Source organism: Canis lupus, chromosome 4 (assembly GCF_011100685.1).
Source record: "Canis lupus familiaris isolate Mischka breed German Shepherd chromosome 4, alternate assembly UU_Cfam_GSD_1.0, whole genome shotgun sequence".
NCBI lineage: Eukaryota > Metazoa > Chordata > Mammalia > Carnivora > Canidae > Canis > Canis lupus.
In genome coordinates, this window is record NC_049225.1 from 38,370,245 (window position 1) to 38,442,139 (window position 71,895).

Genomic DNA, 71,895 nt, shown 5'->3' on the forward strand with positions numbered 1-71,895 from the left:
GTGATCCTGGAGACCTGGGATTGAGTCCTGCATCAGGCCCCCTGCATGGAGCCTGCTTCTCCCTCTGTCTGTCTGTCTCTCTGTAAATAACCTTAAAAAAAAGAAAAAGTCCCCAAGGTGGGGGGCAGAGTGACTCAGTTAAGTGGCTGCCTTCTGCTTGGGTCATGATCCCAAGGTCCTGGGATCGAGCCCCACATCAGGCTTCCCGCTCAGCAGGGACTCTGCTTCAACCGCTCCCCCTGCTTGTGTTCTGTCAAGTGAATAAACAAAATCTTTTTTTTTTTTTAAAGAGTTCCCAAGGGAAAATATATTCTTGTATTTTAGACTACCCCACAGTAGAGTATACTTTCTTTTTTTCCTGCTTAGCAATTTCTTTGGAAACACCCTCCAACCTCCCCCTTCTTCCAACTCCTGCCTGACACATTGCCTCCATATGGCTCCCATGGGAGTAGCCAGGCCTTCCATGAACCCGACTGTGTTCGTCTGTGGGATTAATTCTTAGAAGCGGATTTGCTTAAGAGGGGGCATGTGCTTTTGTAAGTTTTGATAGATACTGCCAAACTGTCTTGCGGAGAAATCACAGCAACTTGCACACCCACCCGCAGTCATGAGAGTGCCTGTTTCCCAGCGAGATCACCAACAGTGTTGCCAAACTTTCAGCCCTGGGGATCACACATTTGAAGTTAAGCTACAATGTGCTGAGTCAACGTGCACTGTGCCGGGCACCAGGCTAGGTGCTATTTATTAATACTCCCTGGATCCTCACGGGTACCCAGTGTGGGAAGGAGGGTTATTTTCATTCTCCAGATGAGGAGGCTGAGGTTGACATTGCTTTGCCTGCTCAATTCATGGAATGGAGCTGAATTCAACTGCAGCAGTCATCAGAAGAGCCACCCAGTCTGTATCAGAATCACTCAGAGGGCTTGCTAAGAACTGTCTGGGCTTTCCCCTAGCACCCCCCTCACCGAGCTTCTGATTCAGCGCTTACGGAAAGGGCCCGAGAACATACATTTCTAGTTTCCAGTGATGCTGCTGCTGCTGGTCTGGGGGCTACATTTTGAGAGCCACTGGTTCTCACTCTTACTTTAACCTGGGACTCTTATCTGGATGGAAATGACCTCGCTGACCTACCTTATGTGTGTGGGTGTGTATGTGGGAATGAGAGTCATCTTCCATAGTCCTTTGAATGAACCAAGTTAGGTTTGTGGCAAGTGATTCCATGTCTTCAAGTCTGTTCTCCCACCTTTGAATGGAGAGGAAACCCTTGGGATGAGAAGGAGTGATGTATGCAAAAAAAAAAAAAAAAAAAAAGTCTGGCCACTTCGGATCTGTGAAATACAGTGGGGAAATAGCTGAGTTTGACAGGTCTGGATTGAGATGGTGGTTGGGCCACTGTGTGACACAAGTTAGTGCACTTTGCTGAGCCTCAAATTCCTTCCCTTTTCAGAGATTCAGAGATGGGGATATGACAGGCTTCTTGAGGATTAAATTGCCCCAAGTGGTGGCGCAGTGGTTTGGCGCCTGCCTTTGGCCCAGGGCGCGATCCTGGAGACCCAGGATCGAATCCCACATCGGGCTCCCGGTGCATGGAGCCTGCTTCTCCCTCTGCCTGTGTCTCTGCCTCTCTCTCTCTCTCTCTCTCTGTGACTATCATAGATAAATAAAAATAAAATAAAATAAATTTCTTAAAAAAAAATAAATTGCCCCAAGTGCTCTTTCTGCTCCTAAAGCTTTAGGGACAGTGGCAAGGGGGTGACAAGGGCGTGCCTCTGTAACAACGGTTGCAGCTTGGCAGCTGAAAGCCATCCCCTCTATGTCCAGGGATGATGTTCATTTCGGGCTCCATTCCCAGAAATTCTCATATTCCCTGTTCTTTTCACATCCTGTGAAGACCTCCTCTTTGTGACACAAAATAGGTTCTTTTCTACAAGGAAATGGGAAGATGCTCTTTGAGACTCCTGGAAAGAGTCTAGTGTGATCTCAGTGATCATGTGGCCCTTTGGCTGGTACCAACTGTTCTAGGTGCTGGAGATAGATCAGAGGACATAAGACATCCCTGCCCTTGTAAGCTTCTTGATACTGTGTCCCTCAGTGTGTCAACACTGAGCCTTGATACTTTCTCCGAATCTGGTCGGGGCAAAATATGCGAATTCACAGAAAATTGTTAAATTGATCTTTTGAAATGCGCTCAGTGATACTCAGACCTCTGGGACCATCCGGACATAGCTACAGCCAGAATTGCTCACACTGTGATGTCCAAAGGGCTCCCCAGGGCGCCGGCTATCCTGTGGGTTCTGGTTCGGTAGGTCTGGGGGTGGGGCCCAAGGACTTGCATTTCTAACAAATTTGGATGTTCTGGTCTGTGGACCACACTTGGAGTATCTAGGTTTTAAATGATACTTTATATTCATCACTACTAAGCATAACCTTACTTCTCTTCAGCTTTCTGTGAAATTCTGCATACACTAAGGAAAAACTAATTTCATTTGAGTATTCCAGCTGTTCACATTTTTGGAGAGGGCTGAAGGTCTGGGTGTCAGAGCTTGGTTCCCACTGAAGTTTTCAAGTGACAGGGAGTAGCCTTGAGCTTGTACTTCACCACTGGAAGCCCTAGTTGTCTCATCTGTGAGCAAAGACTTTTCCTACCTCTGTCTCACTTAGGCAAAATCTTAATTGTTAGACATTTTAAACAGGAGTGATTCGAGTGTCTCCATTTAACCATTTTAATCTGTTATTTTTAATTAGGTTGTGGGTTATCTCTGGGGAAGTTGCTGGGGTTCTAAATCTTACCATTAACACTGATAAACTGGTGTTTGTTTTTTTTTTAAAGATTTTATTTCTTTATTCATGAGAGACACACAGAGAGAGGCAGAGACACAGGCAGAAGGAGAAGCAGGCTCCATGCAGGGAGTCCGACGTGGGACTTGATCCCAGGACCCCAGGATCACAACATGAGCTGAAGGCATATGTTCAACCACTGAGCCACCCAGGTGCCCCTAAACTGGTGTTCTTAAAATGTACAACCAGTATGTCTGGAACACATAAAATATATGCTGGGCAACCATTCACTGAGTGTTTACTCTGTGCCGGGCAATATGCTAACTGCTGTACAGGGATTCTTTTTCATCTTTATAACGACTCTATGAGGTACATTTGATTACTTTCTCCCAAACCAAAGCAGACAAAACTGAAGGTCACGGGGAATGTCAGTCGCCCAAACATATATTTTAAAAGTGAGTACAACCAAGATTATACCAGCTCTGTCTGACTGCTAGACCCAAGCCCTGGAATACGGTTAACTCATTTGTAACTTGACAAGTTACAGTCACAAAACAGATGCAGCGACATGGACAAGAAGGTTAAAATGCTCATCCTTTATTAAGTCTGGTAATAAGGCACTCTCCAATCTTGAGTTAATTGAGATTTTTCTCCATGAACTATGTCAAATGCTAGTTCCACAGTAGAATCGGACAAACAATATGAGAGCAAATTTACCTCACCACCATGTGCAGCGGTGTTCGTTATCAGGACCAAAAGCAGAGTCACACTTCCCCCTGTGCTCATAATAAACATTCCTGGAATTACACTGTGTGGGGCTGTGAGGGGGTGTGTGCTCTGCACATATGGTGTTCACGAAGGTGGAAGACTGGTAGCCACGAACAGGAAACTGCTTCCTGCTGAAGGCATAATACAAAACTATCATTCGTTAGGAGTTATGATGGTACCCAGATATTAAGTCTGAATGAAAGATACCATCGACTGTGACAAAAACTGAATTACCCTTTACATACAAATAAAAGAGAGAATTTATTTTCATTCTGAGTTTATTAACATTTCATCCAGTTGAACTGAAATAATACATTGATTCCAACACTGGCGAGACACTGTGCTAATACTGAAATAAAAACTGCCAGTCAGTAAACACGCACAATTGTAATTCTTTATAATGTTAATAGAAATATGAATAACTACCCTTATAAGCACTTCCTGTGGACTTTTCTCCAAAAATGGTATTTCTAAGAGATCGGCAAGACTGCCAATCTTGGTTCATTTGTTCCTTTTTATAAATCATGATTAAACAATACAGTTAATATTTCTATATAAAAGCAGCAAGAGTTGGAAGCTTCAATAAATAATGTTTAAAAAGACATATCTCCATATTCATTATCCCTTCCTCGTACATATAAAATTTCAATTAGTTCATCAATCTTCAAGCCAGTTGCTAATTAATTTCTCAATGAAGGTAAAGATTCTAAGATGCAGCTACCAGTTAATGAGAGGGTGAGGTGGTAAGAATTCTGAGATTAGCTGGGGCAGGAGTGTGGTGGGGGGGCTCAAGTGCTTCATTTTCACATTAATAGCACCCTTTCAGCACCTCATGGAGATCTGACTTGAATTTCAGTCTCTTACCACTTTTTTAAAGAGAAGCATCTATGGCAACAAAATACATCCAAGGCAAGACTGTCATGGGGAAGCTATTTTGCCTCAAATGGTTTAAGACAGAAAATCTAAATGAGAAAATTCTGGTGGCACAAAGGAAGACTCAGAGTGGTCCCAAGCTTCAGATCCATTAATCCTTTCAGAGAAAAGAGAAACACGGACACAAGGCACACCATTTTTTCTTTATGAGGAAATTCAGTCTGGTCACATTATCTGGAAAAATCTGTCAAAACTAGCTACTACATTTTTTTTCACTTATAAGTCTCTGAATTAACAATTGAACTGAGTGGTCTTCACTCAACAGAACAATCACCTAGCATATACCTTGAACATCTTCGAATTTGAAACCATAATCTGTTACATTAAAAATATGTGAAGTTACTACAGACGATGTAAACAGTGGTCCATGGATTCCTTATTTTTAAACAGGGTGGAATGTAATACACAATATTCAAGTAAAATTCATCAGTCACTGATTCACGTACACATTATTTCCTTTTCTTTCTGAAAGCCAGAGATCTATTAGAATGATGAGAAAAGACAGGTAGCTGGCTGGAACTGTGCTCTCATTTCTAAAAAAATCAAACAAACCAGATTCGATCCAGTCATACGGCATTGGTACTGAATATTACTTCCAAAATTTGACATTTGTACATTTCAGTTATTTGATTATTTGATGTAAATAATTGAATATAAAGTCAACAAATGCAAGGTAAGATTAACTTCCTAAGAATGTAAAACAATAAGCTTAAAAGTCAACCAAAGAAATCTACCAGCAATATGAATGCATACAGTTGTTGACAGCAGGAATAGCTCATCACACCTGTCTATTATTATTGTGACTTTCAGGAAGTAGATGGAGGAGCTTTTATCTTATAAATTCAAAAGACTTATCATCTACTTTGGGTTGCCTACTGCCCAAAATGGAAGCAAATGTCCTTAATATTTACAATAATTTCTTATAGCTTAGCTTCAAGAGCTTTTGTGTTTTTCCCAATCATTGCTGAGTGATTCAAAACAAGAACAGGATAACAATCCAATATTTCATACAGATTTCCTTTTCACTCACTGATAATCAAGACATATTTATTGACTGTATACTAAACATCTACTTTATGCCTAGCAGTGCTTTTTAAAACTCTGGGTGAGGGCTGGTATATTATCTTTGAAAAACAATTACTATAAAAGCTATAGGAAGGGTATTTCTGTAAATCACATCGTGATTCAAATATAAGGGAGCCAAAACAGGTGTCGGGTGCCTGGCCCATAGCATACCAGGGGCTGTGCTGTAAGTAGCAGCTTGACTCTAAAAGGCTAATGTGGATCTTTAAAAGCTTTCTGTAACTGGGAGAACCCAGGTCGAACAGGCTTTTCCTCACCAGATTTGCAGTGGACATGATAAGCTGTAGAGTTTCTTCTGCTACTTTACAATCCTTTGTTAAAGTATACGCGTCGTAATTCAGGATAGGTCTCTTGGATCTTGGCTTGCAATTCAGCCTCCAAGCTCGTCACAGACATGGAACTGGGATAAGGGAGAAATGATAAGATTATTACATGGGCAGAGCAGGGAACTAGAATCTGGACACAGCAGAGAAGGGACTACCCCCCACCCACCTCCAATCATGACTGAGATTCTAAGACAGAGTCCTGTTTGAAAAATACTTTCTGTGCCTTCAAAATGAGTGCTCAGTTCCTTTTAGATAATTCACTGTTGCTGATAATCAAAGAAATGCACCTTAAGAACTCAACAATTATTAAAAGCTTAAAAACTGTTCATCGCTGGGAAGAAGGCAAGCAAGGACACTCTCAGACCCTACTGGTGTTAGGAAATAATACTGCTGCTTCCCCAAGGAAAACAATATAAACATTCACCATTAACAAAAAAGACACATGTATTTAGCGGAATTTTTAACACTAAAAATGCACTTGCACTAATATGTTTTTCTCCATTGTATCATACAATGCTTATTGCAATATATGCTTATTGCAAACCTTTTAGAAAATACTAAACTGTACAAGAAAAATCCAATACTCCTAGTGATACAACACTGACAGATGACCTGTTATAGTCTTTGCTTTATGCATTTAAAAAAAGTACTTGTTATATATTTTTAAGCTTGCTTTTTTGTTATAGATACACACTTATATAAAAGTATGAAGAAATATTGTTTACTACCAGAAAACCTGGTAACATTTTCATATGTAATTAGTCTTTTAAAAAGAATTGGTCTGTAATATAGTTGAGATGTGAGAAAATATGAAGTTAAAAATAGGATACAGACTTATAAACATATGTAAAAAATAAAAGAAAAATTGTGAATATATAAAAAACAAGTATCGGGATGCCTGGATGGCTTAGTGGTTGAGCGTCTGCCTTCGGGCCAGGGTATGATCCTGGGGTCCTGGGATTGAGTCCCACATCGGGCTCCCTGCAAGGAGCCTGTTTCTCTTTCTCTGCCTGTGTCTCTGCTTCTCTGTGTGTTTCTCTCATGAATAAATAAATAAAATTTTTTTAAAAAAGAAAAAAAAAGTATCACCATGGTTATGTTCTACATAGTGGGATGAAGGGTAGTATTAAAATAATGCCAAAGATAATGATGATGCTATGACACACTGATCGTTTCTTGGGCCAGATATTATGCATTTTCATCCTCATGAGAACCCTGAAAGTCAGCTATTATCCTAGTTTTATAGATAAGGAAACTGGAAGGACACCTGAGATTTGAAATCAAAAGCCATGCTTTCTCGACTCAAAAGCCATGCTTCTAAACAACACCTTATATTCCGTCTTGGTCCTATTTTTCCATTGATCTAGAAGTACTCATAATTACTAAATATATTATAAAGACCAACTCTGATTTTGGAATTACAGTTATTCAAACCTTCCTGGATGATGGAGAGACACTCTTTCTCTTTTTTTAAAATCTTCTGGGAGAGTTTCTTTAAAAACTGGAGTAATCTGTTTCCTGACAGTTGAGTAAACTCCACCTGTAAAACCACCTGGTTCTTGTGTTTGCTTTGTACAAATATGTTTATTTTTTTTAAATATTTTATTTATTTATTCATGAGAATACACAGAGGAGAGAGAAATAGGGGCAGAGACACAGGCAGAGGGAGAAGCAGGCTCCATGGAGGAAGCCCGACGTGGGACTCAATCCCAGGTCTCCAGGATCACACCTTGGGCCAAAGGCAGCGCTAAACCACCGAGCCACCCGGGGTGCCCCAAATATAAGTTTAAATAATACTTCAACTTCCTTAATGATATGCCAATTCAGACTTTTTAATTTTTCAGCATTGTTAATATTTTTCCAGGAATTTGTCCATTTGGCTGTTTTTTTTTTGTTTTTTTTTTTTTAAGATTTTATTTATTTATTCATGAGAGACACAGAGAGAGAGGCAGAGACACTGGCAGAGAGAGAAGCAGGCTCTTCCCAGGAGCCCAATGCGGGACTTGATTCCAGAACCCCAGGATCATGACCTGAGCCAAAGGCAGATGCTCAACCACTGAGCCACCCAGGTGCCCCCATTGCCTCTTTTCAAATCTACTGGAATAATGATGCTGATAATACTCACTTCTCTTTTTAACTCTGCTGTATCTGTAGTTACACCTTTTTTTCATTCATAATATTGTTTCTTTTGTTGTGACTGACATCACAAGATGATTTTGTTACTATTTGTTACTATTTTCAAAGAACCAACTTTTGACTTCCTGGATCTTCTATGTTTTCTTATTTCTGGTCTTATGTCCTTCCTTTCTCTTTCTCTGCAATTTATTCTTTTTGTTACTTTTTGACCTTAAGTCGGACATTTAGTGCACTGATTTTCAGCCATTCTTCCTTTCTAATATTTAAAGCTATAAATGTCTCTCAAAGCAACACTTTTGCTGATTCCCACAAATTCTGTTAAGGAGAATTTTTTATTATTTCCCATGTGTGCAGGAGAATGGAGGATTGTGGCATATTTGTACAACGGACTATTATACAGCAGTAAACAGTGAATGAACCTAGCTTGCATACAGTAACATGGATGAATCTTAGCTACGTGATATTGAATAAAAAAGAACGAGTAGAAGAAGATTATATATGGTAGGACCCCACTGCCTAAAAAGTTCCCAAGGAGGCAAAACTAAACTACATGAGAAATAAATATATATATGTAACATATATAACATATATATATACAATATATATATGGGACCCCTGGGTGGCTCAGTGGTTAAGCACCTGCCTTCAACTCAGGGCATGATCCTGGAGTTCCGGGATCAAGTCCTGCATCGGGCTTCCTGCGTGGAGCCTGCTTCTCCCTCTGCCTATGTCTCTGCTTCTCTCTCTCTGTCTCTCATGAATAAATAAATACAATCTTTAAATAAATAAATAAATAAATAAATAAATAAATAAAATTTTAAATGAAATTGTACGATAAATATAAAACTCAGCATAATGGTTAAATCTGCAGGAGGGAGGGGTATGGGCTGGGTAGAACCTACAAAAACATAGAATTTTTATTCATGAATGGGCAGTGGGTTCATGGATGTTCATGGTATCATTAAAGTAAACAAAGTAGGGTCATTCTTGGACCAAAAAGGACAGCGTGTAATGAACCAAGGATTAAGAGTAATTCTATTTGATGCAACTGATGAATAAGAAACAAAAAGAAAAATAAACATATGTATAAGCAAGAAATCAGGAATAAACTTCACTTAAACCGAGGCCTATGTAGGAAGCTCCTTTATGGATTTTCAAATCCTTTAATCTCAAAATTATAACAGCTATATTTATTAAGGGCTTACCTTGTATTAGGTGTTCTCAACATTTCACATACACTTTTTCTAAGTCACTGAGTAAAAGGTCAACTATTGGATACTGTTATATACTAGAGAAATAAGTTTTTCTTATGTTAAGGCCTGAGATTATGGGGTTTGAACAAGTAAATAAGTATAATTCCTCCTTTTTGGATTTGAGGAAACATGTCTGTATTGGGTTTAGAGAATAGGTTGCAAAGGCCCTGCCCCCTCCCAGAGGGGTATGGCTTTAGGCAGCAAGGGGATCCGAGGCTTCCTCTTCTTGAGATTCAATGCCCTATTTAAGACCAGTAGGAGTCAAAGACTGAAGTGAAAGAGCAGATAAAAAAAAAAAAAAAAGAGCAGATAAAAGGTGGAGTTCTCTGTCAGGTGGAGCGGACCTAATAAAGTTAGTTCCAACACACTTCATTGTCCGTTGAAACCCTAGGCCTTACGGACCATATGTTTGGGGCCTGTTGGCACATGGGGGTATGACCAAGGCAGGACCCTGGGAACCCTTCAACAAAAGCAAAACAAAATGCTGCTCTTGGTGCTTTCATGTCAGATCAGGAAGAGGCTGGAGACCCAGAATTATCCCATGCTGATTTAATGCCCATCGATCCCATTCTTCCATCAAAAGCGGGATTTAAGGGTGGCTTATGATAGAAATACACAGTAAGGATTGGCAGGCAAAAAACTATATAGGAAGAAGGACAGCAAATAAACCAAGCACTGAGAGTAAGTGTATAACTACTATCCCTGGGGCGGATCTTAAATTCTGATATTTCTGTGTTACAAGCTGCATTTGCCAATGGATTGGATGACAACAGGTCATTTCAAATTTTTTATAAAAGTGAATCTGTGCCAGAGTTAACCTGACTCTTCCAAAAGAATAAAACATTTTCAAATGTCATGGTGGAGCTGGATAAAGAGAGTTTTGAAATTAAACAGATGTGTGTTTGATTTTTCCACCTCCATCTCTTGGCTTCATTCATCTTTTTGAATCTTGACTTCCCTACAAATGAAACAGTAACAGCACCTGCATCTTCAACTGGTTTTTAGGATGAAGAAACCTGGTGATCATTCCAAAGAACAGCAAGTACATACCTTTTCTGAGGAAACAAAGCACAACAGAGAGGTGTAGCAAATACCAAACTGGAAAAAAGAAAAGAAAAGAGCAAATCAGAGCCTTTTGAAATGGATGACTTTCAGATTCCTTTTTTACTTTTCTAACAATCCCCTTTCTTTTAAGCATTTTATTTCCTTATAAAAAATGTCCTGTTTGTATACTTTTATTACCAAGGACTGTCAAAGTAATTTTTAAAAAGGTTTTTCTTTACCTCTATCTAATTGTTGGAACCATACGTTCCAGATGTTCTGGGATAGTCTCACATTCAAAACCCTATCCACCCATTCCTTCACCTTTCATATGCTGTTTATTTACCTTTAAAAAAAGAAATTAATTATATAAAAGTAATCCCACTTACCAAAAGCCAACTAATCCAACTTGAATAGGTGCGCTCATCCATGGGAACCTCTGTATTGAGAAATATATCATTTTGATTATTTTTTATACAGGCTCTTAAAGATCATTTCTTTTACTGTTTAATAGGAAGGAAATTCTCATGTTACAAGATCCAGATTAGTGAAATTTGGGGGTCACACTGCAACAAGCATGTTAGTCCTGACTCCTATAGCCTCCTTGATCTGTCAACGAATGCACATGCAAAGATCAAGTGGCTTCTCAGTTTTTGTCTCTTACACATACTGTCTGGAGATGCAGGGCTCTAAACAGGTAGAGAAATCATTACCATTTAGTTGTAACTCACCTCCTGGCTGAGGAGGCAGTATAGCTCGGTGCCAGGGCTTGAAGACAGACAAACCTGAACTCAACTTTCTGCCCTGCCATCTCATTCCAGACTGTGGGGACAGAGGCAGGTAGAGCTCAACCTCTCCAAGCTTTGGTTTCCTTATCTGAAAAACGAGGATCCCAGCAGTTGCCTAAAGTGTGTGGGACATATGCCAGGTAACATTCGTAAAGCACCTAGGACGTTGCCAGAAGCGTAGCAGAAACCCAGCAAAAACATTTCCCTCCTCCCCTGCAGCTTCCCTTTCTTGGTTTTAGTTGCTATCAATATGGCTAAAACTATTGCTGGCACAGAAAAATGTTGCCTGTCACTTTTTTTAAAAATGGAAATGAAAGAGTTGATTGGTCTTTTGGAGAATAAGCATTGTTAGATTTTTAGTTTTCAAAAGGAGTGGTACCAAAACATGCAATATGGAGAATGTTGGGATAGATGGTTCTAGAAACAAGGCCCCTGAAACAGTGGTATCTGAGTTATGAACTGGTTGTTATGAAATCAGCCAACTTAGTGCAGAGTCAACTCAAGCTGTTAAAATATCATGATCCCAAAGAAGCTTGCATGAGAGGCGTACCCTGGTCCCTGAGAAGACTCCTCTGGCGAAAAGGTACGTCACACAGGTTAACATGAGGGGAGAGAGGCATATACTAGAGAGGAAGGGAGAAACATCATCAAGAGGGGACAGACCCACCCCTCAAAGGACAGCAAGAAAAAATCATATTGTATTTTGGCCAACTGGCTTCACGTGATGATGGTGGATTTTCATAAGGAGATGTAAATCTTTGTCCTGGCACCTCTCCGACATGTGACATCTGCCGTGGATGATGGGAAAGCCAACTAAGTACTGAAGGAGATTTTGTAGAGGATGAACTTGAGCCCCTGAGGGTAGCCTTCTTATTTCAAGTGGACTCTTGTCTAAAGCAAACAGGGTTCACCTGTTATCCCAGGGAACAGCTGCAAGTAATCTCAAAGAAGGATGTGTACGAGAGAAAACGAGGCCAATAGTTTCGATGGAAAGGCTCTCAGTAACAACAAGGATCCTAGAGAATTCTGACTTAACGTAAGCTGGACGTCATCCCATCTCCCGACTCCTCTCCGGCACCCCATCCACTTAATTCATCCCTACTTCTTAAATACCACTTAGCCTGAGACTCAGTGAGTGAGCTGTGGTTGTCTGATCTTCCCCTACATACTCACAAACTTAGAATTGTGCAAACAGAGGAAATTGTAAATAAAAGTTCCAATGAATTAAAGACAGTAATCTAAGTTAAAAAGATCTAAATTTAATGAGGTAAAAGCTCAAAAAGTTTACTATGACTAAAGTCTTCCTTTTGCCATGATTTTTTTCTAATAACTTTACTGACAGTAAACTGCACACATATTTGATGTGTACAGCGTGAGTTTTTATATATGTATTCAGCTGTGAAGCCATCTCCATGGTCCATGATCAAGGTAAGAACTTATCTGTCACTCTTAATTCTTTCCTTGTTCCTTGTGCTCTTGGCAATTCTGCTCTTTCCTAAATCCTACCCCCCAGGAATGGGGCCCTGGCAATCTCTGCTCTCCTGTTTGCCACTATATAACAGGCTATATTTTTCTAGCATTTTATGTATGGTATCTATTCTTTTGTATAATCATTTTGATATTCATTTGGGTTGTTGCATGTATCAACAGCTCACTACCTTTCCTTGCTGAACGAAGTAGTCTGTTGCATGGGCACAGTGCAATTTGATAATCTATCCTCTGGCTGATGAACATCTGGATTGTTGCCAGAGTCTGGCTATTGCAAATAAAGCTGCTGTGAACCCTTCGTTTTTTATGGACATACACTTTCATTTCTCCTAGGTAAACAGCTAGGAGTAAAATGACTCGATCAGATGGTAAGTGTCTGTTACACTTTTTAAGAAGCTACCAAACTATCTTCCAAAGTTGTACCACTTTTCATTCCTACCAGCAGGATATGAGAGTTTCAGTTCTCCATATCCTCACCAACACATGCTACGGTCAGTCCTTTTGATTTTAGCCATTCCTATAGGTGTTTAGTGGTAGCTCATGTAGTTTTAAGGTGAATTTCCCCAGCAAATAAAGATACTGAGCATTTTTCCATGTGTTTATTTGATATAGATACGTATTTGGTAAAATATCCATTCTGCCTATTTTTTAAGCTGGCTTGTTTTCTTAAATGAGTGTTGAGAGTTCTTTATATCTTCTGGGTATAAATCCTTTATCAAATACAAGCTTTGTATAGATTTTCTCTCACTCTTTTTGTCTCTTCATCATCATGGTTTTCAAAAAACAATTTTACCATTTTGATGAAGTCCAACTTATTGAGTTTTCTTTTATGGACTGCCTTTGCTGTTATGTCTAAGAAATCTTGGCCTCTTTTTTAAAAAAATATTCTACTTAAATTCAATTTGCCAACATAGAGTATAACACCCAGTGCTCATCCCATCAAGTGCCCTCCTTAGTACCTGTCACCCAGTGACCTCATCCCCTCCACCCACCTCCCCCCTTCAGTAACCAGTTGTTTGCTTCCCAGAGTTAGGAGTCTCTCATGGTTTGTCTTCCTGCCTAATGTTTCCCCACTCAGTTTCCCTCCTTACCCTTATAGTCCCTTTTACTATTTCTTATATTCCACATATGAGTGCAACCATATGATGACTGTCTTTCTCCAGCTGACCTTTTTCACTCAGCATAATACCCTCCAGTTCCATCCACATTGAAGCAAATGGTGGATATTCATCCTTTCTGATGTTGGCCTAACTCTTGATCTCAGAAATGATCTATTATATTTTTTACCAGAAGTTTTATAGTTGTATATTTTTATATTTAGAGTCTAGGAATCATGGTGAATTAACTTTTATATATGGCATAGTCAATTCCCTATACACGGCCCACATGCCAGGCAACTGGCCTGCTGTGTGTCCCAGGCCATGTAAGCCATGCTGTGTGTCCTCTCTGAGCTTCTGCAAAGCATGTACCCTTGACCTGTCCTCTTCAAGTCTCTGCCACCCCCTGTAGTTGAGGGAGACACCTCTTCTATTCCCTTTGTGCTGCAATCACCAAGTATTAGAACCACTGCCCTGTGCCTCTTCCCATCACTGTGCTATCAGGTCCCCGTGAGCAGGGCTCAAGCCCTATTTCTACGACTCAAGCACCTAGCACATTGCTTGGCACATAACAGGCACTCAGCGAAAGACAGCTGAGTAAATAAATGAGTGAATGGACAAATAAATGCTGCACTCACATTTAACTAATGGAAAGCCCTGAAAATCTACTGAGTAGACAGAGCAGTCCACCTTTATTAAAGGGAATATGGAAGTAGAAGAACTTAAGGAATGAGGAACTATCATCTGACCCAAACCATATTAACTTTACTTATTCCCAGTGAAAGTGCCAACAAGGTGAAGAGGCCACAGGAGTTATTCTTCAAGAACACCATTCTTTGAAGCGCCAAATTTTAGGCAGTGAGCTTTTTAGTTCATTGCAAAGATTTCTGTGAGTCACCTGCCCACCGCTGAGGCTTTTTTCCAGCACTCCACTTGGGAAAAGATAAGGCACAGGGGGAGGGATGAGTCATCCTGAATGCTCCCCAAGCTTACTGTTAAAAAAGCCAAGAATATTCAAATTGTTTCATGTTTGCAGAGGAGTTTGGTCACGTCCAAGGTAAAAGCCAGATAAGTACATCCTTACGGAGGCGCACATCTAGCCGCTGAGCTGTGGGACAACCAGGGGGCCAAGTGAGGCCAACACCACCCACGTGGACATTATGAGCTGCCGGAAAAATGATCCCTGGAGCTTCTGTCAAAGGCACACGGTAAAGCCTGCCTTTCAAGATGCATGTGAAAGTGCTCTGAAGATGGAAATGTATGGATATTAACATAAGCCACCTCTACCTGTGTCTTAGTAACAGCTATGCTAACAGTTCAGTCCTATTATGGAATTCTCTCCAAGGGCAAAATGCAGTATTTCAGGCAATGAAAGGCAGTACTGTAAGGCAATGCTGCACTTGGGAGTGGTATGTGTGTACAAATAGCTCAACATTCAGCCATTACTTTTTCAAAGCAACATTCTCCACTGAGGTATAAAGCAGCACAGCTACAACCGAACCCCCTGCAACTAGCGGGACACTGGGACTGATTCATGAGCTACTCTGACCACCGCTCTGGCCTTGGCCACAGGGGTTCTGAGGCTGGCAGCCTCCTCTCCCAGCTTTGGGGGAAGCTCTTCACTGGAGGAGAGTGGGGCAGGTGGAGCACTTCTTCGTGAAGGACCGATGAGGTGGCACGCCTCCAAGTTACTACTGAAGTATCAAGCAGTATCAAGCAAAGCCAAAAACTGCAAACAGATGAGGAAGGAAAACAATCTAAATTCATTTATTAATGTGAAAAAGCCCACAACAGAGTGGCAATGGGTGGCTCACTGCTTGTATCATTTGCTGGCTCCTTCACACAGGAAATGCTATTAGACTGCATCTCCAAGCAATTTCTATCTGTCACAGCAAGAAAATGATGCGGGATGCCCAACTAGGTCTTCTGTCCAGTGTTGTCACTCGGAGGTCAGAGTAACCAGAGCAACTTTTCCAACAATGCTGAGACCCCAGGAGCACCAAGGTATGACTACATTAGGAGAATAATAATGTACCAAACATCATTTTGTGTTTTCCCCAGTGACCTAACTTTTCAGCATTAATAGAGCTTCAAATGCAGACTTTCTTCTAGAATGGAATCCAGTCATGATCAGGACACATATTAGCAGCTAGAGTGTGCTCAGTGCCCAAAGGCCAGAGCCAGAGTCTGTAGAATAAAGTGCCATCCACAGGGGCAGGTGGCAAGATTCTGAGCTCCAGAGCCAGGTTGCAGAGATCCTTCTGCTAAAGAGGTGTTGGGTGACATTTGAAAGGCAGAGAGAAGAGAGCAGGAAGGCTTCAGCAGTGGGGATGCTACCACTGGAAGTGGCCTCCCATCTGCTTTCACAGATACCTGCAGATTCACAACAATCATAACCCTGTAACACTACTGGTGAAAGAGCCGCATTTTATTACTCCTTTCTTACAAAAGCTGTCACTTATTACGTCAGACAATTACGTCAGGTGACAATTTCCAAGCCTCATAACTGACCTAGACAGCTAGTCTTGCTTTAAAAACCTGAGTTTTTGCTTTAATTCAGCAGGAGGGAGGGGGGTTAGTTTTATTGTGGTCCTCCACTGCTCCTGAGGTTGGCGTGCCACTACCTTAGGAGCTAACCAACCAGGTAAGTCAAAAGATTGCCTGGGTCAACACATGTTCTTGCCGAGCTACTATAAGCCTAGCACCTTCCTGATCAAGAGCCAATAGAGGAGAATACAGGGCATCAAAAGTCAATGTCTGCAAAGTTATGGATGTACTAGATGGACCACTTACTACTGGCATCCTAGAGAGTGATGCTGACAAATCCCATTTCAATTAATTTGATTGTATTTTTTTCTTCAAAGCCTGAATCACTTCCTCTAAGTGGAGCAGGGATGGATAGAGGACAGAAGATGAATTTTTTTCAGATTATCTGAAAACCACTCAGACGTCAAAGCTGATGAATTCCAAATGTGTGTATAATTTGGTAGTTTTAGGATACAGTCACTGTTCAAGTACATAAACTAATCCATTAGCATCTTTTAAGAGTCAATCTTTTCTAAGCTTTGCACCAGAGAGAGATATGGGCAACTTTTTCATTAATTCTCAAAATAAGAGCTTAGTCAAGTAGGTAAAATGTTGGGGGAGTCCACAGTGACATTCTGGTCTATATCAATAGCTTTACTGCATATATATTTGTGTACATACATACATATAACCATTTTGTATTGGGGGACAGATCAGTCCCTATAGAGTCACTATGACACTCAATTGCACAATTCACACTGATGTCTATGATTGCTAGAGGAGGATGCACTCAGGGAAGAGAACTCTTCCATGTGCCCAAAGCTCCCAAGAAAGATTATGAGAAAAGGTGCTAGAGAGAGGGTCCCCTTTTGCTAACATGCGGTTGGTGCATTGACAGGTAACAACTTGGATACATGGATCAAATGAGGCACTCAGCATTACTGGTTCCTCATAGCAAACTTTCTGGCTTACTTATCTAAGAACATAATTATATTGAAAGTGGTTATGAAGTGTTCCCTTAGTGCCGACTGTAGCTTTCCTTCTGGGGCCCAGGGGGAGTATATGGGTCAGTGAACATACCTGTTGCACATTTAGAATACTCCTAATGAATGAAATCATTCAGGAAGTGTTTGGCCTGTGAACTATGTCCTTTTTCGAAGCTTTATAGTGTCCACTCAGTGTCACAGCTTTATAGTGTCCCCTCAGTGTCATAGTTCTGTTTCTAAGACCCGAAACAATTCACCTCAAGAGAGCTATGGTCCTCCCCACAACACACCTGCTCCTCCAGCAAAGAGGCTGGCTCCTTTCTCCTATCAGATCTAACAATGCCGCTTTCCAACCACATGAGCCAAGTGAGTCACCCTATTCTACTGTATCCCACTTGTTAAAGAATTGGAAAATATAAGGGATGCATGAACACTATTGCTTTAAGCTGTGGAAGCTACAAAAGCAATGCCAAGCATTGAGGGTCCTTGGTGAGTTTCATCCTGTAGTACTTTCAGAACTTGGAAGGAGGTGGCTGATAGATCAATGAATTACTAGACATGATCACCAAACAAAAATACACTGGAAATATATACAGGGTTCTACAAAGCTACCACTCCAAACTCTCTTTCCATTTCTAATAGTATCTACAATGACTTATAAACACATCATTCCAAATTCACACTATCTCTTCATTATCACCTAACTAGGTACCTAGGTGATGACTAAGATAAGTGTGTAACTGAGTATAACCCCTCAAGAGGAGTGGGCAGCTGCTTTCATTTATGAAAGCTTTTTCAAATTTCTGGGATCAGAAGTAAAATGTTCCTGGAAACATCTTTTTATTTACGTGGGTGTCCAAGTGCCAATGGCCTTCAAATTCTTTATTCACTGGGTAGGAAATATTCTGTATAGTGTGAAGTCTGAAAAGGAACTGAAAGGATTGAGACAAAGATTAATAGAAGCAGGGCTTACCTTTAGGAAGGCTTTCTTCTCCAAAGTGTTCATGATAAATGGAGGGATGGCTGTAAGTAAAGATAGATCTGCTTAAGTCTTTAATATTTATTTTCAGCTCACGTCTTTTTCAACAGTTTTATAAAAGACTCACGTCACTTTTGGGCTATTTTCACACTGGCTGAGTGAAATTATTTGCAATAATAAGTCTTTAAAATACTTGAGTATTTAAAAAAAATTGGGACGCCTGGGTGGTTCAGTAGTGGAGCTTCTGCCTTCACCTCAGGGAGTGATCCCAGAGTCCCAGGATCGAGTCCCATATCGGGCTTCCCTGCATGGAGCCTGCTTCTCCTGTCTCTGCCTCTCTCTGTGTCTCTCATGAATAAGTAAATAAAATCTTTAAAAAAATTAAAAACAATGTAATGCTCTTTACCAGCCAGAAAATTTTATAATCTTGTAGAGGACTTTACATTTAACTTTAAATATGCAACAGTACAAACATCAGGAACTTCTCCCTCCTGTACTAATAAAACAAATGCAACCTCCCCCAGGCATCCATCCCACGTGGCATTCCATATAAAGATTCTGCCTTAAAAAAAAGAAAAAAGATTTCTGCCTTGAGTGATCCTAGAAAAGTTATCTAACTTCTCTGAGCCTGAGTTTTCTGTTTTCCTCATCTATAAAATGGGGAGAATTCTATTACACTGGCTGTGATGGTTAGAGACAGTAACGCACTTTGGGTACTGGTAATTCATTTATTATTTACTCACAATTTCTATCAGACTGTCACAGCAACCACTTCAATATGGCAACTACCTCCATAGATTTTATTGGGACCCAAAAGTTGTGTTTCTTCTCCAGGGACTAAATTATGTTTAAAATAACCAAGACTCGAGATGCCTGGGTCAGTCAGTGGTTGACCATCTGCCTTGGGCCCAGGTCATGATCCTGGAATCCTGGGATCAAGCCCCACATCAGGCTCCCTGCATGGAGCCTGCTTCTCCCTCTGCCTGTGTCTCTGCCCCTCTCTCTCTCTCTGTGTCTCTCATGAATAAATAAAATTGTAAAAAGATAAATAAAATAAAAAAAATTTTTAAATAAAATAACCAAGCCTCTAGAAATAGATCCATTGGGCTGGCTGAACTCCAAAGGGGAACCTTATCTTTCAAAATGGGAAAGAACAAAACCAAAACCAAAAGCAAATGCAGGGTAGAAGCTGGAGTTGCAAGCTTGATTTAGGAGGATCTGGAAATCTAGGCTCAGCAGGCATGCTGGGGCAGGCGCTGCAGCTCCTCATAGGTTAGCAACCGTGTGCTGGTGCCAGACTCAGGGGACCTGGTCTGTTTCACGACTGTGGCTCCCACAGGGCACCCACCCCCCCATAGCGCACACTGCTGTCTCATGAGGGTGCCAAAGGGGTTCCTTTGTTCCATCAATTAATGGTGGCTCAACCAGATCCCAATTATCTGTGATTGTAACTGATGCCATTATACAGTTCCTTGAAGTTTTCCTTCAGGCTCTTTCCTTCAACTTTGGTCCACTGATGAGATTCATAATGACAAAAGGAACTCAAAGACAAGAAGAGATACTAGCAGGACAACCTGATGGCAACTGAATTAAGTATGCATCCTGTGAGAGCTTGGTTAATAGCCAGGTGCTTTTTGTATTTAGATGATAAAATCAATCATATTAATTTCAATCTTTTTCTGGAAAGAGCATTAGACTTCCAAGGCCCTCTGGTTTCTGGGTAAGTCTGAGAATCTTTTCTTAGCCGTTGGTCTGAGGGTACCTGTGGGAAGCCCTAGGAGTGGGCTCAGAATCTTAGAGGAACTATATACAGTGTAGATTTTGGCTGTGGATTATGCTGACTCCAAGCTCTACTGACAAAACTGAGTAGAAACTTGGTTGGCATACATCTTAATAGCTGCTCTAACCAACCCAACCTGGTTTGTATTCTAAGAGTTTCTCATCAATACAAATAAATCTTCAGTAAAAATTATTCTGATTCAAGAACTTTTAGAAGTTTCTTACGATTTACAAAAATCAAATTCTTTGCCTTCAAGTTCTCCTGACCCATACTGTCACTACCCTGATCCACACCAGCTCTATCACTGGCCTGCTATAGTGAGCCAGGTTCCTGGCCAGTCTCCAACCATCACGACTGGCCCTCTTCACTCTGCTCCTGACACAGCACCCAATGTCAGGCAGCTAAAGCCTACGAATTACACCACTCCCCTGCTTAAACTGCTTTGTGGCTTCCTGCCCCTCAGACTACAGCCAGGGCTCGCTGACAGAGAGTTACTAACCCATGCCCGGGGCTGCCATGAGAATCCTGGAGATGACTACTTGTGTGATGGCTTGTTTTGCAGCATTGGCCGACTCGCCCAAGCGGTTCCCATTCTCATCTGTGACAGGAATGCCAATTTTGAGTTCCCTGCCGAGTAAAACACATGCAAAGAAGTTCACAGATGCCTTCATGAAATGGTTGGAAAAGCACTGGGTCATGGAAAATCAAGTCCTTACTTAGTCCTAATACCCACTCAATGGGTACATTTTTAGCACTAATAGGTCTATTTTTTTTTTAAGATTTTATTTATTTATTCATGAGAGAAAGAGAGAGAGAGGCAGAGACACAGGCAGAGGGAAAAGAGGGAGCCCGACGCGGGACTTGATCCCGGGTCTCCAGGATCAGGCCCTTGACTGAAGGCGGCGCTAAACCACTGAGCCACTGGGGCTGCCCTAATAGGTCTATTTTTAATACCATGAACAAGTCTAATCCTTATGTGATAGGCATAAAAGTAAAATAACACCGGGCACCTGGGTGGCTCAGTCGGTTGAGCATCCAACTCTTGATTTTAGTTCAAGTCATGATTTCAGGGTTGTGGGATCAAGCCTGGTGTCAGGCTCCACTCAGCAAGGAGTCTGCTTGAGATTCTCTCCCTCTCACTCTGCCCCTTCCCCTGCACGTGCATTCTAATAAATAAATAAATAAATAAATAAATAAAATCTTAAAAAAAAAAAGTAAAATAACACTAGTAAACTCCATTTAAAAAAATGTTACTTTTTAAAAATTTATTTATTTTTAAAAAGGTGTTACATTTTTAATAACAATATAACTTAAAGGGTGAATATGCTAACTTAAAGATAAGGCTAATTTTTATGCTCATGTGCAAATCTGAACTTTCCAAATGAGAGATAAATATAAATATATGGCATTATTAAGTAAACTAACTATCCTGACATAGGAATCACTAATATATGGCACTACTAGATATTTAATTCTAGTTACTAACACTAAAATTATAGCTCCTATTGCTACCCTATTTTTCATTATGCTTTTTCTTATTCTTCTCATTTAATTTTTGCCAGTTCTATAGAATACTTCCAAAAATATGGATTAATATTACTTTAAACCCAATAGGACAGTTCTAGGGTGGGAAGGGGAGAACCTATTTTAGGAAATAAACTTTCTGTGTATAGACCTTCTTTGCCTAGCTCTAGAACAGCTACATGTTAGTTTGAGATATATGTTTTAAACTTTTTATTACACAGAAGCAGGGAGTCTTCTAACCACCCTCCCTACACTCATCAGCCTACTTCAATAATTAGCAACTGATGGCTAAGCTTGTTTCACAAATGGACCCATCCCTGTGCCCATGACACATTACTCTGAAGCAACCCCAGGTCCCATATAATTCCATCTGTAAAAATTAAAACAAATTGTTAAAAGTTTCAACAAAACTTATCACAACACTCTCTTGTCAAGCACCAGTCTTTTCTAAGACTACATATGAACCTTACCTTTGCCTCATTAAGGGGATATTAATGCAATTAGCAGCAGCTACTGCAGCGAAGGGAACAAACCGTCCTATGAGAGGTGAGACATGCTGCAGAAAGAAAAATCCCAAAAGCATTATCTTACTTTTGCCCGTATGACCAAATGCAAAATACTTATTTCTTCTTGAAATCTGCTAAAAACAGTCTTCTTTATACAGAAGCTCAGGCCAGGAGTACTTTGAAAATTTGTTTCCGGTGGTGTTTGTCTATTTCCAGTATGGGCAACTGGGATAAGGCACACTTCCAAGACACTGGCCAGATTGGCCTGCCTAATGGACTAGGGTCTTGAGTTCAGGTGCTGGCAACTGCTCTTCTCCAGAGGTGCGGGTGCTGGCACACTCATCGGCACACAGCCTCTAGTGGGCATTTAGGGTCAGGGAACACTGAGCATGTGGGACCCAGTACCAAGGATGGAGCAGGGGCTTGGCAGACATCGCCAGTGACAGCCCGCCCTTCCCCAGTTCATTGGAAGGCCCAATTGAGATACATAGGTGAAGATAATGATGGTAATAAGAAAGTCCCAGGACTTGAACTATTTTGGGAAATAATCGAGAGACTTGGAGCCAGGCAGGTGAGGACAAATTAAGAAGTCTTACTAGGGAAATAAAAATCCAAGTACCTTGGTTAATGCATTGAGGCCTAGAGCTGTTGCTACGGCACCAGTTGTCGCGGAAACATAAGCTGTTCCCAATTCACTGAAAAGAAAGAGCAGTGCGTGAAGAACAAGTTGCACATCAAGAAACCCGGGTTTGACATTTTTTGGAAGAAACGAGGGGGAAAGTGAAAGAGCATGATTATGAAGGAAGATCCCACAAAACAACACTCATGATCACTTCACAAACAGACACATATAGTAGGGAAGCAAGCAGACCCTGGAAGAGTGGCATTTTTTGCAGACAAGCCCACCACCACCTACGGCAAGCGGCCCTAGGGAACGGGCCCTGGGGGCGGACAGAGGGGGCTGCGAGCGAGCAGGAAAAAGCATCTTGGCCTAAGTGTGGGCAGCATCTGCTTAAATAAAAAGTACTTCTCAAAATTATAAATATACAAACTGGAAGTAAAAGTACAATGCTGTTCTTAAAATTATAAGTTATGGTATAGAAGTACTAAAAGTCCCATCTTCAACAGGCAGTTAGGCACTGCTCTTCCCTTCTATTCTATTTTAAAGTAACTTTTAGGGGCACCTGGGTGGCTCAGTCAGTTAAGTGTCTGACTCTTGGGGCACCTGGGTGGCTCAGCGGTTGAGCATCTGCCTTTGGCTCAAGTTGAGATTCTGGAGTCCTAGGATCGAGTCCCTCAATGGGCTCCCTGAGGGGAATCTGCTTCTTCCTCTCCCTGTGTCTCTGTCTTTCTCTCGGTGTCTCTCATAAATAAATAAATCAAATCTTAAAACTTTTGGTTTCGGCTCAGGTCATGATCTCAGTGTTGTAAGATCGAACCCCATGCTGGGCTCCCTGCTGGGCATGGAGCCTACTTAAGATTGTCTAACCTTCTCCCTCTGTCCACACCTCGCCCCCTTGTATGCTGTGTAAGAAAAATATATAAATAAAATAAGTTTTAATTCAAGGGGTTGCAAGAAATGAAGGTTTGATAAACACTGCCAATGGCAGATTTCCATAGCCTTTGTTTCATATGGTGACAAGGGAAGACAATGGACTGCCCAAAGCCATTTAAAGGTGACAAATAAAGAAAACACTTTTGAAGTATTCTCCAAATTGAGCTAAAAGTTTTGGTTCACTAATCACTTAAGCCTGTTCAAACAGTTTTTTACAGGAGGTAACATTTTAAACTTATTCACCTTCTGTTTGGCTCTATACTTGGCTTATGTAAAGACAAATCTCCTTGGTTTCTGCAAAAATCACACTATGAACGCCGCTACTTTTGATGCTGTTATCTGGCCACAGGCTCAGGGTAGATGAGGGCACAGCTTATCATTTGCCACAGGTGGGTCCTGAACTCCCAGAAATGTGTTCTGCAGGGGGAACCTGAGGATGTGGGAGACAAATCTGCCTAACAGCATGAGTTATGTCTGAGAAGGCAGGCTGAGAACAATCATCTTGATAAGAAGGGAGGAGAGGAAACATTACTGTACAATATGCCCCATGATATTCCGAACAAATCAACAGCTTATATACCGCTGAACCAAATGTACCCTGAGAAACAGAGAACCATTAACTGGTCTAGTCTTACTTTACAGTGAGGGGAGCGTCTCCACTTCTGTTGGTGTAATTGACCACGGCATTGAAGGACTGGTTGATCCACTGCCAAAACAGCACCGCCGGCGTGGTCCTAAAACAGAGTGATCCATCACATACCGGCCATCGCCTGTGATCTAGCCACTGTGCAGGACAGAAAATGTGAACACCAGTAACCACAGAGGAGATGGACTGCCGAGGGAGTACGCTAGGTCAAAGACCCTGCGTTCTGCGTCGAAGGCTTTGGACCTGTGTGGTGGGGCAGGTGTCCATCCTCTGATTCTCAGTATCCTCCTTCTTTAGATAGGGTTAACACTAACCTCAAAAGGTTTACAGTGAGGATCAAGTTACCATCCTTAAATTTGATCTTAACTCTGTAGAGAGCCTGGCATACAGTAGGCACTCAACAAATGTCAGGTGCCTTCTCTTGGGGAAAAAGCAAGCCATCTGTAGGTGAAGTAGCCCTGATCCCTCCTAATGGCACATGCAAGCCTAAATGTCTGTCTATGGCCACACCTACACTTATATTTGTATCTTATGAATGGATTAAAAAGAGAATTTGCTTAGCGACTTTTTAATTTTCTTTCTCCATCTCATTTTCTTTTGGATGTAAGAGTTAGGGAAAAATTCAGTCTCCTTTTGAATAACAAAGAGAATTTAGCACAGGGAAAAGTTAAAAAAAAAACCCTAGAGTTGTGACATTTATATAAAATGGAACTCAATGTGAAATGACATTCATTTCAATAAAACTATTTACATACACAAATGTACTTTAAGCTTCTGTACTATAAAATGAATTGCTGTTATTACACTTAATAACTTACCTATAAAATGTCATCATACAACCTGTGATGGTCATGTTCATTGGAACCTGAGCTGACATTCTTCCTATCAAAATCATCTTTTCACCTGTGTCGGGATGAAAAGCTGAATCATAGATGTACTTTGCTCTCCATAATTCATTTTCTGTAAGACCTGGAGGAATAATTCCTTGCCTAGGGAAATAAGAAATAGCAAGAGAACCATTCGTTTCAAATATCTCACCAGTGCTCTAGAGACGTATAGCTAGAAAGTTTTTAAGTTTACCCTTACCTAAAACAACGATGCCTGCAGTGAAATTTTAGTAGCACAAAAGATAGTAACACAAAACATTTCAAACCCATGTATCTCAAATTTTGTAATTTTGAAAAACAAAACTTATCTTGTATCTTGAAGTGTTCAACTTTGAAATATTCTTTGTTTTAAATGATATATTTAAAAATATTTTTTGAACTTTGCAAACCTTGTAATATTTTCAACCAATTAGATAGATAATTGTGTTAGGCAATTAAGAACATGAATTCATTTTTATACCTACAGTTTGAAATCCTAATTAGAAAGGCTCATTATTTTATCTTGTTATCAAAGAAACACATGTTCATTGCTAAAAATTTAGAAAATATAGACACTCTTAGTGCAATTAAAACCATTTAAGCCTTTGATTACTCATTTGTACTTCTACTGTTTTGTGAAGACAGTGCCACTGTCTCGTAGGATCTGTATAAGCCACTTAGGATCTCTATAAATCCCATACCATCGCTTTATGACCTTTCTAAAATGAATAGTATTTTTTAAACACTTTTCTGTTTCTTCAGATCTTCTTCTATATCATCTATACTGGGTTGATCAGTATCCCCCCAAATTCATATCTACCCAGAACCTCAGACTGTGACCTTATTTGGAATCAGGGTCTTTGTGGAAGTAATAGTTTAAAAGTAACACATCATCCTTTTAAATGCTCCAGTTCCTACGGTACGATTATAAGATAGTAGATTATCCCAATCCCTATTGGTGGGCACTTTAATTGCTTCTAATCTTTTCCGTTTGTAAAGGATGAGGAAGTCAATCTCCTTATTAATAAATTTTGCCCCACATCCAAGGTTAATCAGAAAGAAATGAGTACACTGGCTGAGACAAAAGTGTAAAATACTGAGGCTGTGAATACGCCTTTTGTCCTTTTTCTGTACTCGAGTATGTCTATTGATCGTCAGCGGCGGCAGCATCCTCACTGTTTAAGCGGCTCACATGTGAACTTGACTCACTGTGGGTAATCTTGTTAGCTGTGTAATCTGCTCCCCTGAACATTTTTATCTTATGTAGTCAGGTAGGAACAAATAAAGTCTCTGCCTAGAAAGTTCTGACCTGCTTCAGGGTTATACAAATATTCACCTCTGTCTTGCACTTTTGTTACCAGTTTTTTTTTTTAATTGTCTCTGAAGTTCTTAATTTATTTGGAATTTATGTGAAGATATGAACATGTGAAACTTGCTTAACTTGCCTTTCCCATTAGCTGCTCTGCCATCCTAACACCCAAGATTTAAATGCTATAGTCATCATCAGTTGAGATTCTCTGAATGCTGGGCTTGGTTTTGGGGCTTTCTATAGTTTCCACTATTTTCACCTTATGGGGCCCGTGCCCACCCTCTGACAGTCCATTCTGTGCCCAGTAGAACAGCAGTCTCTCCCGCCAGGACGACTCCTTTCCTCTTTCAAAAGTGCCTGAGTTATGCTCATTAATTTTCTGGACAATGCTCAGAATTCTTCTGTCAATTTTACAGGTGAGCACAATTGTATTTGGACTGAAACTGTATTGATTTGGAGAGAGCTGACACCTCTACTGTATTAAGACTTTCTATCCAGACTTACTGCATGTTTCTCCAGTTACCAAAGGCTTCTTTTAATGACCCCTCCCCCCCAGCAGTCTTGGAACTGCTTCACACTTCCGGGTAAGTGTATTCCCAGATATTTTATATATAGGTATATATATATTTTTAATCTTATGAATGAAATCTGAAAAATATTGTCTGATTATTGCTGTTGTATAAGAAACTGTATAGCCCACTTGTATTCTCTTATTTGTTCTACTGCTTTCTTTAGTTGTTGGTGAGAATACCATCATTTGCGAAAAAAAAGAGAGAGGAAAAAAAGAAATTGTTTCTTGTTTTTAAGATCTCCTTTCCCTCCTATTTAAGCAATCTCTATCCCCAATGTGCGGCTCAAATTTAGGACCACACCGGTAAGTCGGCCAGGTGCCCTTATTTCTTTATGCTTTACTGAACTGATGAGGGCTACCAGAACAATGTTATACAATAGTGAAGATAGAGGCATTCTGACTTGCTCCTGACTTTAAGAGAATGCCTTGTAATACAAGATTTTTAGGAGTGTATTCTCTTAGATGTTATTAGGTGTTACGGGAAAGAAAACAGTCCCATGTTCAAGTTTGGGAAAACAGACTGGCAGCTTTCTTTACTCTGAATACTTCCTGGAATCTTTCAAAAGTCAACAGGATGTGACATCCTTAAGAATGGGATGTAGGGGTGTCTGGCTGGCTCAGTGAGGCATGCAACTCTTGATGTCGGGGTTGTAAGTTCCAGCCCTGTGTTGGGTGTGGAGATTACTTAGAAATAAAAATTAAAAATAAATAAATAAAAAATAAATAAAAATAAAAATTTAAGGAAAAAAAAAAGATGGGATATAAATCTTTCGAAATTTGACTCTGGAAGACTCTTTTTCTTTTCTTTTCTTTCTTTTTTTCTTTCTTTTTCTAGTTGTCCTTCTGCCTTTCTTTCTTTCTTTCTCTCTCTCTTTTCTGGGGGGGGGGGGGGGGGGAAATATTCCACAGGATTGCTTTTCTGCAGAACTGTCTGGAAAGTTCAGCCCTACTGTTTCATTATTTAGTGTGATGCTGGCTGCTAATGTGGGATGTGTATTCTTCATCATATGTAAGAAATACTGTACATTATTCCTCATTGATTATTTTCTGAGAAAAACATGGATAATTTTACCTTCTTTCGGGCATCTATCAAGATGCTTTCCTGCTTTGATGTGTAATTACATTAATAGATGTCCTAAAATAAATCACCTTTGTATTCCTGGACAAATCCGACTTGTTCATAGTTTAATGAAACAGATTTAACATGCTAGTATTTTATTTTGGATTTTTACATTATTTGCAAGATGGGCCACTGCATTCTTTTAGTGTGCTTCTGTCATTTACAGGATCAGTGTTACAAATGAATTGGGAAGCATAGCCTTTTTTTGAAAAATTAAATCAATTTTATTGAGGAATAATTTAAATGCAACAAAAGTCACCCATCTTAAGTGTATGATTTAATGAGTTTTAGAAAGTGTGCAGTGATGTAGCCACTGTTGTCTGTCTCTAGCGCCCAGCTCCACCTCTAGCGCCGCTCCCTCCTCTTGCTCTTACAGCGTCAGCTTCTCTGCAATGTTTGTATGTCATCTTTTCAACGACTCCAGCTTTTTTCCTTTCCACCTCTCCTTTTTATGGCTTTTTTTTTTTTATGGTGAAAAAATTTATATTTAGATTTATAGCCGGCTGGACTCAGTTTAGATGATCCCAATTTTGTTGGCAACATCCAAAGCATCATAGTCAGGAGCCAGTCGAACATATGCTTTCTTCTCTCCATCAGGCCTGATCAAGGTGTTGACCTTGGCCACATCAATGTCATAGAGCTTCTTCACAGCCTGTTTGATCTGGTGCTTATTGGCCTTGACATCCACAATGAACACAGGTGTGTTGTTGTCTTCTATTTTCTTCATGGCTGACTCAGTAGTTAAGGGGAACTTGATGATGGCATAGTGATCAAGCTTGTTTCTCCTGGGGGCGCTCTTTCGAGGATATTTGGGCTGCCTTCGGAGACGCAGGGTCTTGGGTCGTCGGAATGTAGGTGACGTGCGGATCTTCTTTTTTTTGTGACTGTGCACGCCTTTCAGCACCGCTTTCTTAGCTTTCAAAGCCTTTGCTTTGGCTTCGGCTTTGGGAGGGGCAGGGGCTTCCTTCTTCGCCTTCGGCGCCATCTTCGTGAAAGGGATCCTTTTTATGGCTTTTGTTCCAGATTCACAGAGCATCTGCTTTCCTGAACTCCTGACATGTGCTTCTGCTTGTGTTTTGCCTTGTTCTTCAGTATTCTCACACGAGGTTCCGAGGGGTTCTGTTGTCTGGCTATTCTCTCTTGATGCACTGGCATGTGCTAAGATTGGGCCAGTCTCAGTGTTTGGCGACAAACTTTACAGACTGCCCTTGGGTCCTTCCCTAACCACTCATGTGTCCATCAAATACCCACCTTGTGTGCCCTGCTCACGACATGTTCAGGTGTGTAGCACCACTGTTCTAATTCCCAGCTTCTGACTGACTCTCCCTTAGAGCAGGAGTGTGTAAACTACTGTCGTGGCCTGTCTGCCTCACTAGCTAAGAGTAGCTTTTAATTTTTTAAAAGGATATTAAAAAAATAAAATAAGAAAAACAGTGAACAGAAACCCTTTGTGGCCCACAAAGCCTGAAATATTTCTTATGTGGTCTTTTAGACGGTTGTGACTCTGTCTTATCAGAGCATCTCTCTTCTCTGACTTCATGACTGGCTCTTTGAACTGACAAACTGCAGCCCAAACCTACAAACCTGCCACCAGCATCTTTCCATCTGAGCTCCTACCTAGATTTCCATAAAATCTCCTACTGAGATTTTATCTCCAAGCAACCAACCTTCTCTAATTCTTGACAACTTGCTTTCTGCATGATGTGATCTCCATCAGAGAGATACACAGGAGGTGCTACAGATGCAGGGACGTACTGGAGAATAGGAGGCAGAGTGTTGGGAAAGGGGACCTCAAGATTGGTACCTAGGAGTTGGAGGGACAGCTATCTTACTTTCAGGTTACTGTGAACCCCAGATCTCTGCATTAAGGCTCAGCATCAGGGGATAGAACATGTCTTCCTATTTCCTCTTTTTTTGGTAAAAAGGATTCCATTGCAAAAAAAAAAGTTGTAAAATCACTAAGTGAAGGTTTAAAGACAATAGGCGAACATGGTGACCTATTCCTGTATTAATCAGAAAGCATAATCATAAATGTTACCTGTAATCATGGACTATTTTTCTTGCATTCTCTAGTTGTTCGTTGGTTAACAGAATATTCCTGGGATCCGTTACAGTGAAGAAATGATTGGCTCGTCCAACAAAAGTGCTTTGATCCCATCGAGGTTCCTTGATGTTAATGTTTGGTGGAAGTTCTCCAGACATCGTCCTGGACTCTAGAGGGTCAAAAAGACAAGTCTAGTTAAGACTTACAATGCTGCCATACATTTTAGAAAGTTTATAGTCACATTAATTTCCTGGTAAAGATTTATACACGTTCCTCTTTACAAAAATAACTTTGCTATGAATGGCAAAAAGACAATCTAAATCCAAAGTTTACTTTGTCCATAAATCCCAACTGATCCTAACCAAATTTCAATAATTTCCCACATATTTCTCTTTATAAATACATAGTATTTCATCATTCCTTAACGTTTGGAAGCCCAGAAATATTCTAGAAAAAACAGAAATAGAAAAAGTTAAAAATAATATTAGTAATAACAAGGTCTGAAGTTTGCAACCCCTTTTCTGGGTGCAACAACCAGCGCCAAACTACTGCTTCATTCTAGTCTACTAAATTTGTGATGTCTACTGATAGAAGTGACTAATTATGCAAAAAAGGATTATATGCTAAAAATTTTACAATTGGAAAAAGACTGAGATTCAGTCAGCCCTGTTCAGCATATAAACCACCAATCAAAAATGCAAAGTTGGGGGATCCCTGGATGGCTCAGCGGTTTAATGCCTGCCTTTGGCCCAGGGCATGGTCCTGGAGTCCCGAGATCGAGTCCCACATCGGGCTCCCTGCATGGAGCCTGCCTCTCTCTCTGTGTCTCTCATGTATAAATAAATAAAATCTTCAAAAAAAAATGCAAAGTTATATTCCTCAATCTAACAGGAACATAGTGGGTAAAACACATTTAGACAAGCCCGTGAATACAAGTCACACTGTAGCATATCATTTCCCTCACAGAATACCTATTTCATGGCTAAGAACCACTACTGTTTTCCCAAAAGTAACTGCTTTCTCTAAGCGATATACTTATTTTTAGAACTGCAGTGTATTACTGTAATGCATGCATATGGTAGTGTTCTGAACAAGCTTATATGCTTGTTGTAGGAAATACAGAATGGGGTGCCTGGGTGTCTCAGTTGGTCAGTTGGTTAAGCGTTTGCTCTCCGGCTCAGGTAATGATCCCAGGGTCCTGGTCAGAACCTCACATTGGGGCGGGGGGGGGGGGGGGGGGGTCCCTGCTCAGCAGGAGCCTGCTTCTCCTCTCCCTCTGCCTGCTGCTCCACCTGCTTGTGCTCTCTCTTTCTCTGCAAATACACAAATTTTAAAAAACAGAATAAAGAAACAAATCTTTGCTAATTTAACCACACTGAGATGACCATCCTTAATGTTTTGGCAATTCCTTGCAGACATTTTTTCATTCATATCATAGAAATAAAAAAAATAAAGTTGATAGCATAGTCTCTATTTCAATTTCCTGATATTTGGGGAGAGGCGCTTACCTAAGGAGCATTCCCCACAGTGCTAAATATTCATTTTGGGTATATACAACACCTTTAATGTTTAAATTATTTTCAGCTTTTCACCATAATAAATAATGTAGCCTTGTCTCTGATCTTTTTTTTATTTTTTATTTTATTGGAGTTCAATTTGCCAACATATAGCATAACACCCAGTGTTCATCCCATCAAGTGCCCCCCTCAGTGCCCATCACCCAGACACCCCCATCCCCCGCCCACCTCCCTACCACCCCTTGTTCGTTTTCCAGAGTTATGAGTCTCTCATGTTCTGTCGCCCTTTCTGATATTTCCTACTCATTTTTTCTCCTTTCCCCTTTATTCCCTTTCACTATTTTTTATATTCCCCAAATGAATGAGACCATATAATGTTTGTCCTTCTCCGATTGACTTATTTCACTCAGCATAATACCCTCCAATTCCATCCACGTCAAAGCAAATGGTGGGTATTTGTCGTTTCTAATGGCTGAGGAATATTCCATTGTATACACAGACCACATCTTCTTTATCCATTCATCTTTCGATAGACACTGAGGCTCCTTCCACAGTTTGGCTATTGTGGACATTGCTGCTATTAACATCGGGGTGCAGGTGTCCTGGCGTTTCACTGCATCTGTATCTTTGGGGTAAATCCCCCAGCAGTGCAATTGCTGGATTGTAGGGCAGGTCTATTTTTAACTCTTTGAGGAACCTCCACACAGTTTTCCAGAGTGGCTGCACCAGTTCACATTCCCACCAACAGGGCAAGAGGCTTCCCCTTTCTCCACATCCTCTCCAACATTTGTTGTTTCCTGTCTTATTAATTTTCCCCATTCTCACTGGTGTGAGGTGGTATCTCATTGTGGTTTTGATGTGTATTTCCCTGATGGCAAGTGATGCAGAGCATTTTTTCATGTGCTTGTTGGCCATGTCTATGTCTTCCTCTGTGAGATTTCTGTTCATGTCTTTTGCCCATTTCATGATTGGATTGTTTGTTTCTTTGCTGTTGAGTTTAATAAGTTCTTTATAAATCTTGGATACTAGCCCTTTATCTGATACGTCATTTGCAAAAATCTCTTCCCATTCTGTAGGTTGTCTTTTAGTTTTGTTGACTCTTTCTTTTTGTCTCTGATCTTTATCCTCAAAGCTGGTGATCTCCTCAGACTAGATCTCTCTGTGTGACATTAGCAGACTGAAGGATCGAATCACCATGCAGGCTTCAAAAGTTTTTTTTAAAAAAATATTTATCTGTTTATTCATGAGAGACACAGAGAGAGAGAGAGAGGCAGAGACACAGGCAGAGGGAGAAGCAGGCTCCCTGCAAGCCTGCAAGTGGGACTTGATTCTGAATGCTGGGAATCACACCCTGGGTCAAAGGCAGATGCTCAACCGCTGAGCCACCCAGGCATCCCTACCATGCAGACTTCAAACCACGGCTTTTTTATTTGTTTTCTTTCCCTATATTTCTAATACTAGTTTGAATAGCAGCTTTCTTTTCCAGGTCATTTTTCATAAAGTTATATTTTTGTACTTCATAAGTTCTTAGGTATGTTAAGATGCCAGGTGCCAGAATGCTAGGCATACTTGTCCTCTTGATCAAAATCTCAAATTAATACATATCACAGCCCACTGGATCTAAATCAAGCACGTTAGGAAAACAGAAGCGAAGAATCCAGCATGTGAAATAGCTGGTCAGTGAGACTGAGAAAGTAACAATCAGCCCTGCTACTCAGAAAGCCAGCTGGAATAACAAGCACAGATAAAGCCAGGTGCAAAGTTAATGCGACACCATATTTCTCCCAAGGTCATGGCTATCAAGTGTCATAACACCATCCTTCTCTGAGTGACTGCTGCTCTCTTATCTCATCAAGACATTTTATCTTCTGTAATCACAAACTGTTAGAAACTTTGCTATTTGAAACCAAAATAGAAAGAATGAAATGTCCCACTCTTACAAAGAAAAGGAACCTGGATTTCTAGCTTAGATGTGGAGTTTTAGATTACAGAATTTCTGGACATGACTTTCCCTGTTTTTCTTAACTTGGTAATTTCCAAGGAAACAGGGCAGTGGGGCCACTTCACAGCCTAGACCTTAAAACCCAGTCCTGGTTTAGGTCAATCAAAGCTTCATTAAACTTCACCAAAAGTCCATCATTCTCCAAGATGCTCTAACAGATCTATCTCCTCCCATGTTGGTGAGCACTCTGTTCCTCTGATGTGTGGTCTCCCTCAATGCAAGAAGCCAACAAGTGTGACTTTGTTGAACTATAGGTTTATTCCTGCTGGGTTTTGGCTGACTTAGCTGTGGGAAGAGAAATGTCTACATTTCACATTAGAACACATCAAATCATGGGCATTAAGTCTGGGGATACAAGAAATAAAATGTACATCAAAGAGCTGTACCATTGTGTGAGAAATGTCTAAATTTTGAATTAGAATACATCACGTGTTATTTCCAAAATGTACAAAAAGCAAAACAAAAACTCCAATTCACATCCAGGAGAGCAGTAGTTTTCAGACTTGTCTGCAGAGACCTGGGGCCCTGCTGAGATACCTCAGTGCACCCCAGGAAATGGAGGGGATTCAGCAGGTGGGGTTATGGCAAAGGAGGCTGACTAAGAGGGACCAGCAGGAGAAAAAGCAAGGAGAGTGCAGTGTCCTGTAAGACAGCCTTCTCCGTAGTCCAACTGGCCAAAAGGAAGAACACCTTGGTAGGTGGTTACTTCTACTTTGGGATTGTGAAGAGAGAAGGATACGATGCCAAGAAGGAAACAATCATAAAGAAAGGAGAATACGATCCCCTCTAGGGGTTGGGGAACACTGCAGAGACAGTCATCTTGGCCAATTCTAAAAATTCTGAGCCATGGTGGTAGCAAGTAGGGAGAGACTGCACACACACATTAAGTGTCCCTCCTGGGGAACTGTTTATTCCTGCAAAGACAATTACTATCTCCTGTCTGGAAATTGATTCAGTAGGTCAAGCACAAGGCCAGGCATGTGATTTGTCAGTGCTCAGCCCGGCCCTCAAGCAATCTGGGCACCAAGCTGTGGCTGTACATGCAGTCGGAGCAGTCTCCTTCCCTGTGTTTCTCTGAGCTGCCTATGCTGTCCCTCAGGCCTGAGCAATCACCGTGTTCCCCAGCGGATGGATATCTGATATGGATTATTCTCATAAAACTGAGTACCAAGTAATCTGTCTTCAGGTATAATCCTATTTGTCCTTTATACGTAACATACATAATCCCCCAAATTAACACACTGCTTTCACAGAATTCTGGTTCTTACTCACAAACCACTTCCAATTTGTGAAATAGCAACATTTCGGTCAAGTTGGCACAAACATGAGCTGGGTTTAAAACATGGTTACTCTATAAAATAAAGACGTCCTAACTGCATAAGAGCTAGATAAGATCTTTTAAAAGACACACCATTTTTAACTGCACCATACAGATGAGGAATCAGAGGTCCAGAGGGGCAAATAACTTGACCAGGTTGTATGACTGGTGCTGGTGGCAGAAGGAAAGCTGGAGGACCCAAAGGAGGCATTCCTGGGCACTGGTCCGCCAACTCACCCTCTCTACCACTCTCTTTTAGCTATTTTTCCCCTCGAAGTATACCAACTAATGCCTGCACAGAACTGGTATCTTTGAGGCCCTCCTTTTAAGTCCTTTACATGCAAAGGTTTCTACTGACACTGCGAAGTCCTACACTACAAGGACCCAGTGGTGACTCTAGAACGTGTGAACAAGAAGGCTGTGGGGGCCGCAGCCTTATTCTTTGTTTAACAGACAAAGAAAAAGGAGAGAGATGGGGAAAGGAACCTCGACACGTTTGGAGTTTCTCGTGCAGGCAAGGAACTGGGCTGGATGCCCACCTGGAGTGTGAGGCCCTACTCTGCGCCCACCGCAGAAGATTCCACCTCAGCTCTCATGATACTGTGTTCTATGAATACTACACGCATTTTATGGAAGAGGAAAGGAGGAATCTGAGATGCTACTCACACTAACCCTTGTCTATCCAGCAAGACAGGAAGGAGGCTGATCTTCGGACTCCTGGCCGAGCCCATGAAAGCCCCACACTAAAAGCGATGGGCCTTGTGTGGACTTGTGGTAGGCAGAATAATGCCCCTTCCCCAAGATGTGCACATCCTACCCCCACAGACCATGGATATGTTACCTTCTGTGGCAAAAGGACTTTGCCAGTGTGTAAGTTAAGGATCTTGAGACTGGGAAACAAGCCTGCTTGTTCAGGTGGGCCTCATGTAATCACAAGAGCTCCTACAAGAGAAGGAAGAGCAGGAGGGGTAGAGTATGAAGAACAGATGAGACAAGCAGAGATTGGGGTGATGTAGGGCGGTGAGCCAAGCAATGTGGGTGGCCTCCAGAAGTAACCCAGACTCATTTCAGACTTCTGACCTCCAGAACTGTAAGATAACATGCTGTTTCCAACTATTAATTGTGTGGTTGTTATAGCAGCAATAGAAAACAAGTACAGCACCATTTTTCCTACTTAGAAAGGATTTCAAATAGCACTATATACTGGCTAAGAAATACCAACCAGCCTCAAGAACCTGTCTCTGCTCCTACAAAATTCAAAAACATAAAGCCTAGTTAGGAATGTGATAGTAACATTCTTACAAAGGCAGCTGATCTCAAGCCACGTGAAATTTTAATTATTAACCGTGACTCCCATGTTTCAATTAGACAGCCTTTTCATGCATGAACCTTCAAGCACACTTCACTTTCTCAACTCTAAATAAATCAACTCATTTCTAGAATCAGGAGTCCTACTTTACTTTTTTCTTTTTAATGATCGATTTTCTATTCCACATGAAATAGTGGGGCCAGGAGTGGTCCTGCCACAGTTCTGGGGCACTCATCTCCCTCCTGTCCACCCCCAGGCCTGGGTGCTCTGATTGGAGACCAAACAGCAGCTCTCTGCACTGAGTTAAGGTGCTAAGGGAGAGGACTGAGGCTCCCCTGACTCTGCAGCCACCTCCAGGGCGAATGTGCCTGCATGGCCTTTACCACCACATGGTGGTGGTGGTGGGGTCCCTGGGGCATGCCCTTTCCATCTGCTGGCTGGGCAGAGGCAGGGTCTGACTGCTTGGTCAAACCACCATGTCCTAGGTGCCCATTGGCCGGTGGGCAGTGTACTGGGTACTGAGCAGCTTTTGGGTCAGAGGGTTGGGGGTGCCAAGGCCACCTCGGGCACCTCTGTGGGAAGGAAGCCAAGTCCCCAGGGGCGGAAGGGGAAGGAACCTTGGTTTCCTCGCAATCTGGTTCATCCATAAAGTGCGCAGCCTTCTGGAGGTTTCTGGTTCCTGGGCTTGTTCCCTCAACCCGCCCACATTGAACTTGGTCAAAGATCAGACACCTCTATAAAGTTGTTCTCAAACACAGCTGAGCACATGGTTCTGGCAGTTTTATAACAGGTACTTATCAACTAGGAATTTCTGCAGAGAACATTGGACGAAGTCATTACGTTGTATGACTTTATGATGATATTGGGGACAGGAGGAATGACCAAGAAGCCAAAATGGTTCAAAAGAAAGCTTCAGAGCAGTGCCTGAGTGACTCAGTCAGTTAAGCATCCAGCTCTTGATTTCGGCTCAGGTCATGATCTCAGGGTTGTGAGATTGAGCCTCTCGTTAGGCTCCGTGCTGGCACATGATGTAATGAGCACTGGGTATTACATAAGACGGATGAATCACTGACTTCTACCTCTGAAACCAATAATACATTATATGTTAATTGAATTTAAGTCAAATTTTTTAAAAAGAATCTTTTTTTAAAGGTTTTATTTATTTATTCATGAGAGACACAGAGAGTGAGAGAGAGGGAGAGAGGCAGAGACATAGGCAGAGGGAGAAGCAGGCTTCAGGCAGGAAGCCTGATGTGGGACTCGATCTCGGGACTCCAGGATCATGCCCTGAGCCAAGTGCTCTGAGCAGGTGCTCAACTGCTGAGCCACCGAGGCGTCCTTTAAAAAGGAATCTTGTCCATGGGTAATTTTAAAGAAAAATTTATATTTTAAAGGTATTAAAATATTTTTTGCAGAAAAAATGTGAGATTTAATAAAGTTTTCTGTGGTTGACTAACAATACTTTGCTATCAGAAGAAAGCCAAGGCCTTATTGTTTAAAGACAAAATCAATTACAATGAACTCAGGATGTAGCTATCTGGGACCATTAACTATTAGAGATTTAGACTGCATTTAAATGAATCATTTCAGGGATCTCTGGGTGGCTCAGAGGTTTGGCACCTGCCTTCGGCCCAGGGCACGATCCTGGAGTCCCGGGATCGAGTCCCGCGTCCGGCTCCCAGCATGGAGCCTGCTTCTCCCTCTGCCTGTGTCTCTGCCTCTCTTTCTCTGTGTGTGTGTGTCTATCATAAATAAATAAATCTTTTTTAAAAAAAAAAAAGGAATCATTTCAGGGTGCCTCAGTGGTTCAGTTGGTTGGGTGTCTGCCTTTGGCTCAGGTCATGGTCCCAGGGTCCCGGGATGGAGCCTCAGAGCCTGGCATCGGGCTCCCTGTTCAACAGGAAGTCTGCTTCTCCCTCTCCCCCTGCCCCTCGCCCTACTTGTGCACTGTCTCTCTCTGTCAAAGGAATAAATAAAATTTTTAAAAAAATAAAAATTAAAAAGTCATTTCTAAAGAGATTATTTTACATATTATGTATGTTGATTCCTTAACCCCCGGAAGAGGACAGAAATAATCTTTTAGGAGGAAAATAACTTAAAATTCAATCTTTTGGCTAAGGTTTTGTATAAATACAATCTCATGGAGCCTCATCAAAATAAATTTCTCCAAGTCTTTTTATTCATTCATTCATAAACAAAATTACTTTATACATTCAATATTCACTGAAGACCTCTCTTGTACCCAACACTGGCTTGATCCTGGGTTTGGAAAGACCCAACACACAGTAAACAATAAGTTGAAAAACAAACATATTTTAATAAATACAACCTGTATTTCCCCCAAAAAAACTTGTAGACATGCTTCACACATAAAGCTCATTGTGTATGGACATCATCCAACTCTGTTGATAAAGTTTTCAACTGAGTTATCAGATCACTAATCTTGCAGAATGTCTCTGGTATCCAAATCCATACACAGTTTTCAAAAATACTTTTCAAAAAAATAGCAGTAAGCCTGCTCTGAAATCCACAATAACTAAGTCATAGAGTTTATAAGCTTTTTAAGATTTATTTTGAGAGACATAGCACACATGTAGGGTGAGGGGTAGAGGGAGAGGGTAGTCTAAGCAGACTCCTCACTGAGTGTAGAGCCCAATACAGGGCTCGATCTCATGACCCTGAGATCATGACCTGAGCTAAAACCAAGAGTTGGTTGCTCAACCAGCTGTGCCACCCAGGTGCTCTGAGTTTTTGAGCTTTTAAAACAATGAGTGGCATGATAAAGATCTTCTACTCGTAATACACTAATACATCACTTATTACAGGCCTACTGTCAATGTTAATGAACTCCATATTTACCCAAGTCATTATTTAAACTACATCACAATCTTTATGAACAAATCTGGGAGGGCATTTCTGCCTTCCTTGTAGGTTAGATGTCACACAGTCAGTGCACAGCTATGCAAGGGTGAAGGCCACCCTGGTTCCTAGGCCCAGGACTACCTCCCACCACATATATGAGCTTCATGGCTTGTGAAGTCTACATGAATTAGGAAATGGTGATCAGTTTCATTTCCAGATAAGTTCACTGGATGATTGGTTAGCTGAGCTTGAATTCCTGGCTCCAAGCTGTACCTTCCTAACTGTCCTGTAACTGGGGATTCCTGGATGGAGGGACTGAGAGAAGCGGTGTATACTGGTCAGGTGACTGTGTTTATGGAGACAACAGATCCAAGTTCACATCCCAGCTCCACCAATGACTCTATAACCTTGTACATATTGGCCCACAGCTCCAAGTTTCTGTATCTTTATCACCAAAATTAGGATACTACTTAGTAATAACCACTAATTTAATAACCATTTATTCTAAGACCTTTCCTTATATATTTATCTCATCTAACTCTCGTAATAGTTCAGTTTCCAAGGGTGGGTAGCTAACTTACTGAAGTAAGTAAGGGATGCCTGAATGTGAACCTTAGTTGTCTAGCTCCAGAACTCTGCTCCCTGGAGAGGTAGCTGTGACCAGGAAAGTATTTCCCTAGAGATTCCGATTCAGGAGATCTATGGTGGCCTAGGAATTAGATTTTTAAGAAGTACACCAGGGGTATCCTATAATCAGGTAAGTTTGGGGAAATTATGTTGGAGAGAACTGCATAAAATAATAAATAAATAATGACCAAATACCCTGCCAGCTGAGGGAAGATGCTTACCCTCTTGCAGGGCCAGTATGGATATTTAAATGACTCCCTGGACATTAATGCTGGTTGCTGGACCTGTTCTTTCTGGCAGGTTCCTGTTGAGAGGAGCTGCCTGGTCCTGTGAGCACCTACCCTGATGGCATATGGAATCAGAACTGGACTGGATCAAATACAGTGTGGATTGGAGTCCTGGCTCTTTCACTTCCTTTCTAGGCATGTCACCATGTGAGTCACTTCACATCTCTGAGCCTCAAAATTTTTGTCTAATAAAATGGAGGAGAGAGTTGGCTCACAGAGTATGATTAGTAAGCTGAGGTGTACAAGACAACTTTTAAACCTTTATTAATTGTAAAATGCTAACCAAAGGTAGGGAACATTTCTAAGAAGCCACTTGCCCATGAGTGGAAGCTCTTGTCCTCACTGGCTAAAGTCCCGCCCATAAATACAGTCGCTGGTGGCAGTGGTGGTGATGGGGTTGGGGTAGAAATGGACTGGCGCCTGGCTGCCTGAAGAAGATGATATGTCTAACAAAAATAACTTTTCACCAGGATAAACTTTATTCTCCAACTTTTAGCTACATGCCGAGTAAATGCTTAAACTGGAAAAAAATTCTCCCAAACTTTTGCAGGTAACATCAGCACAGAATGTGCTTTTCATCAGGGTCTTAGTAATAAAGACCTTTAACCCTGGCTAAAGATTAACAATGGAAATTAAATTATTAAACTGGAATCTTGCTGGTGATTAAAACAATTTTGAAAGAGGTTTGAAAGAAAGTCTGGTTGCCCTGGTTTGTTTAGTTAGAGCCAGGCAGGTGTGAAACACCCTGCCAAAGTCGCTATCTGGGGGACATGACTGAGTGCCCATTATGTGCCAGACACTAGGTTTTCCTGGCATTATTAGATGCCAAATCCTCATTTCAGTCCTCCAAGAAAACATCTCTTGTTTTGTAGAGCTGCTCAGAAAAATCAAGCATCACATCCAAGATGGCAGAGCCAGGAAGTGGTCCTTCTGCCTGACTTTCTGCCACGCTTCTGACCCATAGGAGGCCAGAGGTGATGTGGCTATCAAAGGCAATTATCCTAACTCAAGGAGCATTAGTAAATGCCACATTTATTAATTTGTTTGGCTTTGGGCTGGTTGTCCACACACTGCATTCCTTTCTCATGGGCGTGGCCACACAGGAGATCAAACTCTAGACCAGAAAGTTGAATCCTAGGCAAAGAACTAGACTCCTGCAAAGCAAGTTTCCACTTATCAATGGCTTTGTGGCACATACTCTCCTCTATTCCAGGGGGCTTTTCTAGAATCAAGAAGACATGGAGAATTATTGCCTTCTGTCTCCTTGCCAGCATCCTCCACACCCCCTATCTCCCATTCCACAATGTAGATCCCACTCTTGGATTGGTTTGAAGACATCCTAATGACAATGCAATCATCGGCTGTATTCCAGTCCACAAGATCAACTTTGGGCTTGGGTTGAATTCCTTAGGATGGATGATGTTCTCACCTATTTTTTTTTTTTTTAATTCTATTGGTTTTTACTCGAGATGGTGGCATCGGCTTATAAAAATGTTAAAATACTGCCAGACTGTAGTATTTTGGATTATTCAGTTGAGTGTTTTACCACCCACTTTAAATAGTCAAATCATGGACACCTGGTGGCTCAAGGGTTGAGCATCTGCCTTTGGTTCAGGGCGTGACCCTGGGGTTCTAGGTTCAAGTCCCACATTGGGTTCCCCGCAGAGGGAGCCTGCTTCTCCCTCTGCTGTGTCTCTGCCTCTCTCTCTGTGTCTCTCATGAATAAATAAAATCTTTAAAAAAAATAAAGACTCAAATCAAATTACATATACTGTCTCTGAAAACATCTGACAAATAGTTAACTAAACATAACTTTGAACTTTGTATAATTAAGTATAGGTTTGATACTTATTTTAACTTAACAATTTTTCACGTTCTAAATAAGTCAGCCCTTTTTTTAATGACTTTTTGCTACTGATTTCTTACCTTTAACCTCACACCAAAGGTCAGTTCCACCCATGATTATATTCCAACTAAATATATCTGATCATTGTTTGCACAGGAGGAAGGACATAGATGCCCTATTGTATTCTAAGGTACTGGACAGCAAAAACGTTGGATGATAGACATGCTTTTAAGGTCATTGCTGCTCTGGCTGTCCTGTAAGCTTTCTCCCCAGGAAGTAAGGAAGGAGAGGGATGCTTCTTCCCAGTTGGCACCTCTCTATACCCATCTGTATGAGATTTCCTAAAATTTCTACAGGGTATTCAGAGGATCCTAATATCTGACTGATCATGAAATACAGCCAACCTTTGCTGCTACACAGACTCCTCTTTGACAACTACAACCATGGATACTGTCCCTTTCCTGAGGACCCATGGGGCTTAAAACCTGCACACTCAATCTAATACTTGAATGCATACTTTGAGCAATTATACATAGGGCTAGGCTAGATAGGAACTGATAGACCTTTCCTTCCAAACTGTCATTTTTGCAAGCCAGACACTTGCAGTCCTAAGGGGAGAAAGGAACCTGCTTAAGGTCCCAGGACTTCTTGATAGAGTCTCCACCCATCCTCCCAAGGAGTTCCTCTCTCAAATATCTTGTATGTCAAGTCTGAGTCTGGCACCCTAAGCGCTGCAAAGCCTCTTTATTTACCTGCATACCCACTTTCCACCTATTATAATACCTGGAAGCTGGTATGATACTGAAAACTGTCCTACCTGGGGGTAGGAGAATGAAAGAGAAAATCAAGAGGTGGGTGCCCAAGTCAGAATCTAGAGGGCAAGGCAGAAGAGAGATGATGAGTTTGGGAAAAGTACAAACAAAATGCAGTGGGGGTTCAGAAGGCAGTTGTCCCTGAAGTGGTTAAGTGCCTCCTGAGCTCTGAAGTCACTCAGAAGTAGCCTTTTTCATTCAAGCACTCAACAAATCCTCACCGAGGGCCTACCTGGTACGGGCAATTGTTGGATGCAGGGACAGGTAAGTGAGCAAGACAAACGTAGGCCCCGATCACAGGATGGTCATAAAAGGAGCAAGGACACGGTTAATTTTTCAACTGATGAGAAACGCTAATAAAGGAAAATCCCAGGGACAGTCTACGGTGCCCCCACGAGGGGGCAATTTTAAACAGCACAGTCAAAGAAAAGCATCTTTGGGCAAGTAACGTTTAAGCGGAGACCTGGCCCTGCTCTACAGACGCCCGCTGCGTGACCTCTTGCATCGGGATGATGGAGGTCGAACCGAGAGCCTCACAGGGCTGGGAGGATGGAGAAGTGCAGGGACCTACGTCGCTGCCCCGGCTGTCACTCTGCAAAGGTTGAGGCCTGTGCCCTGGGGAAAGGCCGACGGAGCACCGCGGCGCAGGCTCCGTCCGGGACCCCCGGCTCCCTCGCTCGCTCCCGCAAAGTTGCGAGTTCCGGGGCGGGGCCGGCTGCTCTGTCCGACCCGGCGCGGCGGCCCGGGGCCCGGAAGGCGGGGGCCGGGGGTCGGCAGCGCCGGTCGCCGCGGTCACTCGCGCCCGCAGCGCGGCGCCGGTCCCCGCGGCAGCCATTTTGGGCCCTCACGGCGGGGGCTGCGGTCACGCGGCGGCGGGCGCGGCGGGCGGGGGGGGCGGGGGCACGAGCCCCCTCCCGGCCCGGGCAGGGCAGGGCGCGCTGCACCGGCCGGGCTCGGGGCCCTCCGCCGCAGGCCGGGATGCTGCAGGCGGGGGCTGCCCGGCGCGGGCGGCCAGGGGTCCCCGGGATGCGGCGGACCCCGCCCGAGAGCCGCCGGCACAGGGTCCCCGCGGGCGCGCGTGCCCGCCGCCCCCCCCCCCTCCGCGGGCTCCCCGCGCGCTCGCCACCCGGCCCGGCGCCCGCGACTCACCGCTCCCGCCGCTCCCCGCCGCTCCCGCCGCCGCCGGAAGGCTCCTCCCGCCGGAGCGGCCCGCGCGCGCCTCGGAGCGCCCCGTGCGGAGCGCGGCGGCCGCGTGGAGCCCCGGGCCCGCCCCCGAGTCGCGGCGCCCTCCGCCCCGCCCCCCCGCCCCGCCCCCCGCAGCCCCGCCCCGCCCCGCGGGCCCTCCCGGCTCAGGCGGCGCCCGCGCTTTCCCCCGCGGGTTCCCTGACGCGACTGCGCTTTGCTCCACCGTTTCTTTCTTGCCCGGCCCTTGCAGAGAGCCCGCGGCCGCTCCTTCGCTCGCTCACTTGTGCATTTAGACCCGTGTTTCCCAAAGTGTGCCGTCTGGCCCCGTGCGGCCACGACACAATTTTAGGCCGTGCAGGTGCCACGAACTGATTTATGGCTCTAAAAGAACGGCTCCGACTACTGGGTGGAGAACAGGCTCCAGGGGAGGCCATGTGGAGGCCCAAGGAGGCCAGGAGGGAGGCCACTCTGGTTAACCAGGATATAATAGGATGGGGGCTGGACCAGCCTGGTAGGGTGGTGAGAGTTACCGCGTTCTGAGAGTATCCTGTATCCTGCGGGCAGGTGAAATCTACTGTATGGTGAAAAACATCATGCTCATGGAGAAGATTCCATTTGTAAAGTCATAAATTCTTACCCAAATAACCTATAAATATAAATCAACTCCAAACAAGATTCTAACAAACCTAGCGTGTATGAGTGTGTACAACTTGATAAGATGACTTTAAAGTGTATACGGAAAAATAAAGAACCAGAAATAGCCAAAACAATTTTGAAGAAAAAGAGCAAGGTTAAGGTGACGCATCCTACAAATACAGGGAGGTAGTGAGTTTGTGCAGGGATGAACAGAGAGCTTAGTGCAGCCACATAGAGATACCTGACATGGACCCAGAATCAGGAATGTGCTCTGAGCTGGCATCCCAAGGGACGGGGCAAGGATAAATATTCACTAAATAATGCTGGGGCAACTGAATCCCTACCTTATATCATACAAAACAGCTCTGGATGGATTAAAGACTGAAGTGTGAGAAACAAAACTCCCAAGTTTTTAACAGACTCTGTTGGAGGGTATGTTTATGACCCTGGGATAAGGAGGCATTCTTTTTTTTTTTTTTAATTGTTTAATTTTATTTTTTTATTGGAGTTCAATTTGCCAACATATAGCATAACACCCAGTGCTCATCCCACCAAGTGCCCCCCTCAGTGTCCATCACCCAATCACCCCAAACCCCGCCCCCCCCACCTCTCCTACCACTACCTCTTGCTCATTTCCCAGAGTTAGGTGTCTCTCATGTTTTGTTACATAAGGAGGCATTCTTAAATAAACACAAAGTACAAAATACAAAGGAAAGATTGAAAAGTTAGACCTCATTAAAACTCAAAAATCATACTCACTGATGGTAGTAAAGAAAAGTGAAAAGTTCACGGACTGGGAGGAAATATTTTCAATGCATGGATATGGCAAAGAATGCCTCTCCAGAAAATACTACAAAAAAACATTTACAAACTAGGAAGACGAAATAACCCAATGGAAAGACATACAAAAATCATGAATATACAATTCACAGAGAAGGAAAAACAAATGGACCCCATACATAAGTAAAGATATTCAAACTGGTCAGTCATTTGGGCACTCAGTCTAGGTTTCACCAATAGCTTTCTGGTGACACTCTTTATCCTCAGAATTCCTACGAATGTTGAACCACTTTTTGTTCTTTACCATACCCTGTGCCAACTGTTTGTCGCAAAAAGGTTAAAAAAAAAAAGTCACTCCCTCGCGAGCTGTTTGGCAAGGAGATAGACATGTAAACAAGTAATTACAGGAAACAGGGATCCCTGGGTGGCACAGCAGTTTGGCGCCTGCCTTTGGCCCGGGGCGCGATCCTGGAGACCCGGGATCGAATCCCAGGTCAGGCTCCCTGCATGGAGCCTGCTTCTCCCTCTGCCTGTGTCTCTGCCTCTCTGTCTCTCTCTGTGTGACTATCACGAATAAATAAATAAAATCTTTAAAAAAAAAAGTAATTACAGGAAACGATTACAATTCAATGTAAAAGCTGCAACAGTATAATGTCAGCTGTATAGCTAAGTGCTGGAGAGCTTGGAGGAAGGACTGCCTAGCTTGCCTGCAGAATCAGGCTGCAAGAGAGGGATAGCAGATGCAGAATGTATCAGTTATCTGTTGCTACAGTAATGTCACAGCACAACCACAAAACCTCAGGAGTATACAACAAGGAACTTAATTATTGTTCTGCAGTCTATGTTGACTGGCAGTTGTGCTGATAGAAGCTGGGCTCAGCGAGGCTTACTCATATGTCTGGTCAGCTATGGGCTGTGAGTGACTTTGTGGATCTTAGCAGGGCTCTCACCTGTCTGGGGCCTCAGCTGGAACAAGTGAACCCAAAAGGGGGTGGAGGAGAAAGAGAGGGAAGGAGAGAGAAATAGAGGAAGGAAACCCAAGGCCCCTTGAGGTCAAGGCTTGGGACTGACGCACCTTCACTTCCACTTCATCCTATTGGTCAAACCAAATTACAAGCCCAGTGCAGATTCAAGGGAAAATAGATTTTTATCTCTTGATGGGAGGAACTGTAAAGTGACATTGCAAATAGGTATAGATATACAGGCAGCTGGAGAATTGGGGACATCCTTTTTCAAAAATTCTGTTATGTGTGCTTCTTAGCCTTCCCAGAGTCCCAGTTTATTTGGGGAGAGCTCCCTAGTCTCACTTTGTTTGATCCTGGTCAGATTGTCAATCATCTATCTTCTTGGACCTGCCATAGTCCTGGGTACCAGACCCAAGCTGGACCAAACAGAATCCCGTCCTGAATTTACATGTGGACTCATCTCCTCTCTGCTGCCCCTAATGGGGTTACTGAGCTGGGATAATGTGGATCAGGGGCCATCTGTCAGGGTGGACTTTCTGCCACTCTGCAGAAAAGAAACTAAGTTGAAAGATGCAAAAGAAACAGAGCTCAGATGACATGAACTCTGGGCTCCTGGGCTTCCAGCTATGGGAACCAATAAAGCATCTCTCTCTCTCTCTCTCTCTCTCTCTCTCTCTCTCTCTCTCTTTAGATCACAAAGCTATTTTGAGTTAGATTTCTATTCCTTGATTGACTTGGGGTGGGGTTTCACAGAGATCTGACGTTTGAGCTGAATGCAACTGAATTGGAAAAGAAGGAAAAGGAGTCAGAGGAAGGAAGTAGAAAGGAGCTGAGGATGCAAGAATGAAAAGTGTCTACATGTGTTCTTACTGTTGTTTCAAATAAACAGCCTTCCGAAACAGCTTCAAATGGAAGCTAAGATCGGGTTTTTCAGCTTTGTTGATGAGGAGACTGAGTGCTTGGGAATTCTTGCTAGGGTTGCATCAACAAAGATTGCAAAACCCTTACATTTTAATATGGACTTTGAACCGGTCAGGCCATGGCAAAAATAAAACAATGCTTAAGTCAGCAAAGAAGGAGATACATTTCTGAGCATAGTAAAAGTTCAGTGAGCTGAAGAAAGATCTTACTGAGTATATCACAAGATGAAGTTTTCCTCATGATAGCACAGGGAATTTGATGAGAATCATTTTCTTTTATATTAACAATCTAGTGAAAACTTTAAGTGCCAGATCATACTAGGCAGGTATTTATGATGATAAAATAAATGCACAATTGTTTGAATTTGAAAAGAATGGAAAAGTTCATGCATACGTTCCATGCTCTTCCCCAGCACTCTCCCTGATAGATGTTTTTTGAGTAAGTTTTCTTCTAGCACTTTGTTTTGTTTTCTGACCCATAGAATTTCTGTTTATCCTCTGTTTGAATTTTCATTCTCTGTACATATGACAGAAGCATGAAGCCCAGTGCTTAAGAACACGGGCTCTGCATGCACACCAACCTGGCTTCTGGTTCCATCTCTGCCCTGATTGCTTATGAGACCCTGGACCAATGAACTCCTTAACTTCTCTGTGCCTTAGCTTCTCTGTCTATAAAGCCTTGAAGGTGCTCTTGTGGAGATGACATGAGATGATGTATATGCAGAGCTTATCAGGGTGCCTGGCCTCAGTGAGGCTCAACACTTTTGAGTTGTTGTCATAAGGGTCCCAGTTTCATGGCTCTGTCAGCACATCATAAATTTCATGTGGGCACTTACCTGCCAAACTTCCATCATAGTCTTAATGTCCTGTCTTCTCTCTAGCCCATGAACCCCTTTAAAATAAAAAAAAAACACCATCAACAAAAACACGTGATCTTACTCAAAGTCCTATCTCCAGTGTCCAGCACAATGCAGGGCATGTGGTGGATTTAGTACGTGTCTGCTGAATATGTGGTTAGATCATGATGTGCATATTTTATGATGTGCTGACTTCATTTAGAGTATAAACATTTTTTTCAGATTGCATTATAATCTTCATTATTCATTCATTTATGCTTTTATTCAATCCATGCTGATTGAAAACCAATCGTATATTAGTAATTGTTCCAGTGGCTGGGGATTCTATATTGAAAGGAATCAACTTAACCTCCTGTCCTCAGGCAACTGACATTCTGGAAAGAGGAGACAGACAATAAACAGTGAATGAGTACAGTGTATAGTGATGGGAAGTGCCATGGATAAATAAAGCAGGGAGAGGTGGCAGGGAGTGTCATGGGGCAGACCTCTGGGGAAAGGGCCCTTAGTTATTTGAATGACAGTAGAACATTCCATTGAGCAATTGTATCATCATTCCCTCAAGCTGGTGAGGCAACTCTGTCTATGGATAGGGGACACTATCCATTCAGGTGTATTTGATCTTGTGGGTTTTTTTTTTTTTTCCCCTCAGGAGAGGGAAGGATCTGGAGATCCTTTGTTCAGCAACTCAGCAGAGCTTTATTAAAAGGAGGTAGGGAATAACAGTATTTGTGTGCCCCTGTGAGCAGGGCACATAGAAGTCTGTCTCACAATCCTCTTCTCTAGTTGGCACAGAAACCCTGAGGGGAGAACTACTTGTGTCAGTTATGGTTCATGAGAGAATTAGAGCCCATAGGATAGATCTCTATTTCTATCTATCTATCCATCTATCTATCTATCTGTGGAGAAATTTCTGATAAGAAATTAGCTTGCATGATTCGGGGGTGGGGTGCTGGCAAGTCTGACATTTGTGGGACAGGACAGTAGGCTGGAAACCCCAACAGGAACTGATGCTGCAGTCTTGAGAGGCTGAACTTCTCTGGGAAAATCAGTTTTTACTTTTAAGGCCTTCAAACTGATTGAATGAGGCCCACTCTCCTTAAGAAGGCCAATCTTTATATAAAGTCAACTGATGGTAGGTGTTAATCACATCTACAAAGTACCTTCGCTGCAGTACCTAGCAGTTTTGTTGAGTTTTGTTTTGGCAGTTTTGTTGAGTCCCTGGGACTGTAACCTAGCCCAGTTGACACATAAAACTAAAAATCACACAACTCTTCACCTGATTTTACATCTCTGCTTCCACTCTTGCTTCTAGTAATCCATTCCCTGATGTTTTGAAAAAATGAATCAGATCGTGTCATCTCCGGTTTTAAAATCCTCAGGATCTCCCAATTTTGCTAACAATACAATTTGAACTCTTCACCATCGCTTATGAAACCTCATTCTCTGTCTTGTCCTATTTCTCCGGTTTGACCATATGCCACTCTCCCCCTTGTTCATATTAATATCACTTTCTGAACCCTGAACAGGGCCAACTTATTCTTATCTTATCCTGTTTAAAACTGGGTATTTGCATATGCTGTTCTCACTGCCTGGAATGCTTTCAGGTCAAATGTCACATCCTCAGAGAAGCCTTCTTTGACCACCTATCTGAGTAGCCTCCCCACTGACATTGGAGCTCATTCATTCTTTTACTTCTTTTACTACATTGTGACTATCCAAAATTACCTTGTTTGTTGTTGACTTGTTTCTTCTCTGTGTCTTCAGCTAGCATTCTACTAAGGGCAAAGATTCTTTCTGCTGTATCCTCCACTGTATTCTCAGTTCCTTGAACAGTGTCTGCCCCAGTAACCTACCCAAATCATGCCACAGCACCACTGTGGTAAGGACCCTGTGGCCTCCACCCTGACCACTGGATACTGCAGGTTACACAAGAGTAACTCCTGCTCTGGGAACTGCTTGCCTCAGTCACCACTGGAAGGAATGCTCCGCCGTCTAGGACAGGTGCCACTGACTGGCTGACCTGAGGTCATGTGCCAACAGAATCTGAAGCAAAAACCTGAAGGGAAGATGCTGTCTGCCCCCCAGTCACACATATCATGAGAAACTGAATCACTCCAGAAAGTTCCTTCATGCCCTTTCACTGTTAATACACTCCTACTCCAGGTGTAACACTATCCTGATATCTTATTACCTGCTTTCTATGATTTCTATCACTCATTTCTAACTAGGTTTGCCTGTTCTGAAACTTCATCTAAATGACATTGTACAGTGTATGCTTTTGTGTGTGTGTGTGTTTGTGTGGGTGTGTGTGTGTGTCTGGCTTCTTTCACTCAGTATGTTTTTTAGATTTATCCATGTTATTGGATTTAGTTGTGGTTTGTTTTTCTCATGGTGTAGAACTCGGTTTCATAAGAATTTACAATTTCTGGGTAGTGGAAGTTTACACTGTTTCTAGTTCAGGGTTATGAATAAATTTGCTATGAACATTCATATAAAAACTTCTTATAGATATGAGAGCAGAATTTTGTCTTTTTTTGCATTTCGTTCTCAATGTTTGGTGGATGTGGTTTGAACTGTAAGTTCTGTTTCCAGAGTGATCTTTCCAAGATATGAAGCTCATGTTACTCTGTAACTAGAAGCCTGTTCTTGCCCTCCAGATAAAGCCCACCCTCCTTGATATGGCATTCAAGGCTTTCTGTTACTGACCTCAACCTCTAGTAAGTTTCACCTCCTGCCTTACACCTGCTGCAGGCACATCTACCAGCTTACTGTTTCCAGAATATTCCAGGCTGTTTTCTTCCTCCTGTTTTTGCACACACTTTGCCTGGAATGCCTTTCTCCCGGGGAGTTTTGATTCTTGGACAAACTGATGTACATCCTTCAAAAGCTTGGCTCAAAAGATATCTCCTCCAGGAATCTTCACTTCAATTTGCCAGGTGCTTTATTGTACTTTCCACTGGGTGCTTTGGTGTGAATCTTTGGCATTAATCTTGCTTTGGTATTAATACTGTTAAAGTATTTATTTCATTATATACATTTCTGTGATCCTGGGCTGTCTTCTCCTCTGTGAGCTGCTGGAAGACAGAGAGGGTGCTCAGAGCTGAGAAGTCACCTACTTAATGCCACACAGCCACTGTGACTCTAGGCTCAGAGCTGTTAACTCTGTGGCACAGGGTGAGTGCATGCCAGTCGCCATGCACAAAGTTCATGGAAACTGGGGGCTCAAGCTCAAAGGCCCTCGAGGGTCAGTGGGGTCCTGGTCATGAGAGCAGCAGAGAGCATGGAGCTGAGCCAAGGGAACAGGGCACACCCACCAGATGGGGCGGAGTCCGCCCAGCCCAGCAAATTGTCACCATGGGAATATGGGCTCTGTGGGGCCTCCTTTTGTGAGAAGCCAAAAATCTGTAAAATTTCCTAATTTTTGAATATTAACAACTCAGTTATTATTTTAAATACTGGGTAAGATAATCAAAAGACATCTGTGGACTGGATTAATGCCACTGCTCACTAATATGCTCCTTGCACAAAAGCTCTATTGCATGAAGCCTGCATTCTGATAATTCTTACCTTTAGAAGGTCAAAAATAAAAATGATAAATTACTGCTGTGGCCCAAACGCAGATTCACCTGTAAACCAAACCAAATCTCCTAGTTCTCCCTGATGCCCCATTAGCTTAGCGGTTCACTCTCCATGCTCTCTGACGGTGTGTTGAGTTAGAGCCCAAGTGGTCCTCTGGGCCCTGAGGCAAGTTAGACACAGTCTTGCTGGTGAGACCTCAGGGTCCAGTGAGGCAGTGAGCACAACACAGGCAGGGGCCAGGTAGTCTAAGCGGTAAACCCGGAGTCCAGAAGGAGGAACAACTGGCCTGTTCTGGGTCCGCGTCAGGGAAGGGCTCCTGGCCGAGGTGAGAGATGAACGAGGGCTCAAAGGATAAGTAAGAGAAAGTGAGGTGAAGAGGCTCAAAAGGACATTCTTTGCAGAGGGAGTAGCATATGCAATAGCAGAAAGGCCAAATCAGCTGTGAATGGGAGAGCTGTGGCTCCTGTGGGGAATGCGGAGTAGGCCTGGTGGTGGGTCTCAAAGGGCAGGGTTGGAGGGGGTTGGTGGAGGTGGGGTGGAGAAGAGACAGGGGGAGCCCTTCCCCATCAGATAGGGGTTGTATAGCTGGGTGACATGCAGGAAGTCTGACCAGGCCTGGGGTTGAGGTCAAAGCTGGAAGAAGTATCCTCCTGAGGTTCCTTTGCCAAGGAGGTTAGGGAGAGAATGGGGTCCTGGGCCAGAGGTCAGGACCAGGAAGGGCCAGCAAATAAGAGAGGCATGAGCAGAAAAATGGACAAATGGGAAACCAAGGGTATTTCTCCAGGCAGAATGAAGATGGCAGTGAGATTTCATGCTGTTTTGCCCAAGTCCTATGGAGGAATCTTTTAAAACAATGACTTTCAACCCTAGTGCCAGCTTAGAATCACCTGGGAGCTTTTGGAAATTCTCATATATTCTTCCTATTCCCCAGACAAATTAAATCAGAATCTTGAAAGGTGGGACCTGAAATCTGGATTCTTAAAGTTTTAATGTGCAGTCAAGGATGGAAATTGCTGCTCTCACAGGATGGACCAAACACCAAAGAATCAACAAAATCATCCTTCAGTTGATTCAAAGTGGCCTGTCCATTCTTGAGACACAGGGGTGTTTGCCTCAGGATCTAAGTGGCAACTGTAGAGTTGACCTGACGTCTGCCCATTAATAGGGCCAGACTCTGGTCAGCAGGTAGACAGGCCTTAGACTTTTGTTCCTCAAATATGCAGACAATAATCCTAAAAGCATTCCTGTTTGGGAGTGAAAGTTCAGTGTGTCTCACACACAAAGCATCTGAAAAACACATCATGAATTGGCTCTTTGTTCAAAAATAAAGCAACACTAAATATCACTTGGAAGCCAATTATGTCTTTAAATAGGTCCTGGAGGCTAAACACAATGTTGATTATTCTGAGAAAGCTGACTCACTCCATTATGAGTTTTAAAGAACTGGTTCATTAGTCAAATTAATCTTAACATAATAGGGCAGAAATGAGGAAGAAATAATACTTTACATTTCTTTTTGCTCTGGTTAAGTGCTCACTGTTCCATTTTTTTAAACTCAAGACTTCCATATCCGGCTTGCTCTTTAGATCCAACACATTCATTCACCCAACACCTGTTCACTGAGCACCTAAACTCTGTGACAGCACAGACAGGCACCAGTAAGGCTGAGTCCCTCCCTTTTGTGGGGCTTACATCCCCATGGGGGAGTTGGCATAGAACCAAGACATAGGGGATTTCCGGGAGCAAAAAGTGGAATGAAGAAAGCTGGTTAAGAGGACAGAGCAAGGTGAGGATGGGGGTGGTAAATCAGAGGGGGTGTTCAGGGAAGGCTTTTCTTTGGAGGTGATGTTGGAACAGAGACTCGAATGAAGGGAGAGAAGGAGCCTTGCAGAGATCAGAAGAGCATCCAGACAGAGGTAAAGCCATGTGAGAAAGCCTCAGAACTGAACTGAAAGCTGAGGCTGCAAAGAAACCTTTGAGTTGTTGGTATGGGAATTTCTGAGAAGAATATGGATGAGACGGAGTTGGGGCTCCAGCTGGCACATACAGTGCCTTTGTGGTCACCCTCTTTGGCAAATGAGTTACAAAAAGCCACTCCTACTTGTGACTGAAGCAACCCCAGGTCACCTGGCTCATAAACAGAGCCCCTGCTCGATTCTAGCTCTTCCGTATTCCCTTGGTTGGGGGCATATCTGTGCAGTGCACAGACTATACAACTGTATATAGCCACTCTCACTGAGGTTCATTTAAAACTGACTAACCTATAAAAAAAAAACCAAACAAACAAAAAAAACTGACTAACCTAAGTGTAGGAACATGGCAGGATGGAATAGACTTTCTTTTTCTGATTCTTTTTTACGGGTTTTAAATCTCTCACTGAGAAGCCTGAAACAGTGAAGTAGGATAATACTTTGAGAGAGTAGCTAGTTAGCTAATTAATTGATCTCTATCCTCAACCCTCTATACAGTCTCCCTCATTCCTCTTCTTTTTCTTTTTAGATTATTTATTTATTTATTCACAAGAGACATAGAGAGAGGCAGAGACATAGGGAAAGGGAAGAAGCAGGCTCCCCATGGGGAGCCCAATGTGAGACTCGATCCTAGGCCCCCAGGATCATGACCTGAGCCGAAAACAGGTGCTCAACCACTGAGTCATTCAAGTGTTCCCTCCACCCCCACCATTTCTCTTCAAATAACTAGGCCGTTCTAGATTAGTTTCCTCAGTGGAAAGTTGCTACAAGGCAGAAAGGAAGTTTTTAGACTCTGGTCTTCAACAAACTTGAGCCCTTAGTGGGATGGAGAGAGGTTGAGTGTGTTTGAATTAAATACTCTCCTTATATTTATTCACTATCCGCATTCTTCACTTCCATAGGCAACAACTCTGACAAGTTACTCTATATCTTTTTTTTTTTATCATTTAAAAGATTTTATTTATTTATTCATGAGAGACACGGAGAGAGGCAGAGACACTGGCAGAGGGCGAAGCAGGCTCCATGCAGGGAGCCCTATGTGGAACTCAATCCCAGGACCCCAGGATCACGCCCTGAGCCGAAGGCAGTTGCTCAACCGCTGAGCCACCCAAGCGTCCCAATATCCTTGTAAAACATGTAATGTTTTGGCTGCATGGTTTTTAAATTGTACAAATGATGTTCTACTGTAGATCTCATTTGGTTTCTGTTTTTCACTCATCCCTAAGTATTTGGGATCTGTTTATATTGCCTTGTACATGTCTTGTCTGTTCTTTCTTGGACATGTCTTATTTTGTACATGTCCTTATTTGTATGTGTATATTGTTTTGTATATGTCTTGCTGATAAAATCTTTGATGTAGAGCCACTATATTTTATTTATCCACTACCCATTATGAATATCCAGGGTGCCTTCCACTTCTCAATACTATAAACAACTCTGTGATGAATACCTTCTCATATGTCTAGTGATAATCCTGTTTAATAAAGACTCTGGGAAACACGCCCAAGGGTAAGATTTCTGCACATACAAACATGCTTAATTTAGATAAACATTACCAAAGAACTCTCCAGAATGGTGGCAATATGCAAACACTCCAGCAATGTGCTTCTCCACATCTCACCAAGAACTAGTGTTATTCTTTTCTCTGATTTTTGCCTCTCTGATGAGAATAAAGTGCTATATTGCTGTTTTAATTTGTATTTCTTTAATTATTAATGAATTTGAGAGTCTTCTCATCTGCTTGTTATTAGCACTTGTTTGGTCATATTTTCTGCCTATTTTTTTTTTAAATTCGTTTCCTGTTTTTGTTACTTTGCAGGTGTTCCATGACTGTTCTCCCAATTTGTCATCTTTCTCTTTGTCCATAGTGTGTTTTCCTGAGCAGAAATGTTTAATGTCAATGTAATTATATCCATCAACTTGCCTTATGTTTTGAGTTTTTGAGTTTCTTCATATAGAAGGTCTCCCCAGATGCTAAGTCATGAAGATATTCTTCAATATTTAATTCTTAGTTGTGTAGTTTTATGTTTCACTTTTAGGTCTTGAATCCATCTAGATTCTACTTTTGAATATAGTGTGAGGTAGGAATTCAATCTTATTTTCTCCAAAGAATGCACCAGGTTTTACAATTCTATCTACTAGGATAGAATTGGGATAGGGTCAGGATATTTAAGGAGTGTGGGGATTTACTCCTCCCCAAGACTGGATGATTTCATCAGGCTGAAAGTGGAGGAAAGAAGAGGGAAAGCATTGAAAATCTTGATATTAATATGTTCCAGGGAAAGGGAACCTATCTCCTGCTTTCCTGGAAGACTCTGTAATGAATATAGGGAGATAGAATCTTTGTTTTGTAGAGATTGTCAAGCTCATGAGGATGAGTGGTGGAAACAGCTCTAACCTGAAGAGTCCTGGAAGGCAGGAATGAGGACACGTAAATGTTGACATTTGCAATGAGGTGTATAAATGTGTAAATAGTGGCTTCTTTGAAATAATGAAGGCTCAATGGGCCCTCCCTCTCAATGGGCCTTGGAATTTAGATGCAATCCCAAGAAAATGGGAAGGTAGGTAAAATTTTAATGAAGATAAACATTCAATCACCTCACTGGAACGGGAGCTCGAAATAGATATTTAATTCAATTATAGAAATTGCTTACATTCTTACCTAAGTAAAGCTCAAACATATATCGCAATTAGTTCACATTTGTTTTACCATGTCAACCAATATATCAGAACTAAATCTGTTGATCAGTTGCATCACAATTTGGCTAAGAATACAAGAATTTGGCAAAAATCAATGAAGCATCTTAAAAAAATCAGTTACGGGGATCCTTGGGTGGCTCAGCGGTTTGGCGCCTGCCTTTGGCCCAGGGCGCGATCCGGAAGTCCCGGAATCGAGTCCCGCATCGGGCTCCCGGCATGGAGCCTGTTTCTCCCTTTGCATGTGTCTCTGCCTCTCTCTCTCTATGTCTATCATGAATAAGTAAATAAATAAATCTTAAAAAAAAAATCAGTTACCTCTGTGAAACTTTTTTTTTTTTTAAGATTTTATTTATTCATGAGAGGCGCAGAAAGAGAGACCGAGACCCAGGGAGAAGCAACCTCTGTGAAACTTATACAAATATTATATAATGTATTATCATTTATAAATTTTGTTTTATACATCCTTTGTATCAGTATATTTAAAATAAACCTATTTCATATATATATGTATATATATGAAACTATAAACTCTTGAATCTGATCACTTCATCCCACTGTTTGGAAACCTTCAGTGGCTTCCTGTCATACATGGAATGAAATCCAGCCTTCTCACTTGGTTCTCAAGGTCCCTATGCTAAAGCCAAGACATCTCTCCAGCTTCATCTCTCACCATTCTTGTCCATTCCAGACACCAAAGCCTTGTTTCCTCAAATGTGCCAAGTTCTTTCTCACCTTAAGGCATGTGCACTGGCTATTTTGTCCTTTCTGGAAAGTTCTCCTCTCCTGCTCTTTATCTAGCAGGATCCTTCATTTGGGTCTCAGCTCATATGTTACTTCCTCAAAGGACTCTTCACTGACCAACTCTCAATTAAGAAAGTGCATAAGTCAGGATAGGTTCTGTGATGCTGCATTAACAAATGACCCCCAGATCTCAGTGGCTTACAGCAGCAGCATGTCCATCAAGGATCAGCTTGATCCACAATGGTTTCATTCTGGGACCAACTGGTGGACAGCCTCTACCTGGGACATTGTGGGCAGAGAGAAGAGAGATGGTAAACTGTGAACTGGTTTTAAGGTATCTTCCTGACAAAAATACTTATCACTTCCAGCTATATTCTATTGGCCAAAATAAGTCACATGGACACTCCTTAGTGCAACAAGGCATGGTTGCTTAATGCTCCTATATGGAGGGCATGAGTCCTATGGCCTAGCATGAAGTCAATGAGCTGGGGAAGTACAATATTTTCCTAGGGAAGGGAAAATATTTTATATGATAATATAACCTACCAAAAAGCCTGTATTATTTCCTCTTTTTTCTTTCTTTCATAACAAGTTATAGTTGTAAATTTTAAATACATCCACACTTATTTAGAAACTGTGTGTGTGTTTGACAGAGAGAGAGAGAGAGAGAGAGAGAGAGAGAGAGAGAATGGCCTGACTCAGGGTAGATTTTTGGTAAATTATTATGGAATGAATGAACACATAAATGTGAAGAAGCTGGAAAGATCCCAGTCTGTTTAATCGATAGAATCAGGTGTGAAGCCCAGACCTGTCTCTTATTAGCAGTATACGATGTCAGGCAAATTGACAAATAATCACTGAGCTTGTTTCTATTTAAAAGGACAATAAAACTTCCACCAAAGCTGGCCTCAAGATGGCGCTAGAGACATCAGTTTCTTTCCTACCTTGTTGCTTTAGTAGCTATCGTTCTGATTTAGCAGAGGGGCATCAACGCAACCTTTATTATATCACAGTAAATATAAAATACTTTTTTTTAATATACTGCTTTGATTCAGAAACCCCATTGATTTTGCATTGACTGTGCTTTGCAATAATTTGACCCAAGTGGATCTTAGAGATGTGTGGTTCTGCCCGTGTCTCATATTCTGTAGTTAACCTGCTAACTCTGGCTTTTCAAAAAATGACATCTGGCTAAGAAAAATTGCAGTTTATAAACCTTCCAAGAATGATAGATGCAAATTTGACTAGTGTTTTCTGTGATGGCCAATCATTACAAAAAGCCTTGTGTGAATAAAGTTACATTACACCAGAAAGACACTGAGTTCAGGCATCTCCAAAGAGATTTTAGAGATATTTGAGGCCCCTTGTGTGGTTATTAAACAGTAAATTGAGTTAGATTGTTGTAAATATTTCCTGCCTTCAACTATATTTAAACTTGTTTTGCAAAAGTTTGTATTGTTTAGAGTTTTTTCCCTGAGCACAACTGTGCCAGCTGTTTTTGTTCCTTTACCTTTAATCAAGAGAGATTCCTTTGCAAGGCTGCAGATCAAATTCCTTTTCCTAGAATTAAATCCAACAGGGTGATGCCTAAAGAAATATAAGGACTAATACAAGAATGCATAAGGAAGTAATAGATTTTTTAAAAAGGGTTAAGTGGTGAATAATACTTTCTACAATTTCTGGTAGCCTCAGTAGCACCATGGAGGGATCAATGAAAGATTCTGCTCATCTCTGCTAATCCCACTTTACAAGGTGTGTCTGAGGATTAAAGCTATAGAACCCATGACCTAGTAACTGGTGTCCTAGGCATAGGTTGGGATGATGACTGAGAGGCTAGCTGTGGTTACCAAGTGGGAGATATTGAGACTGGATTAGAAGAGTAGTTGTAGAAGTAGAGAAAAGGGGGCAGATGTCTCCATGAATCCCAGAAGGATAGGCAGGAGTATATGACTTTGAACGTGGGAGCAGTTTCGAGAAGACATCTGATAATGCATAGATTCTGTGCTGTGGTGCCTGGGAAAGTAGAAGTACCTTCCATCAAGAGAGGAATCACAAGAAGAACAGCAGATTTTGAAGGAGAATGATAAATTTAACAAAGAACAAACTGTATGACCTGGTAGAGATGTTGAGTAGATAGCTGGCGACATAAGAGTTTTGAAGATGTGGGTGGCTGAAGACTGGGGCTGCACAACTCATGGCCATATGGAAAGGAAACCTGCTTTTGAGGCCCCTAGGATTCTGTCTGTAAGGTTGTTGGCCATTCTCTCAATACTTCTCAAAGTTCTCCATCTCTTCCAAACTGGAGCCACTGAGGTGTATGGGGTCTTCTGCTCTAGCTTCTCTACCTCATGAACACAAGACCTGTTGGATATGTTGAGGCCCCCATAGGCCTCTGAGTAAAAACACAGCGGCCTTAAAAATGCTTTGGGTTTTGAATGCCAGGGTGGGCCCTCTTTACACGTCTTCCGATCTTCCAACTTCATCTGTCATTTTCCCCTCCTCTCCCATCCCTCCTCACTTCCTCCAAGTCTTTGCATATATTGTTCCCTCTGCCATATATACTTTCCCCTCCTTCTTCATCTGGATAATTCCCACCTTTATTTTACAATGAGATTGGATGTTGTCTTCTCTGGAAAGTCTTCCCTTTTTTTTTTTTTTAATTTATTTATGATAGTCACAGAGAGAGAGAGAGAGAGAGAGGCAGAGACATAGGCAGAGGGAGAAGCAGGCTCCGTGCACCGGGAGCCTGATGTGGGATTCGATCCCGGGTCTCCAGGATCGCGCCCTGGGCCAAAGGCAGGCGCCAAACCGCTGCGCCACCCAGGGATCCCTGGAAAGTCTCCCTTAATCTCAAACAAGCCTCCCAAAGTTGGAATGGCTGCTTCCACTCTTTGTAGAAGCAGTCAATCAGCTAAGTTCCAGTGTCCAAAATGTGGGGCTTCAGTGCATATTAGCTCTAAGGATTCCAGGTGGAGGTGGCTGGAGCAACTCTAAGGATTGCTGCAAGCAAGTAAATACACTACATCATTCACTTAATCTATTGGATATGTTTGTTATAGGGAAGGGTGGCTTTCAATGAAATATGTCATTGGGAAGACCTACTGCTATATGGAATATATAAGCTCTTCTGTTAATTAGGGAAAACTCTGACACTTCCTGAATCTAATGTTCTTCCTTGTTGGCCAGGTATGTAAAAGTGTTGACTCTAGTTGACTTAAATCTGAATAAAACATGAAATATGGGTTTTCGTTTGTTTTTTGCTTTTTGTTTTGCTCATTAGATAGAGCTCTCTGGTCGTAAGCAAGAGAAATTCACTATGGCTAACCCAAATGAAAGGAAATTTGCTGGAAAGGTAACACTTGACAGGGGTGAGAATGCAAGACAGGCCTGGAGTAGATGGGGAGCAAAGTGCTATCTCGGAGCAAGAGTTACACAGAGTCTCAGCACAGAAATAGTCCAGTCATGGTGATACCAATGGGATGAATGACTGCCAGATGTTTTCAGCCTCTCCATCCTTCTGCTTAACATTCAGATCTTAGGGAGGAAGCATCCTCAGATCATCGTCCATCTGCTTAGTTGCAGAGGGGCAAGTTACCTTATCATGTCAGAAGAATGTAGTCAGTAAAGGACAGGCAAGTCCCTCCTCAAAATCTGGGATGCTCCTTACGAGAGAAGGTGAAACGGATGCAGTGCCGGCAAACCCTGACAAATGACACTTGACAAACAATTTTTGGGAGGACAGAATGTGAAGTGAGGTAGCATTTCCTGATCCGCCTACATACCAGGATCTTGGTTCATCTCAACAACTTGGTATGGGGGATCCCTGGGTGGCGCAGTGGTTTGGCGCCTGCCTTTGGCCCAGGGCGCGATCCTGGAGACCCGGGATCGAATCCCACGTCGGGCTCCCGGTGCATGGAGCCTGCTTCTCCCTCTGCCTGTGTCTCTGCCTCTCTCTCTCTCTCTCTCTCTCTCTCTCTCTGTGACTATCATAAATAAATAAAAATTAAAAAAAATTGTTTAAAAAAAAAAAACAACTTGGTATGGTAAATGGTAGTATTTGCATCTTCAGAGAGGTGAAAATAGGACGCCAGAAAGATGTAGAAACTTGACTAAGGTCCCACAGCTAGATATTAGCAGAGCCAAGATTCAAAACCAGGCCTGTTTGACTCATCGCTCCCGCTATAACCCGTGCTGTCTTCTCACCCAGGTGGGGCACTTGAATGTGTCACCTCCCAGTAGGCTGGGAGAAGGGCCTCAGCTCATGAATTCTCTTGCGAAAGATTCTCTGAGGCCTTCCAATCATGTATTGTCTCATAGACCCAACAGACAAATCGGCAGCTTCTGTTTCTCCACAGAGCGTTGGTTTAGAGCCTCAAGAGCCTGCTGAGGCATTTTCTTTGCTAAGCGGCTCCCCTGGGCTTCATGTTTTCTGTAAATGGCCTACAGAAGGCTCTTTAAGGTGGCTCAAATAGATTCTATATTTACACACTATAAACAATTTTCTTGAATTAGCCTGTCTTTCATCTTAGCTTTAGTTTATGATTTTGCTAGTAAGAGCATTAATTTTTCTCAACAAAATTGAAATTCATAGCAAGTTTATATTGTGTAAAAAATATCTATAGTTTAGCACAGATATATAAACTCTGTCAAGTCAGGGATGTTTGTTTTGTTTGCTGCTATATTCCCAGCATCTAGAAACATACTTGGCCAATAATAAGCACTCAGTAAATATTTATGGAATGCATGATGGCATTGGTAAACATTTAACTTTTCTCAGAGAGTTGACTCTGTCCACAGCCCCAGAAGGCCATGCTGGGCCAAAGTGATTCCTTACATCTCTCAAGACTGAGGGATTTAGGGAAGAGGAAAGGAAAATTTTGGAGCCATAATAATAAGTGGGCTAGGGCTAGATTTAGTGCTTATGGCAGCCCAGAGCTATGAGCCAGTAGCAGTTACGGGGTGCAGGAAAACCAGAAGAAAATCAGTGTTGTATAACAAGTCTCTACTTCCAATAGCAATTTACCTTGTTGCTTGCATTCCTTTGCTTTTTTTTTAGATTTGAAATCTAAAATGTCAATACTTCAGGGCACCTGGGTGGCTCAATCAGTTAAGCAACTGCCTTCTCCTTAGGTCATGATCCCAGGGGCCTGAGATCAGAGCCCCACGTTGGGCTCTCTGCTCAGCAGGGAGTCTGCCTCTCCCTCTCCCTCTGCCTGCTTATGTTCTCTGTCAAACAAATAAATAAATAAATACTTTTAAAAAATAAAACAGAAATATAAATAAAATAAAAGACTCCTGAGAGAAGAGGGTCAATGAAAAAAACAGTCAGTATTTCTATTTCCAAATAAGATGGAGTAACAGCCTGGATCAATCCACTCATTTGAAAGAACTAATAAAATGTGCAAAATATACAAAATATACAAAATATACAAAACATATACAAAACATATACAAAACAGTCAGTATTTCTATTTCCAAATAAGATGGAGTAACAGCCTGGATCAATCCACTCATTTGAAAGAACTAATAAAATGTGCAAAATATACAAAACACTGGTTTTCAAGATACCAGACATCAGGCAACAAAGGACAGTGATTATGGAGAGATGGGAAACAAATGAAGTGAGCCTTACCTTAGTTTACTGACTTGAGAGGATTTCCAAGCCATGGTATAGGGGAGAAGAACACAGGTGGAATCTGGTGGACTCATCAAGTTGAAGAGATAAAATTGCAAGTTCAGGGACACCAAGGCATCTAGAGGTTGCAAAACAGACTACTGGAGAGGAGAGACCTGCAGAGAAAAAGAAAGGGGGGGGGGGGGGAGAGAGAGAGAGAGAGAGAGAGAGAGAGAGAGAGAGAGACTCTAGATACCTTCAGATACCTTTTGAGTATTCGGCAGAGACCCAAAAGGTACATGATATGAGGAAAGGGAGTGTGCAGATTATAGGGAACAGTATCTGGAACTCCTAAAGGCCAGGAACAGTGCTTGTTGCCACCAGCCAGACTAGAAAATCTCAAAGTTCACAAAACATTTGGTAGAGTACACAAATGAGTCTTGCCTCAGTCATGGAAAATAATTAGCCCCAGACTAAACTCTGCTCTGGTTCTACCTAACAAACCTTGAAAGCAATACCTGAAAGGATCAAACTGTTTTTAAGTATAAATGTGTTTTACAGCAAAGCTCAAGAATATTAGTGGGAGTATTAAAAGACCTAGCTAGCACCTAACAAGATAAAATTCATAGTATGTGGTGTCCAATCAAGAATTACCAAGCATGAAAAGAATTAGGAAAATACAACCTATAACGAGGAAAAACAGCAGTTGAACTGACATAGAGGTTAGAATGAGCAAAGAGGGACATGAAAACAGTTACAAGTATATTTCATAGATTCTGAAAGTTAAGTAGGAGCATAGGAGATGTAAAAAAAAAGATGCAGAATGAACTAATAGAAATGAAAACTACAAAATGTGAGATGAAAAATATACTGGAGGAGATTAACAACAGATTAGACACTGGAGGAAAAAGAAGTAATGAACTTAAAGATATAGAAACTTTAAACTTAAAGAATAGAAACTACCCAAGATGAAATACTGAGGAAACAGAGAGCATCCGTGAGGTGTATGCCAGCCTCAAGCAGTCTAATATATATGTAACTGAAGAACCCGAAAAAGAGAACCAGGGGAAGACGGAAAAAAAAATACTTGAGGAGACAATAGCACCCAATTTTCCAAATTAGACAAAACCTACAAGCCCACAGAATTAAGAAATTCAACAAAATCCCCAGCACACCAAAAGTTTGAAGAAAACTATATGAAGGTACATCTTGACTAAATTGATCAAAATCAGCAATAGAGAAAAAATATCTTGAAAGCACCCAGAGTTAAAAAACGATGAGTTAGATAGAGAAGGACACAGGTAAAAGTAACAGCAGATTTTTCACTGGAAATCATGCAGGTGAGAAGACACTGGGCTAACCTCTTAAAGAACTAAAAGGAAAGCTCTGTTGACCTAACCTGAACAAAAATATCTCTGAAAGGGGCACCTGGGTGGCTCAGTCGTTGCGTGTCTGCCTTTGGCTCAGGGTGTGATCCCAGGTCCTAGGATGGAGTCCCACATCAGGTTCCCTGCAGGGAGTCTACTTCTCTCTCTGTCTATGTCTCTGCCTCTCTTTGTGTCTCTCATGAATAAATAAATAAAATCTTTAAAAAATATATCTCTGAAAAGCAAAAGGAATATAAAGACTTTTCAGAGATCTAAAAGCTAAGAGGCTCAATCACCGGCAGACCTGTACCACTAGACAAGTTAGAGTTCCTCCTGTAAGCAGAAAGACGGTACCAGATGAAAGTATGAAGTCACACAAAAGAATGCGGAGCATCAGAAACGGTGCAGGGCTAAGTAATGTATTTTCTTCTTATTATTTAAATCTATGAGATAATTGGCTGTTTAAAGAAAAATTATAACAGTGTATTATGGGTTTTATACCACATGGAGAAGTAAAAAGTATGGCAATAACAGCATAAAGCTGGCGGGGGAGACATGGAAGAAAATTATTACAAGATTCTTGACTGCACGAAATGATATACTATAGTTTGAAGATAGGCTTTAGGAAAGACGTATAATGTAAGATGTGGATATATATCCTATACTGATACATAATATAGATCAGCGATATTCATATATAATGTACGCATCTTATATAAATATGTAGTATGTATCATATGAATTATATCATAAAAATCTTATTATATACAGGATGCACTCTAAAGCAATGATGAAAGTAACAAAGAATTATAGAACATAAGGGGACAGCAGGAGATAAAATAAAAACTATTCAGTTAAGCTTAAAGAAGGTAGAAAAAGAGGAAGAGGAAAAAAGGAACCATGAACATATGCAATAATGAAAGCACTTAATGTGTGCCGAGCTACATCGCAACCACTACAGAAAGTAATATTTGTTGATTTCAAAATTGTTAATGGCATTGAGTTTTGAATTGTGTAGTAAGTATAGGAAAAGAAAATATGACACGGGATTAGGAATTTCAGAGATGTTGTATTTATGGTGGAAAACAAGCATTCATTCTAGTTACTTAGTCAAGGTTAGCCAAGCTTCATTTTTTTTTTTCATTGACATTATAAGCAATCATTTTTGGTATAACATCAGTTTTAGTAATCCCAAAGCCTCTCCAATATATCTTTGTTATACCTGGCAGTTCAGTTGTTTTATGTATTCCTTTATGAGATTAAGATACCTCTGTGATAACATGCCTTTTGTATTGATTTACTTTTACAAACTCTAAATAAAAATTTGTTGAAAAGCATCATTTTAACTTCCTCCTTCCTGCAGTGCATAAATCACAGCGGAGCTTAAAAGACCTGCCAATTTGGGAAATAAAGGTGCTTTTGTGTTTGGGTTTACATTCCCAGCATGATCTAATGCTAATACCTGCTTGCATTTATATTCGTGTTCTTGATGTTTGTGGGGGAGATTTTTTTAGAACAAAACGGAAGCCTTTGTTTCACCTTGCTTCAAGAGAGGGAAAAAAAAATGGGAAAAAGCCCAAATCTCCAGCCAAATTGTAAGTTCCTCTGAAATTCACACTCTGCAAAGTGAAAAAAGCCATGGGATTTAAGCTACATTTTACTCTTTCCTGTTCTCTCTGCAATCATGTTCAAAAATCAGTGAACTAAGTCTGCTAGAACAAGATCTCAGGTGTTTGTCTTGGAATCATGAGAAATTGTTCCACTCTCCTGGTTTCCTGGTGACAGGAAACAAAATCACTCCCTCGGGTATTCACGGGTTCTTCCCTCCTTCTCTAGCTTTCTTGTGTATTACGGGTAAGGAGGAGCTTTGATGTTCTGACACTGAAAATGGCAGACATTTACTTGTGAATGAGAAATAACTCTCAGCCACCACGGAAGTGATGTGTGTTGATTTGAACACCTAGACCTGTCAGGTGAATGAGTTGAGAGAAAATGACAAAGGTCAGCATAGGTTAGTTTGGAAAAAATTTAGGGGACTTTTCAAGCAAAGAAAGAGTCCCCACCCCCCACCCCCCCCAGCAGCTGCGTAGCTTGAGAGAAGCGAGGATTCCAACAAGCTTTTGAGTAATAGTTACATTTCATGTCAAGTATTTTTTGGCCGTTGGACTGGTGCTTCATTAAATGTGATGTCACTTGGAACCTGACCAGTCACCACTGGGCTTTATATAGATGAGACTCTGGGGGACCTGGGTGTTCTGGTTGAAGTTGTCTTCCTTGTTTTATTTAAAGAGCAGTGGGCATTGTCAGGGTCATTGACTCTGGGAGGACTTCAGCATTGAGGGCACTTATCAGTTGGCCTTACCATGACCTCCAGCATCTGTTACCTCAATCTCGGTAATGTGTTCTTTTGGGGTTTCATTCCATACGGAAAATGCCAGGGAGGTCTTCCCTCCTCTAATCCAATCTCACCTGCTCTTTATCCCAGAAAAAGGACCACACTCTTTCCTGTTTTCCAGGTTTTTTTTTTCTTTTTAATATTTTATTTATTTATTCATAGAGACAGAGAGAGGCAGAAGCAGGCACCATGCAGAGAGCCTGACGTGGGACTCGATCCAGTGTCTCCAGGATCACGCCCGGGGCTGCAGGCGGCGCTAAACCGCTGCGCCACCGGGGGCTGCCCCGTGTTTTCCAGGGTTAATGCTGAAGTTCTCTTACTTGTGTCTTTCCAGGTGGAAGGCATTGGAAACATTTCAGGATGGAGTGGTTGGATGTGGGGAGTTAAATGTTCACGCTCACATGGCCTTCTTGAATCAGAAGCATACCCTTAATTTGTACTTCTTAGTAAAAGGAAAAGAAAGATGAAGAAGCTTGGGGGAACGACTGCTTCAAGGCAAATGACTTGGAAGTCTCATGTTAAGCATGACTTACGGCTTTACAAGAATGTGATTCTTCGGGCACGCGTGTGTCTGTGATTTTGACTCACGACTCACGGCGTGTGACATCGAGAAAGAGGGTGGCAGCGCAGAGCCGGGGGCAGAGGCACAGGATGGTCTGTGTCAGGATCCTCCAAAACTAAGGTGCAAGCTGTACTGGTTAAGTGAATCGAATTGTTACTTAACATTCTGGGTTTTTACAGAGAAAACTGTAGCTTCCACAGTGGTGCCGGCTTCTCACGGAGCTAAGGCTATTGGTTTTCTAATGAGCCCCAGGGACATCTGCCCGGCGGGGGGCTGAGTACCGAGGCTCAGGGCCAAGCCTCTGTAAACTCATGTGATGCTTAGACAATCCTGCTTAGACCATCACCATTTTGCAGAGGAAGAAACCAAGCTGGGGAAGAGAGGGAGCCCACGCGGCCCGCAGGGGCAGGGCAAGGGCGGGAAGCCGGGCGGTCGGCCGTGGATGCTCCTCGCGCAGGAAGGCGCCGCTATGGCCATTTATGGACAGTCAGTCCGCAGTCTGACCCGCAACGCATTGTCCAGGCGCTGGGAGGAGGCCAGGGAGGTCTTTTCCAGTAGCTCCTCTTGCGTCCATTTTGCCCCGCGCCCTATTTTAGACCTGTGGGTAATTACTTATTTAGTTTGTTGGCTCCGACGCTGGACCCGGAGCCCCCCGTGGCCAGGGATGTGTAAGTGAAAAGAGCACGCAGGCGGGAGTCGGCCAGCCAGCACCGTCGTCAGCCCTGTAACTTTGAACATCTTTCTGAACCTCATTCTCCACTTGGGCAGGGTGAAGAGGAGCAGGCCTATGAGGAGGGATTGTGGGAGGGGGCGAACAACAGAAGGTGTGTGCCCGGGACGCAGAGGCCGCTCAGGAAATGCCCGTTCCGTGTGGTCCCTTTGGGAGTAAGCGTGCACCTTGCTCCTGACCCTCTCGCCCCAATGAGGGCTCAGGAAAATACGCCGATTCAGTGAACGCAGTGCCAGCAAGAGGAACTTTTCGTTCTTGTCGATTTTTAGCAGAATGAGGCCTGAATGAGGAATATTGAGCATCTTCTTCTCCAGGTTCCGGCAGCCAAGGTCGGGGAAGGGCGGGTCCGCGCGCGGGTCCCGCGCAAACCCAGAGATCCCAGAGCCCGGGCGGGGGAGGTCTGCACCCGCGAGGGCGCCGCCGGGCCTCGCGAAGCCGCCGCGGCCGGCAGAGGGCGCCCGGGCCCGCCGAGCTCGCGGTGCTGGTCGGGGCGCTCCCGCGCGCGGGGCGCAGGCGGCAGGTCCGCGGTGGCCGAGGCGCGCGAGGAGCCCGCCGCCCGGGCGGAGCTGGTGAGCGCACCCGCCAGGCGCGCCTGTGCGCGGAGCCCGCTGGGACAGCGAGGGCGGTGAGGACAGGCGCCGCGGCCCGCCTCGCCCTACCTGGGGACACCTGGAGACCGCGCAGGTCGGACGCAGGCCGTTCAGGGCTTGGTGTGCGTGGACGGTGGGCAGGGCGCCAGCTTGCTTCGGTCTTTGGGAAGGGCTCGGGGTCTACCCCGGGGGAAGTCGGCCGAGCTTCGCCTGCAGGCTTACCCGAGGTTTGAACACGGGGATTTGTCTGGCGGGCCGTGTCGCGCGCGGTCCGGGGGTCCGAGGGCCCGGGGACTGGCCGGGCCCCCAGGGCTTGCGAGCGCTCGCCTGGGCTTACCCGCGCCCCCAGCGCCGCCCCCCTCTCCCCGCCGCACCCCCCGGGAACCACGTGCGGCTGCCGCCCGCCACTCTGCCTGCCAAGCGGAGCCCGCCCCCAGGGCAGGGGAGGGGACGCGCGGGCGGGGTGGGCTGTGCCCCGCGGGAACCCGGCTGGCCCGCGCGCCCTCCGGTGCCAGCTCGGCTCGCTCCGCCTGGCGCTCCCACGGGCTCCCGGGAGGTCGCGGACGGCGCGGCGGGAGGCGCAGAGCCTGCCCCAGGGGCCGAGAGAAAGGCAGCGGAGACGGCCACTGTCCAGGCGAGTAGCCCCGGAGGGGGCCTCTCTCAAGGGGGCGCCGAGCGCCTGGGAACCCTTTCCCCGGGCGCCTTAGCCTTTGGACGGCCTTTAGCCGTTGGAGGCAGCAGGGCAGCGCCGGCCCTCGGGGACCTGGCCTGGGACCATTTCCCAAACCCGTCCTCCGATTTTTGCGCGTCAGGAGCCAGCCCCCGGCTGCGCCCGCCAGGCAGGAGGCAGGAGGCAGGACTCGGGCGCACCTCCGGGGCGTCGTGGAGCTGCGGCGCCCAGCGAAGCCGCTTTCCGAGCTCTGGGGCTTTGGGAGAGACAAGCTCAAGGCAAGGTAGGTGGCTCGGACCGAGCGGAAGTGGGTCTGATACGGGTAAAGCTGCGATCTGCTCAAGTCCTGGCGAACAATCTTTGCGTTCTTTTTGCTTTTATATAGGACGTTTGGAGAGCTGCCGTGGAGCTGGGGCTTGGAGGAGTGAGGCATGTATTTTCAGCTGCACCTTCTAAAGGGGAGACTCTGTCACCACCAGAGAGGCAACAGCTCCCAAATATGACTACAGATGACTAGATCCACAGAGGCCTGGGAGTCTCTGGATTGATAGTTTAGAATATGCTAAAAAGCCAGGGCTTTCCACAGAGAATTGAAGGGGCAGCTGGTCAACACGACAGCGACCTGGAGCAAGGGAGTCAGAAGACAGTTGTAGCAAGCAAGACGGACCTTCCGAGGGGCTGACTTGGGTCGCTGAGGGCAGGCTCCTGCCACGCAAGCTGTTGCAGCCCTGTGATGGTGAGGTCCTCCACCCAGGGGAGCGAGTGGGGCTGTGCAAGGGGGCTGCCTGGTGAGTGAGAACTCCTGCAGGTCTGCCTGCCCCCTAATCCCTGCTTAGGAACTGGAGGGTGTCAGAGCCCCCTGTGTGCTCTCCCTCAGCAATATGAGGACTCTGAACACCTCTACTATGGATGGGGCTGGGCTGGTGGTAGAGAGAGACTTCTCATTCCGCATCCTTACAGCCTGTTTCCTGTCTCTGCTCATCCTGTCCACACTGCTGGGGAACACACTGGTCTGTGCCGCTGTCATCAGGTTCCGACACCTGCGGTCCAAGGTGACCAACTTCTTTGTCATCTCCTTGGCCGTGTCAGATCTCTTGGTGGCCGTCTTGGTCATGCCCTGGAAAGCGGTGGCAGAGATCGCTGGCTTCTGGCCCTTTGGGTCCTTCTGTAACATCTGGGTGGCCTTTGACATCATGTGCTCCACTGCGTCCATCCTCAACCTCTGTGTGATTAGCGTGGACAGGTATTGGGCCATCTCTAGTCCCTTCCGGTATGAGAGGAAGATGACCCCCAAGGCAGCCTTCATTCTGATCAGCGTGGCGTGGACCTTGTCTGTACTTATCTCCTTCATCCCAGTGCAGCTCAGCTGGCACAAGGCAAAACCCACAAGTTCCTCCGATGGGAATGCCACTTCCCTGGGTGAGACCATGGACAACTGTGATTCCAGCTTAAGCAGGACATATGCCATTTCATCCTCCCTAATAAGCTTTTATATCCCCGTGGCCATCATGATTGTCACCTACACCAGGATCTATAGGATCGCCCAGAAACAAATACGGCGCATTTCGGCCTTAGAGAGGGCAGCAGTCCATGCCAAGAATTGCCAGACCACTACAGGTAATGGAAACCCTGTGGAGTGTTCTCAACCAGAAAGCTCCTTTAAGATGTCCTTCAAGAGAGAGACTAAAGTTCTGAAGACTCTGTCTGTGATCATGGGGGTATTTGTGTGCTGCTGGCTTCCTTTCTTCATCTTGAACTGCATGGTGCCCTTCTGTGGGTCTGGGGAGACCAAGCCCTTCTGCATTGATTCCATCACCTTTGATGTGTTTGTGTGGTTTGGGTGGGCTAATTCCTCCTTGAACCCCATCATTTATGCCTTTAATGCTGATTTTCGGAAGGCATTTTCAACCCTCTTAGGATGCTACAGACTTTGCCCTACAACGAATAATGCCATAGAGACGGTTAGCATCAATAACAATGGGGCCGTGGTGTTTTCCAGCCATCACGAGCCTCGAGGCTCCATTTCCAAGGACTGCAATCTGGTTTATCTGATCCCACATGCAGTGGGCTCCTCCGAGGACCTCAAGAAGGAGGAGGCAGGTGGAATGGCCAGACCCTTGGAGAAGCTGTCCCCGGCCTTGTCTGTCATATTGGACTATGATACTGATGTCTCTCTAGAGAAGATCCAGCCCGTCACACAAAATGGACAGCATCCAACCTGAACCCTGAGATGAATCCTGCCAGACAGGCTTATCCCAAAAGCTGGAGGAGATTTTCAGTGGCTTGCTGTTAAGAAACTAAGGTGTGGTGAGACTCAGATGTCAGGCAAGCCCTCCTCTCTCTCTGCTGCTTCCCTTCAGCTACTCCCTTCAACAACTAACTATATTTTAAAATCCATTCCAGTGTGTTTTCTGTGTTGTTCATAGTGAATCAAAGAGACATATGTGAAGTGAACGTTCACAGGGACGTGTCTTAGGCTCCAAAATTATTTTTAGAAACTGATTCTTATCTTAGGACTCAAAAAATAGGGCACAGAATCAACAATGAACAACATCGCTTAAAAAATAAATCCTTTCCAGGAAGGAAATGAGAAGGGTTGAGTTTGCTGTGTACAAACAGGTGCTAACACTGGCCCAAGCAGAGTTTTCAGATTGTAAAGGTAGGTGCATGCCTTCATAAATTATTTCTAAAACATAATTGAGCCTTACAGTAGGAGTGATATTTTTTTTTCAGACTTGAGAGATGCTTTGTTGTAATTGGTTTTATTTATTTATTTATTGTATTATATGGATATTTTTAATTTATTAAATAAATCTATATTTATCAGATGTCATAAGATAAGCTAATGAGTTATCTGAGACCTTACAATCACGTTTCGTCCACTTAAAACTAGCACTTTATTGGCCAATGAAACAAACACACAAACTCTCTGAGATTCTAAATGCTCATGT

General features: G+C 43.0%; 2 protein-coding genes across 9 annotated transcripts in view; one reads left to right on the forward strand and one right to left on the reverse strand.

Moving 5' to 3' along the window:
* Positions 1-3,359: 3,359 nt before the first annotated feature.
* On the reverse strand, positions 3,360-43,887 carry SFXN1 (sideroflexin 1). Of its 7 annotated transcripts, XR_005358153.1 has the most exons (13): positions 43,833-43,887; positions 30,098-30,272; positions 25,012-25,182; positions 24,183-24,281; positions 22,612-22,687; positions 21,957-22,042; positions 20,462-20,589; positions 18,177-18,226; positions 11,657-11,729; positions 10,708-10,757; positions 10,328-10,375; positions 5,820-5,962; positions 3,360-5,012 (listed from the first exon to the last, which is right to left on the reverse strand). XR_005358153.1 is itself a non-coding variant. In XM_038534719.1 (12 exons), exons 2-12 carry the CDS (start codon positions 30,259-30,261, stop codon positions 5,933-5,935), a joined length of 975 nt encoding a protein of 324 aa, XP_038390647.1. In that variant the 5' UTR covers positions 30,262-30,272; positions 43,833-43,887; the 3' UTR covers positions 3,360-5,932. The 7 variants fall into 7 exon arrangements, 6 of the variants coding, with proteins under 6 accessions (XP_038390647.1, XP_038390650.1, XP_038390648.1 ...); XM_038534719.1 differs by having other exon boundaries at positions 3,360-5,962; XM_038534722.1 differs by lacking the exon at positions 11,657-11,729 and having other exon boundaries at positions 3,360-5,962.
* Positions 43,888-68,234: 24,347 nt separating this feature from the next.
* The window catches only part of DRD1 (dopamine receptor D1), a 4,664-nt gene continuing 1,003 nt past the window's right edge, over positions 68,235-71,895 (forward strand). Inside the window, exons 1-2 of one of the 2 annotated variants that reach the window (XM_038533740.1) lie at positions 68,235-68,368; positions 69,330-71,895. The exon at positions 69,330-71,895 is cut by the window's right edge and continues 1,003 nt beyond it. In XM_038533740.1, the coding sequence (XP_038389668.1) occupies positions 69,826-71,166 (1,341 nt within the window). In that variant the 5' untranslated portion in view covers positions 68,235-68,368; positions 69,330-69,825 and the 3' untranslated portion in view covers positions 71,167-71,895. Of the gene's footprint in view, positions 68,369-68,785; positions 69,228-69,329 lie in introns of those variants that run through there. The other variant, XM_038533739.1, reaches the window with a different exon arrangement.

Coding starts and splice junctions, on each gene's coding strand:
- SFXN1 (XM_038534717.1), bottom strand. CDS start 30,261: ATGTCTGGAGAACTTCCACCAAACATTAACATCAAGGAACCTCGATGG. Junction 22,043..22,611: donor GCCTCAATGCATTAACCAAG/GTACTTGGATTT, acceptor TTCTTTCTGCAG/CATGTCTCACCTCTCATAGG. Junction 11,195..18,176: donor AGAAGAAAGCCTTCCTAAAG/GTAAGCCCTGCT, acceptor CTCGTTTTTCAG/ATAAGGAAACCAAAGCTTGG.